This window comes from Primulina tabacum, chromosome 1, assembly GCF_025594145.1.
Source record: "Primulina tabacum isolate GXHZ01 chromosome 1, ASM2559414v2, whole genome shotgun sequence".
NCBI classification, from domain to species: Eukaryota; Viridiplantae; Streptophyta; class Magnoliopsida; order Lamiales; family Gesneriaceae; genus Primulina; species Primulina tabacum.
Genome location: NC_134550.1, coordinates 40877454 through 40949542, shown reverse-complemented (window position 1 = coordinate 40949542; position 72089 = coordinate 40877454). Strand labels below are relative to the sequence as shown.

General features: G+C 37.9%; 1 protein-coding gene, 1 long non-coding RNA gene and 1 other non-coding gene across 3 annotated transcripts; 1 reads left to right on the top strand and 2 right to left on the bottom strand.

The window, feature by feature from the left end:
• Window positions 1-46528: 46528 nt before the first annotated feature.
• On the bottom strand, window positions 46529-51810 carry LOC142509402 (uncharacterized). The gene is made up of 9 exons (XM_075619566.1): window positions 51625-51810; window positions 51197-51477; window positions 50385-51040; window positions 49779-49850; window positions 49248-49331; window positions 48191-48639; window positions 47828-48010; window positions 46999-47527; window positions 46529-46887 (listed from the first exon to the last, which is right to left on the bottom strand). Exons 1-9 carry the CDS (start codon window positions 51808-51810, stop codon window positions 46529-46531), a joined length of 2799 nt encoding a protein of 932 aa, XP_075475681.1.
• On the top strand, window positions 51206-51312 carry LOC142521440 (small nucleolar RNA R71). Its single transcript, XR_012814192.1, has one exon. It is a non-coding gene; the product is annotated as a small nucleolar RNA R71 (small nucleolar RNA).
• Window positions 51811-70750: 18940 nt separating the features above from the next.
• LOC142518874 (uncharacterized) lies at window positions 70751-71315 on the bottom strand. Its single transcript, XR_012813667.1, has 3 exons — window positions 71071-71315; window positions 70940-70956; window positions 70751-70844 (listed from the first exon to the last, which is right to left on the bottom strand). It is a non-coding gene; the product is annotated as an uncharacterized LOC142518874 (long non-coding RNA).
• Window positions 71316-72089: the final 774 nt, after the last annotated feature.

The window sequence follows — 72089 nt, the reverse complement described above, 5'->3', positions numbered from 1 at the left end:
CTTAACTTTGGAGTTCTTATGTGATGAGCTACCGAAAAGAAGATGCACCTTCGTGATATGAGTAGTACAAATCAAATCTTTTAAGCCATCTTCAACTGTGCAGTCCATTACATTGAACAGTCTCGGAATCCCTCTCATTCCCATGTGGGTCGGTTCATTCATGTTCCCTCCACCTAGAAGCCTGCCAGGAGCCGCTCATTGTCCGTGCAACTGATGGCACCGGCGATCACCCCCCGCCCTCTTCGGCCCCGGGCCTCACATGCCCACCAGCTTCCGTTTGGTTCGTTCCCGAACCACACCGTACTAAGAGAGGTCGGCTCTGATACCAACTGTGATGCCCCGGATTCGACGACTGTCCTCACTGTATCAAGACGAGTCTTTCCAGCGTGCTCATGTCCTCACTCACACGCACCCTGGGAAACTTCTCAGGAGGTCACCCATCCCAAAATTGCCCCAAGTCAAGCATGCTTAACTTTGGATTTCTTATGTGATGAGCTACCGAAAAGAAGATGCACCTTCGTGATATGAGTAGTACAAATCAAATCTTTTAAGCCATCTTCATATGTGCAGTCCATTACATTGAACAGTCTCGGAATCCCTCTCATTCCCATGTGGGTCGGTTCATTCATGTTCCCTCCACCTAGAAGCCTGCCAAGAGCCGCTAATTGTCCGTGCAACTGATGGCACCGGCGATCACCCCCCGCCCTCTTCGGCCCCGGGCCTCACAATTCTTTTCCCAAGTAAATGATTTCGATGATAATACTGCTGAACTATTCGTCAAATTCTGCAAGAGTTTCTCCTGGCTTCATCTTCGCATTATCAAACTTTAGGATAGCAACAGTCAACTTATTTTCTTTACTCTGATTGTTGCCCTCACACAGTTGTGATTTTTTCCCAGATTTCCTTTGCTGTAGTTCAAGTCTTGATTTTGGAAAACATGTTTTTGTCCAAGGTCTTATAAAGAATATCTTTTGCTACGTTACTTGTCCTCAGCTCTCCATTCAGAACGGTGCTTTTCCACCATTTGGGGAGCACCTTCAGTGGTTAACTTCAACTATATTTACTTTTAAGATCTTCATTGGCACTTCATTGATGACGTACCACATATCGTCATCCTTGGCTGCTAGATGAGTCTGCATACAGATTTTCCAATCGTTATAATCTTCCTTTGAAAACATTGGGATTTTGTTGAAAGATGCCATTAGTATATTTTGGGTATCGATGTTTGAGAAGATTCTGCTATGATACCACTTGTTAGGATCAGGAAAGAGTTTAGAGGGGGAGTGAATGAACACTTTCAAATTTTGCTTTCTAAAGCTGGTTTTCAACCGTTTTGAAGCGGTTGAAAATTCTTCTGAAACTTGTTAGAAATATGAACCACTGTAAAGTGCGGAAAAATGGTTCAAGATTTCTAATGATATATTAAAACTTGTTTGCAAGCTTATCAACAAATATTGTGAAAAGTAAGTGCTTGCGGGAAGTAAAGACACAAGGTTTTTATGGATGTTCGGAGATGAAAACTCCTACATCGCCCCTTCTTTCTCTTTAGGAAGGATTCCACTAAAAGACTTTGTCTTTACAAAAACTCTTTGCAACAGCCCATTCCAATCAGGACTTATCACACTGCCTGTTTTGGAACTCTTAGTGATCACTTAACAATTCTGGATCTTAAGAACACTCGGTTCACCAGAGACCACAACTTAAACAAATAACCGAAAGGATACTGATATAAGTATACAAATTGAATTTGGCAGCACGAAGATGATCTTTAAATGATCAGATATCTTTCTGTTCAGTGCGTGCTTATGAGCGATAGAGTGTGTAGACTTTTAAGTATGCTATGAATCTTTGAAGTATGCAAGCTTGTGATGATTTAACTGTTGTGAATTTGATAATATCTGGCGTGTATTCTTGCACACTTCTTTCTTTGTTAATATTGGCGATTATTCCAAAGGTCGAAAGGATTTGAGTAACGTTAACTTTTAACAGAGAGAAGTTGTGTCACCATCAGCTGCAACTGCATTTATTGTTTTTCAGATATGCATTAAATGTTCTCTTTGCTGATATTGCCTTGAGTCCCGTTCTCTGAAGAGTTGCTGCAGAGTTTCCATTTATGGAAACTTCTTTTATACTCAGACCTTTGTAAGATAAATGATCTTTCGTTTCTGGGATAGTGATATAAATGCAGATCATTCTCGGGACTGATGTAGGGACAAGTTAACTTTGAAGCGGTGAAAACTATTGAATGACTTGAACTGGTCAGAGAATGTGTTTCATTAAGTAGGTAATAAATAACCTTCTTTAATGATGTCTTTGAATCAGCCGGTTGATAAGTTCATCTTCTTTTATTCTAAGCGGTTGAATTATCAGTGGTCTAAAATTCAAGCGGTCAAACCCTGTTACACATAAGATATGCAGCTGTTTCCTGAAATAGTGAAGTGCTACCTTGATTTTGTCGATCACCAAAACTTTTGGGTAATAATAATTGAAAGAGGATTGATTAAGGTGCCTGAAAGCGCAACGGAAGTTTCAAAATTTTTTTTTCAACAAAAAAACCGAGCACCCTAATTCTATTGTGTGTAGCAAATACCAAAAACACGAAATGTCATACATATGGTGTTTTTAAGAAAATATACCTATCAATCTTAAAAGATTGATGTTGGCTCCAACTTAGTTGATATACAACTAAGCTCTTGATGGCGAGACAATATTCAAGCTCTCCTTGCTCCAAAATTAGGCCCACCACCAACTAGCTAGAACCCCTCTTATTTTGCACTAGAACAATAAGAGGATTTTTCAAAGAGAAGTGTATTGTTTCCTCAACAATTGAAGAAAGAAAAATGAGGAGAATGTTGCCCCAAAATTTCGGCCAACTCTAATTGAGAGGAGAGAGGAGTTCCTTTCTTTTTTGGTGTGTGAAAAAGAAAAAGTAGTATTTGCATGCCATGTAATTTTTTAATGAAAAGTATTCACCAACTCTTCACATCCCAAGCATGCTTTTGAATTGGGCTTGTAACAATCACAAGGCCCATGGACTTTTATTTAAATGCCTCAAACACATTTGAGTCCATTTAAACTTTACTTGATATTACTCAAGTCCACTAGTTTAACAATTATTTCTAATTGGGCTCTACTAAGCCCAATGTTATTTAATTAATCCAACACTTGAATTAATTTAATTATTTGAACTCTACTAGGCCCACTAGTGTTTAATTAATTCAACACTTGAATTAATTTTATTTAGTCCATAATAATGTTTATGAAAATCACAATTTTCAAATACATTATTTGTTTGGCCAACTTTTAATTTAGGAACACTTCCTCAAATAAAAGTTACATTCTATGGGAACAATCACCTCAGGTAGATCCACGAGATTCCACACTTGGTTCGAGTGTATGGAATTCATCTCAGATTCCATTGCTTCAAGCCACTTGGATGAATCGGCATCAGATAACGCTTCCTTGAAGGTCCTTGGATCACATCCATGGTTAGGCTCATCATGGCCCTTTTCAAAAAGCAGACCATACCTCATAGGTTGTCTCGAGACTCTCTCGGATCTTCTAGGAGCTTGTATCTCCTCTCTTGGCTCTTCGGGTGTGTGATAGGATCGATTAACGTACCAAGAGTGTTTAAAAGGAGGGTTGAATAAACACTCACAACTAAAACTGATCTTTTCGAATTTTGAGTTCAGTTTGGTGACAAACTGATTCTCGGAATCTTGCTGGTCAATGACAATCAGTTAAACTAAAGTAGTTGCGGAAAGTAACTGACTGAAAGATAGAATACAAAACTGAAATAAAATACACAAGGATTGTTTCTGGATGTTCGGAGATTTCAATTACTCCTACGTCACCCCTTCTATCTCAAGGATAGGATTTCCACTAAAAGACTTTGATCGAATACAAGATTTGTACTGACCCACTTCAGTTTGGACTTATCACTGCCAAAAGCTGAAACTCTTAGTATTACAAAATGTTCTCAGTGCGTAACTGATCTTAGCACTATCGAATTTAACGATTATTACAAAGTGCTAGTGAGCTCAGATTGTAGCCTTGACTGCTACGAATAAACCAAGTAAGAGTGAGCTAAGATTTTGGCAGAGTAACAACAAGCTTTGAGTAGAGTGATCTTCTTATTTATTCAGCTGTTCTTCGGTCATATTTATAAGCTTCCCTTCCAACGGTAACTTGAGATATATTTGAATCTTTGTATCCGTTGATTGCCACTTCATTGTTTCTTGGGCATTGTTTGCTTCATTTATTGTAATGCGGCGTCTTAACTGCTTTAGCCGAAATGCGTTGTTCTTTGCTGTATTGATTGAAGTGCGGCGTTTCATATTCAGTTGCAGTCTTATATGTCTTTTTGTCGGTTGAATGTTCTTTCCCGAGACATGTTCAGTTGAAGGATTCTTAGCTTAAAAGCATACGGCTGAATGTATCAACTGATCGGTTTCCAACTGATCAGTTTTCTTTATTAGATCACCTGATTTCAGTTGTTAAGTCCAGTTGCTGAATTGCCCGTATCAGTTGGTTCATATTTTGTCAAACGCCGGAATTTAGTTTCCAACAATTTCCCCCTTTATGGTGTTTGACAAAACTAAGTAAATAATAACTGAACGTCTGAACTCATTGTATATAAAATAAGAGATTGATCAACTGAATAATGGACTACACGAATCTGTAGAGATTTTTCTTCAACGAGATAAAATAAGAGATTGATCAACTGAATAATGGACTACACGAATCTTAAGAGATTTTTCTTCAACGAGAAGATTTCTTTTGTTGTTCTAGAATCTCTTTGATCTCTTCCCCCTTTTTGTCAAACAACTCCATCTTCAATGAGAATTTCCGAACATCTGTTCATAAAACATTGACAGTAGTGGATATGCTAGAGACAACAGAGAGCATTGTGTTTTGCAACGAGTCTATTTTTCTTGTTACAAGCGTCTCTAGATGTTCAACTCGTTTACTGATAATGTCTTGAGTGATAGAGAGACTCTCAGCCAAATCTTTGTTCTTCTTAATTGCTTCCATTGATTGAAACAGAGAGTTTAAGGCTTCTTGAATTGCTTTCAGTTTTTCTGAGTTGAATGCCTCAGAATGTTCTAGCTTCAGAGAATGTTCTAATTGAGTATGCTGAATCTTGTACAGATCATTAATCACTCTATGTATATCATGCTGAATTTCCTGAATTTCTGCAAGAACAAAATCAAGATCTTTGGCGGAGTTAAGATTTGGCTGATCCGACGCTCCAGCTTCCTGTGAGACTTGATCAAAAACCACCATGGTTCTTTCAGATATCATTGTTTAAGCAATATTCGGTTCTTGAACATCTGTTTCAGTTACTGCCACATGGACCAGATGAGGTGAAGACTGATGTTGTTCAGCATTTGAGCTTTCCTGCTGAATGTGAGAGTTTGCAGGATCTTCAGCTAGTGAGTCATGAACTGATGCTTCTGCTTGATACTCATCTGAGATTCGAGCTGACTCTTTAGTTGAAGGATTGTCAGAAGTAGGCAACAGAGCCTCCAGATTCTCAGCAATTTGGTGATCTTGTGATTGAGCAGACATCATTCTTGGATCATTTGGTTCAGAAATGGCGGCCTTAACTGGCTCTTCAGTTAAGATGGTATTCTCTTCAGCTGCTTGATTAGCGGAGTGATCAACTGATAAAGGTTCATTAATAACAGATTCTGTCACCACTGCTTGAATAATTTCATCAATGTTGGCAAAATTCAACTCGGCTTCAGAGTACAGCTGATGTTCCACATCAGATGATTGTGGCCCATCCTGAACTGTTTCTTCAGTTGTAACAATAGTTTGTTCTGAGGGTGGCTCTTTCTGCTGAGAGGAGGGTTCTTCTTCTTCTTCTTCAGAGGCTTCCTCAGGAAGAACTAACTCCTGATCCATTTCCCACACTTTTATCTGAGCTTGCAAGCTAGTAAGATCTGTATCTAGCTGAGTGATCACAGCTCGATCATTATAAGCAGTTGGATTGGTGGGAATGTAGTTTGCCTTCAATTTCTCAAGCAGTTGAGATAGCTTCTTAGCTCGAATTTGGTCAAAAAAATAGGTTTTCCTCTCCAAAGCTTGAACAATTGTGGCAGCTTTGACCATCTTGAGGACAATTGCTTCCAGTTTGATAAACTTGTTCAGCTGGGATTTCTTTTTCAGCTGCTTAGCAAAAATTTGAGTTCTGTAAGCGGCCCAGGCATCATAGGATTGAAGTTTTGATGCTGAAAAATTATTAACCTGTTTCCAAACAAGGTCAATATGAGTTTGAATGGGATTGGATGGCCTGGGCTCTTCAATCAATTTGCCCTTGCCTTTTTCAGTACTGAGGATGTGTGGAATTTCTAATCCAGTACGAGTAGTATCCACCAGTTCTATAATCTTTATACCTTTGGGTCTGGCAGGTGCTAGAACAGCAGGACGATTGATATGGATTAGAGGAGCTTTGATCCTAACTGTTTCTTTTGTTGCACCAGCTGAGAATTTCTGGTGGGATGATCTTCAGAGGAACTACTTTGATATGTTGTTGGGCATCCGAAGATTTCAGCCTTTCAGTAGGAATAGATTCTACTGTGGTTGGTAATTTTGTCCTTTGTGTTCTTAGTTTCTTGGCAACTTTTGGAGATGGCGTCTTCTAGGAATCGGATTCACTGATAATCAGTTTTCTTTTAACTGTCTTCAGTTGAGCCAATGTCTTGGTCTGTTTAACTGATTTTGGAGCAGCCTGTTGCGTTCCAATCCCCTTTTTGATCTTCACGAACTGATCAGGAGAGATATCTAATTTAGTCTTGGGTGGCAGAACATTCTTCCCATTGAAAATTTTGAATTTAGATAATCGCTCCGAATCATCAGCCACCAACCCTTTGACTTTCATCAAATAGCTCAGCGGCACTGCAAATCCTTTGGATTGCTTGGTGGAGGAAAACATATTCTTCAAGATACTGAAAATTAGTTGCTTCCAGTTGAATTTTCTTCCAGCCATAATAATCGTAATAGCTTGAAACTTTTCCAAAGTCATGGCGGCATACGATCCTGCCTTAGCCAATAGCCCTTTGGCTACGATATCAGCCAACAACTGAACCTCATGCTTCAGTTTCTTCTTAGGATCGGAAACTTTGATTTTCCATCCATCAGCAGAGAGTACAGTTTGCTTTTCTTCAATATCTGATGCTTTAACATCAGCAAGGTGTACCAGTCCATCAGAAGGTAATGAAAAGATTTCTCCAAAAGAATCTTCAGAAATGGTCACCAACTGACCATTAATAGTGGAAATGATGCTTCCATCAGAGTTGATATATCTATTTGAGTAGAGGTCCTGGAGTTCTTTTGGGTAAATCTCCTGCGAGTATTGCCCCAAGAATATCCTTAGCCCAGTTGATTCAAGCTTCAGAAATACATTTTTCATATTGACTTCTTCGACTGATAAAGCTGATTCAAAGTTGATAGCCATAGCATTCAATATATGAGCAGGGATCTGATTTGCCATCGCTGAGAGTAAGGAAACCTATGATTTTGCGAAATTCAAGCTCTGAGTGTGTGAGTTTGCTCTGTGAGATGATGTACGCGTAAGAAAGAAACTGAATTGAAGCGGGGAATTATTTATATGTATGTGACTGTTTAAATTCTGGACACGTGTCAGTCCATCAAAATTTTGAATAAAAACATGTGTTGTAAGCGTGTGTACAATTTAAACGGTTCAAATGCTTCCACGTTTTTTTTTAAAAATAAGATTCATCATTAAATAGCAGACAGTCACGTCACTTGATTTGGAATATAATATGATTAATTAGTTAACTTATGTGAGAAGATTAGTGAAATACCCAACTGAACGATCAGTTGTAAGACCGTGTCCTTTCAGTTGAGAGTTTACTGACATTTGTCTTTTCAGTTAACCTCTTAAAAACTGAAATTCCCCCTTAATCGGTGCATAGAATAATTAAAGTGACTATATAAAATAAATTTAAAGGTTAGAAAGATTATCGTTTGCTGAAACGTTGACGGCCCTTCAGCTTCCATGATTTTTGGCTATAAATAGAAGTAACACGGTTAGATTCAGTCATATTGGTTAAAATATTCAAGACAAAAAGAATGGCAGATACGAGTAGCTCGAGTGATTCGCCTTTGCTCTGGAGACCAGGAAGGCTGTTATAGAAGATGAAGTCTTCTATAAGAGTCTTCACTACTGGGAAAAGTTATAGAAGCTTGAGTTCCTGTATAATACTGGAGAGGGTACCACTCCCGAACTAGTGGCAGAGTTGAAAAGAGTGCGGGAGCACTTGAACATAGCTGTGTGGGTGGACATCTTTAAGGATGGTCATATCTATCAGCTAATGCTTCGAAAGGAACTGAAAATCCTTAAGCGCATAGCTGTTTCTCAGAGCTTTGTCAAGACATCTACCGCTGTAAAGCTCGAGATTATTAGTCTTCATTAATGTGATATTCGTAGATATGAGTATGCATGACGTAAGGCGTGAGATTTATTAATCATCACTGACGCGATATTCGAAGATATGAGAATGCATGACATGTCAGGAGAAGTGCTAAGTGAGATGGGAGTAGGAAAGACATGGAAAAGATGAGAAAATATTCAAAATAGGACAGAATAGTTGGCGCACATGCGCGAAGATATGCGTGCCTATGCGCGAGAACTACAGTAGCATTGGCGCATATGCGCGACCAGACCGGCGCATATGCGTGACACGTCCAGAAACATTGGCGCACATGCGCGAGATAAGACGCGCATATGCGACACCTCTAGAGACTTTGGCGCACATGCGCGAGAAGAAGCGCGCATATGCGCGGGGTGTTGTGAATTACACTAGATTATGTGTTCTTGTGAAGTTAGTGACTATATATATATATTCGTAAACGGATCAATTATCGGATGTCATATGCAATTGTTACAATTTTTCAGCATATTTAGAGTTAAATATGCAGATTTTGAGTACTATCATGTGCTTATAATGATGATTATGAGTTTAGACTTACGAATTGGTGATATATGTTGAGAGTTGGATTGACCGGTATCGAGAAATTACGTCGTTATGCCGTCAAATTGTACCGAGATCAAGTATTGAATTGGATATGTGTTGATTGAGATTAGAGATTGATAGAATATGTATCAACATTTCCATTTCAGATTTGATATTGACAGATTCGTCTTCGAGACTTCGACCACGACAGAGATTGTGCGACGAAAGGTATAATTCATGTTTTGTTTGGGGAAGACACAACTCAAATGAGATCTAATTTGAGTTTCCCAACAAAATCACATACTAGAATTGTTGTTTATCTTTTGATATGAATTTGAATTGTTTATAGAATTATATTCAATTCTCTTGATATGATGATGCTTTGCTTATAGATCTATATTCAAGCATTTGAGATAGGAGAGTCCTTGGCAGACCAGCCAAACTAGATGTTCGGTGGTATCGACGCTTCGGATCAGATTCAATTCTATTGTAGACATTCGATATAGATATGACCGAAGTCTAGGAATAAGACGTACAGTTACCCCGATTGGGAGGGTAGGTGACAGACAGTGACGTCTTATTCACACCGGGATCCCTAGAGTTAGAGTTGAGTCGAGTCAAGACATGATTTGATTTGAATTGTATGCTTATATAGATTGGTTTCATAGACTATGGAGCCATTGTTATTGCTTTCATTCATGATTTATGATTATGTATCAGCATGCATACATGTTTTATACTGGGATTTGTTCTCACCGGAGTTTTCGGCTGTTGTTATGTCTGTCCACTTGTTGTGGGGACCCGGGCTCTAACTCAATTCTTTTCGGGATTAATCGGATCTTTGTTCAAAATTACGGGTCAAAATTTCGCTTTTAACATTAAATCAAATGTTTACAACTCAAGCACAATATAATTCTATATTCATTTCATTACAAACATAATATACATGCCTCGTTTTATTCATATTCTACAAACTAGTATTTAAGTACAGTACATGTCAAAAGTACAACTACTAGTTCCTCTGCTACGCCCGTGATCACCACGCTATGTCCATTTCTCATCTCTGTCGCGACCCTGATCCTGTCCCACCTGTTGTTATGTCTGTATGTGTGCATAACAACAGGTGGGACAGGATCTGGGTCACGTAAGAGATGAGATCAAGATAGCGTGGTTACTACGGGCGCAGAAGATCACTAGTGATGTTGTACTAGATTTGTACTACTTGTAGTTTATGGTTTGTATTAAACACTAGTGATGTGTTTGTAGTAGAACATAACATGTATATTATATGTGTTGTAATTAAATAAAGAAAGATATTATGCTTAGTATTTACATTTGAATTAATGTTAAAAAGCGAAAATTTGACCCACATTTTGAATAAAGATCCAATTAATCCCGAAAAGAATGGAGTTAGAGCCCGGGTCCCCACAACAGGTGGTATCAGAGCAGTAGGTTTTGTAGACTGAGATAGAATAGAATGAGCGGGGTAGATCAAGTCTTCTTCCTTGCTTTTGATGTGCTAGCATGATTTATTGCTTTCCTTATTACATGTTTTATTGTTATCTGAATTGATTTACAGCATGTACTTGTAAAGACTGAATCAGAACCGATTCTAGATCAGAGGTATATGATCAGAGGAGGACTGAGACAGATTGTATAGACTGTGTACTAATCTGTTTGATAATCAGATTATGCCGCCTAGAAGGATACCACAACCAGCTGCAGGGCAAGTGCCAGAACAGGGTAGTACGTCAGGTGCTCAGATGGATGTTACAGCTACACCTATGGAAACCTTATTGAAGAGATTTCAATCATTCCATCCTCCGACCTTGAAGGGCACGGAAAATGCAGTGGATTGTGAGAGCTGGCTAGAAGATATAGAGATGTTGTTTGAATCTCTTGCCTATACAGACGAACGGAGAGTGAAGTTGATTGGGCATCAATTACAAGAAGTGGCAAAAAGTTGGTGGCTTACAACGAAACAAGCCCTGGAGCATAGAGGTATCGATATTACTTGAAAAGTATTTAAAGATGAGTTTTATCAACGGTTCTTTCCAGTGTCGTATCGAAAAGACAAAGGGGCCGAATTCGCCAACTTGAGACAGGGCCAGTGAAACATAGAAGAGTATGTTGCAAAGTTTTCTTCTTTGCTCCGATTTGCGCCACACGTGGCAGGAAATGACGAAGCGGTCGCGGACCAGTTCATCAATGGTTTAAACCCTGATATTTTTACTTTGGTGTACACGGGACGACCCAATACCTTTTCTGATGCACTGAACCGAGCCAAGGGAGCAGAGGCTGGCTTGATCCGGCAGCGAGGAGCTTCTTATAGTGCTCAGAGCCAGAGACCGCCACAGCCTGCCGCCCAATTTCCACCACCTCCTCCTCGATTTGATAGTGGAAGCAGTAGTAGTGGCAAGAAGGATTTTTTGAAAGCTAAGGGTAAGCAGTTCAAGAGAGCAGGGAGCAGTTCGTCGAGCTCCAGCGGGCCACGACAGAGAGGTCCTGGCGTGTATTGCACTACTTGTTGAGGCCGACATGCCACAGAGCAGTGTCAGGGAGTGATGGGCAGATGTAACATATGTAAGCAACAGGGACATTTCGCCAGAGTCTGTCCCTAGAGAGGTGCACAGAGATTTCAGAGTGCAGGGTCATCAGCATCAGTGACTCAGCCCGAGAGACAAGTTTCGTCTGTCCATTCCTTCCAGCCCACGCCTACACAGTCCCAACCTAGAGCCAGGGATGGCCAGACAGTGAGTCAACCTCCCAGACAACAGGCTCAGGTGTTTGCATTGACGGAGGAGCAAGCCCAAGATGCACCAGACGATGTGATTGCAGGTAACTGTTTTCTTTGCGGGTATCCTGCATATGTATTGATAGATACAGGTGCATCACATACATTCATATCAGAACGTTTTGCATTGACACATGCATTGCCTATTGAGTCATTGTCTACTGTAGTGTCTATTTCTTCTCCGTTGGGGAGTGGTTTGATATCTGTGACTTCAGTTAGACATTGTATACTACAGTTTGAAGGGCATGAGATCGATTTAGAATGTGTTGTACTTGGTTTATCTGATTTTGATTGTATTGTCTGGATTGACATGTTGACTAAGTACACAGCCACCGTAGACTGTTTTCACAAGATTGTCAGATTCAGACCTGAAAGGACAGAGGAGTGGAAATTCTACGGTAAGGGTTCCTGATCTCGGATTCCCTTAGTATCTGCTCTGACTATGAGTAGATTGTTGCAACAAGGAGCAGAAGGGTTCCGTATTTATTCAGTAGATTCACTGAAATCGAGCCCGGCATTGGCAGATTTGCCAATAGTACGGGAGTTTGCAGATGTATTTCATGACAAGATTCCAGGGTTACCTCCAGCTCGAGAGGTAGATTTTAGTATTGATCTTATTCCAGGTACCGTTCCTATTTCGAGAGCTCCGTATAGGATGGCGCCTATAGAGTTGAAAGAATTGAAAGCACAATTAGAAGATCTTCTGACCAAGAGATACATTAGACCGAGTGTGTCTCCTTGGGGCGCACCAGTGCTATTTGTGCGAAAGAAAGACGGTTCTATGAGATTGTGTATAGATTACCGGCAATTGAATAATGCAACGGTAAAGAATAAATATCCATTGCCACGTATCGACGATTTATTTGATCAGTTACAGGGATCATCTTCTATTCCAAGATTGATTTGCGATCGGGATATCATCAACTCAGAGTTCGAGATGTTGATATACCGAAGACAGCATTCCGAACCAGGTATGGACACTACGAATTTATTGTCATGCCTTTTGGTTTAACCAATGCTCCAGCGGTGTTTATGGGACTAATGAACCGTGTCTTTCAGAGGTATTTAGATGAATTTGTGATTGTTTTTATTGATGATATTTTGGTGTACTCTAAGAATCTGAATGAGCATGCCAACCATTTGAGAATTGTGTTGCAAACACTAAGAAATGAAAGATTATATGCGAAACTGTCAAAGTGTGAGTTTTGGCTGCGACAGGTTGTCTTCTTGGGTCATATCATATCTGGAGATGGTATTTCTGTGGATCCGAGTAAAGTGGAAGCTGTGATCAGTTGGCCGAGACCGACTTCGGTGCCTGAGATACGCAGTTTCATGGGTCTAGCAGGGTACTATAGACGATTCATCAAAGATTTCTCCAGTATTGCGAAGCCGATTACCCAGCTGACACAGAAGAATGCACCATTTGTGTGGTCTGAGGATTGCGAGTCTAGCTTCTTAGAGTTGAAGAAGAGGCTGATCAGTGCACCTATTTTGATGATTCCTTCAGGTACTGGCGATTTCGTTGCATATTGTAATGCATCCCACAGAGGGCTAGGATGTGTTCTTATGCAGCGGGGTCATGTAATCGCATATGCCTCTAGACAGGTGAAGCCCCATGAGACCCGATACCCAATTCATGATCTTGAATTGGCGGCTATCGTATTTGCATTGAAGATCTGGCGTCATTATCTCTATGGCGAGAAGTTTGAAATTGACTCTGACCATAAAAGCCTGAAGTATCTGTTTTCTCAGTCAGAGTTGAACATGAGGCAGCGTAGATGGCTTGATCTACTGAAAGATTTTGACTGCGAGATCAAGTACTATCCTGGAAAGTCAAATGCAGCAGCGGACGCCTTGAGTCGAAAGGTATGTTCCTTATCATTATCGACGATAGGTGTTTCAAATATAATTGAAGATTGTTGCTTGTCGGGTTTAACATTTGATACAACTAGTAGACCTCTACGACTTGCTTCGATTCAAGTTGAACCAGATTTGATTATGCGAATCAAAGAAGCGCAGAGACCTGATCAGAATATTCAGAAGTCGATTCAAATGATCAGATCAGGACATCAGTCAGAATATCAGGTACATGATTATGTTCTGTACGTGAATGACCGTCTTGTAGTGCCAGATGTATCAGAATTGAAACAACAGATTATGTCAGAAGCGCACTGTAGTCGGTTTAGTATTCATCCTGGGGGCAGGAAGATGTACAACGATCTAAAGACACAGTTCTGGTGGAAACAGATGAAGTCAGACATTGCTGAATTTGTGTCTAAGTGTTTAAATTGCCAACAGGTGAAGGCTGAGAGAAAAAAGCCCGGAGGTTTACTTCAGAGTTTGTCTATTCCAGAATGGAAATGGGATCACATTTCCATGGATTTCGTGACGAAGTTACCTCGATCATCCCGAGGCTGTGACGTGATTTGGGTCATTATTGATAGATTAACCAAATCAGCGTGTCTTATTCCATACAGAATGACATACCGACACGATCAGATGGCTGAGATATATGTCAGATAGGTAGTCAGATTGCATGGTGTGCCGAAGTCTATCGTATCAGACCGTGATCCACGATTCACTTCTCACTTTTGGCACAGCCTGCAGCAGGCTTTAGGTACGACATTGCACCTGAGCACTGCTTATCATCCCCAGACAGACGGACAGTCAGAGCGGACTATCCAGACTTTAGAGGATATGTTGAGAGATGTAGTGCTAGACTTTGGCACTAGTTGGCAAGATTCACTACCATTGTGTGAATTCTTGTACAACAACAACTACCAAACGAGTATAGAGATGGCACCGTTTGAAGCATTATATGGTAAGAAGTGCAGATCTCCTCTATACTGGGATGATATATCTGAGGTACCAGAACTTGGACCTGATATGATCCGTGGAATGACTGAGAAAGTGAAGATCATTCAGAAAAGAATGAAGACAGCACAGGATAAGCAAGCCAAGTATGCCAATATCAGACGTAGACCATTAGTATTTGAACAAGGAGACAGAGTGTTTTTGAAGATTTCTCCTTTCCGAGGCATTGTCAGATTTGGCAAACGCGGGAAGTTGTCTCCTAGATACATCGGTCCATACGAGATTCTTGAGAAGATTGGCGATCGGGCATATCGACTTGCTCTTCCTCCTTCTTTATCTGGGATACATGACGTTTTTCATGTCTCGATGTTGCATAGATATATGCCAGATATTTCTCATGTCATTCAGCCTGACGAAGCTGAGCTTGATCAGACTTTGAGTTAGGTTGAGCAACCGATACAGATTCTGGATCGGAAAGAGAAGCAGCTCAGAACAAAGACTATTCCGCTAGTGAAAGTCCAGTGGAGTCGTCATGGCATCGAAGAAGCGACTTGGGAAACAGAAGCAGATATGAGACAGAAATATCCCGAGTTATTTACATGATGTAAGTAATTCTTCACTATTGATTATATTACTTTTCATGTATGATTTGATAGATTGCCTACGATTTCGAGGACGAAATAATTTCTTAGAGGGGGAGAAATGTAAGGCTCGAGATTATTAGTCTTCATTAATGTGTTATTCGTAGATATGAGTATGCATGACGTAAGGCGTGAGATTTATTAGTCTTCACTGACGCGATATTCAAAGATATGAGAATGCATGACATGTCAAGAGAAGTGCTAAGTGAGATGGGAGTAGGAAAGACATGGAAAAGATGATAAAATATTCAAAATAGGACAGAACAGTTGGCGCACATGCGCGAAGATATGCGTGCCTATGCGCGAGAACTACAGTAGCATTGGCGCATATGCGCGACCAGACTGGCGCATATGCGTGACACGTCCAGAAACATTGGCGCACATGCGCGAGATAAGATGCGCATATGCGCGACACCTCCAGAGACTTTGGCGCACATGCGCGGGGTATTGTGATTGACATTGCCGAGACCAGTAGGTCTCGCGCATATGCGCGGGTGATGTCGCGCATATGCGCGAGACGTGTAATCCAAAGAATGAGACATGTGTTTGTTTCATGCAAGATATATATATTGTGTATCTTCATTTCTCTCCTAGCACAGCTGAGACCACCGAGAGAAAGAGAAAAGTTCAAGGAAAGGGAAAGTTCTCTTCTTTTAAAGCTAGTTTGTACAAGATTTTCACATCCAAACGTTAATTCGATTTCGGTTTTGAGCTCCTCTCATCAAAGACTTTAAGGGGATGTAAGTTTCATTCATTTCCTGCATGATTTGAGATATTTATGTTGGGGAAATTGTGAATTACACTAGATTATGTGTTCTTGTGAAGTTAGTGACTATATATATTCGTAAACGGATCGATTATCGGATGTCATATGCAATTGTTACGAATTTCCAGCATATTTAGAGTTAAATATGCAGATTTTGAGTACTATCATGTGCTTATAATGATGATTATGAGTTGAGAGTTATGAATTGGTGATATATGTTGAGAGTTGGATTGACCGGTATCGAGAAATTACGTCGTTATGCCGTCAAATTGCACCGAGATCAAGTATTGAATTTGATATGTGTTGATTGAGATTACAGATTGATAGAATATGTATCAACATTTTCATTTCAGATTTGATATTGACAGATTCGTCTTCGAGACTTCGACTACGACATAGATTGTGCGACGAAAGGTATAATTCATGTTTTGTTTGGGGAAGACACAACTCAAATGAGATCTAATTTGAGTTTCCCAACAAAATCACATACTAGAATTGTTGTTTATCTTTTGAAATGAATTTGAATTGTTTATAGAATAATATTCAATTCTCTTGATATGATGATGCTTTTCTTATAGATCTATATTCAAGCATTTGAGATAGGAGAGTCCTTGGCAGACCAGCCAAACTAGATGTTTGGTGGTATCGACGCTTCGGACCAGATTCAATCCGATTGTAGACATTCGATACAGATATGACCGAAGTCTTGGAATAAGACGTACAGTCACCCCGATTGGGAGGGTAGGTGACAGCCATTGACGTCTTATTCACACCGGGATCCCTAGAGTAGAGTCGATTCGAGTCAAGACATGATTTGATTTGAATTGCATGTTTAGATAGATCGGTTTCATAGAATATGGAGCCATTGTTATTGCTTTCATGCATGATTTATGATTTCGTATCAGCATGTATACATGTTTTATACTGGGATTTGTTCTCACCGGAGTTTCCGGCTGTTGTTATGTCTGTATGTGTGCATAATAACAGGTGGGACATGATCTGGGTCACGTCAGAGATGAGATAAAGATAGCGTGGTGACTACGGGCGCAGAAGATCACTAGTGATGTTGTACTAGATTTGTACTACTTGTAGTTTATGGTTTGTATTAAACACTAGTGATGTGTTTGTAGTAGAACATAACATGTATATTATATGTGTTGTAATTAAATAAAGAAAGATATTATGCTTAGTATTTACATTTGAATTAATGTTAAAAAGCGAAAATTTGACCCACATTTTGAATAAAGGTCCAATTAATCCCGGAAAGAATGGAGTTAGAGCTCGGGTCCCCACAACCGCACCTTTATCCAATTGGTTTAAAATGTGGCTAATTGTTGTAGAGGAAAAATATGATGATGTAATCCGTGCGAACGTTTATGGTTGAATGAATTATTTATATGAGCTTAATTTTGTTTTTCTCTTTCCTGCAAATGATAAATTTCATCAGTTGTTATATATGAATTGCGAACTTAAACAGATGAACTGATGAAAGACTAACTTATATAAGTTGACTATGAACTTAAATCAGTTAAGCATTAAGTAATAAATGACAAACTGATATCAGTTGATAATGAACAACTGATAAATAAGAAGCCTGGGTAAATGAGTAAAACGCTTCGGTTGACTTGAGACTCTTTGGTTTCTTCAACATTTAATGTCATATGTCTATAAATAAGACGATAAAGATAAAATGTGAGACAATAACAGTTCAATATGTCGGATTCAAGTAATTCTGATGCATGCAGCAGTACGCATATTCAAGTTACTGAACAATTAAGTCCTTATTTAGAAGAGTTGAAGAAAACGATGGAGGAATATGTCTTGACGAAAGTGATGTCAACATGGTTCAAAATTCATGATTTGCAGATGATAAGTAGTAGTGGTGCTGCTCTTTCTCGTGCTCAAGCAGCAACAGCAAGAAAATACATTGATCATTTTGAAGTCAGGCATGTTACAGACCTGGTTGATGACAATGTTCTGTTACAAGCAATGCTATGGAAAGAATGACATGTGATTGAGAAGATTTCTACAACTGAATCATTTTCTAGAATCTGAATTTATGAGTTGAATAATTGGATTACAGAATGGCAAGATTCAGTTGGTCCTAAGTTATCTTCTGTAAGATGGAATCGATTTTATTCTTAATAAAGTATCATTTTCAATTTGTTGTTGTGTTCTTATTTTCTGCAAAGAATATTATTAGTAAAACAGCATCAATAAAATTTTTAGGACAAGTCAATTAAACCAAGAATATTGCGAAAGTAAGAAAACTTAGTCTCGGGTAATGGTTTGGTGAAGATGTCAGCTGCTTGTTGCTCAGTTGAAATATACTCCAGTCTAATGTTCTTCTTCAAAGCATGATCTCTAATGAGTGGTGCCTGACATCTATATGCTTGGTCCTTGAGTGAAGAACTGGATTATAGGTGATGGCAATTGTGCTCGTATTGTCACAAAATATGGGCGATTCATTTGTTATTACTCCATAATCTTTCAGTTGTTGCTGGATCAAGATCAGTTGTGCACAACAACTACCAGCAGCAAGGTATTTTGCTTCAGTTGTTGAGGTAGCTATGGATGTCTGCTTTTTGCTGAACCAAGAGATCAGTCTGTCTCCTAGAAACTGACAAGATCCACTTGTACTTTTACGATCAAGCTTACATCCTGCATAATCTGCATCTGAATATCCAACTAAATTGAAAGTAGAGTCTTTAGAATACCATAACCCAACATTTTGTGTACCCTTAAGATATTTCAAAATTCTTTTAGCAGCTGAGAAATGTGATTGCTTAGGATTTGCTTGAAATCTAGCACACATACAGACAACAAATACAATATCAGGACGACTGGCAGTTAAGTACAACAATGAACCTATTAAACCTTGATATAATGTCGCCTCAAGTGATATTCCCCCTTGATCAGTGTCCAATTTTACTGATGAGCTCATGGGAGTATTTGCAGCTGAACATGATTCCATGCCAAATTTCTTCAGCAGCTCCTTTGTATATTTAGTTTGACAGATGAATATACCAGTCTCCAGTTGCTTCACTTGCATTCCTAGAAAGAATGTTAGTTCACCCATCATGCTCATTTCAAACTTATCCTGCATTAGCTTAGCAAACTTTTCGCATAATTTGGGATTAGTTGACCCAAATATGATATCATCAACATAAATTTGAACTAATAAAATGTGATCATTCTTAGCAAATTTGAACAAGGTTGATGCGAACACGGAAGGTCAAGTCCCAAAGAAAGCGTGGGATCCTTTAGAGTTGCCAGATGGACCAGTCACGAGAGGACGACTAAAGAAGTTCAAGGAGGCACTACAAGGAGTCATGAGCAAGCATGAAGGGGTCGTGATGCATGAGAGTACGTCGGGAGGCCAAAGGAATATCATTCAAGCATTGTTGGAGACGGCCGAGACTACACGGACCTGCACACGGGGTCCGTGTCCTTTACAGCCGAGGATGAAGAATTCCAGAGTCTACACGGACCCGAGCACGGACCATCACACGGGGTCCGTGTCCTATGACATTTGCGAAGACCGAGTGTACACGGACCCTTACACGGAGGTGGACACAGGGTCCGTGCCCCTTGTTTCCAGCTGAAGGTGATTTCCCGAGAGTACACGGACCCGTACACGGATGTCTACACGAGGTCCGTGTCTGAGACGACTGCGCGAGAATATTTTCCTTTCTAGAGTTTTAATTATTTTGGAGACTAGATTTTTGATATCTTTTTGACATATAAATATGTTTTGGACGAAATTTTACACACAATTCAGATTATCATTGATATTTTTATCAAAGTTTAGAGTTTTTCTCTCAAGCTTTTTCAAAGCCTTTGCTTTGAGTTCATTCAAAAATCAAACTTATCAAGATTCGTTTTAGTGGCGTTTGTCGATTGATATCATACGGATTGTCAGGGACAAGTTCCTTGAAGGTTCGTCTGTTTCTCAATTGTTTAAATCGTGAATATTTATTTCTAAGTTTTTATAATTTAGAGGTGAATATCACACATTCAAACTTGATTCAAAAGATCGGGAGAACGAACGATTCTTTGTTCGTTATTGAATTGAGGGCGCGATTCGATTTTAATCGTGTTTGCTATTCGTTCGTAAAAAGATTCACATCATTTGGTATCAGAGCATAGGTTCATTGAATTCAAGTAAGTTTATCTTGTTCTTAAATCTTCAGATCTGTGTTATTTCTTCGTCTTTTTTCGGATCTGTTTTTGTTCTACCATTCTTCATCAGTTTCTGAAATTTTACTGATATTTTTGTTGGGATTTTCGAGTTTTTACTCAGCCTTAGAGTAAAAAAAAAAAAAAATATCCAAAAATTCACCATTATTTCTTTTTGATATTTTGTTCTATTCCTTCTTGTGAGTCATATACAAGTGTCTCACACAGTCAAAAAAAAAATATTTATCTTCAAATTGATTGTCTACACAGTCCAAGTGAGTCGATCACGTTTGTTCACAAGTTGAACTTGATTGTTTGATATATGAATACAAAGCTTGAACACACTTTCGAGAGAAACATCAAATTCGAGTGGAAACATTTGAGTGTGAGTGTTATTTTTTTTGGAGTGACTAGTGAGTATTTGTTGTGAGCAAACAAAATAAGAGGGAAAAGACGAGTGAATTTCTTTGGAGTGACCGTGAGCTTTTGGGTGAGGAATATATCTTGTTTTCTACTAACGTTTTCTTGCAGGTACTAAACTGAAATTTAAATGGAGAGGGAGGTAGGAGATAGTTCAAACCCGGGGTTGTCCAAGGTCCAAATGGATGCGTTGTTTGGGCATTTTAGTAGGATGATGACGATCCAAATGGAGTCGTTACATGAAAGGTTGGATAAGCTTGAGGTTGGTGTTAGTGGGAGTAAATCTAAACCTAAGGATTTGGGTAGAGATGATGAGGAATGTGATTTGGGGGGAGACGAGGAGAGTCAAAATGAGAATTGGGGTAGGATTGGAAGAGGTAGAGGATTTGGTAGAGGAAGAAGAGAAGCCTTATAGGGGTAGATATGATGGGAATAGGGAGGATGGTAATATGGGTAGTATTAAGATGAAAATTCCTTCGTTCCATGGGAAATCTGATCCGGAGGCATATTTAGAGTGGGAAAAGAGGGTAGAGTTTGTGTTCGAATGTCACCACTACTCCGAACAAAAGAAGGTTAGGTTGGCGGTGGTTGAATTTCTAGACTACGCTCTCATTTGGTGGGATCAATTAGTGACCACTAGAAGGAGGTATAATGAGGGACCTATTGAGTCTTGGGATGAGATGAAGAGAGTGATGAGAAAAAGGTTTGTGCCCAATCACTTTTATAGGGAGATGTTCAAGAGGTTACAAACTTTGAGGCAAGGGTTGAAGAGTGTTGAGGACTACTATAAGGAGATGGAAGTAGTCATGATTAGGGCCAATGTTGAGGAAGATAGTGAGGCGACCATGGCTCGTTTTCTTTGTGGTTTGAACTGGGAAATTCACGATCAAGTGGAGCTTCGGCACTACTTGGATCTAGACGAAATGGTGCAAATGGCCATAAAAGTGGAGCAACAACTCAAAAGGCGTGGAGTTGGCCGCACCAATCAAACTGGAGGCTCATCATCTTCTTGGCGTTCAAATGTGGTGAAACGTGAGGAGAATAAGTTGGTGACCAAGCCCAAGATTGAGACCAAACAAGAGGCGCCTAAACAAGGAGTGCAAGGTAAATCTGAAACTCCTTCTAATCGATCTAGGGATGTTAGATGTTTTAGGTGCCAAGGGTTAGGTCATATTTCTAGTGAATGTCCTAACAAAAGAGTGATGATCTTGAATGACTATGGTGAATATGAGTCGCATAGTGATGGTTGAGGATGATATGCCTGCATTAGAGGATCCTGACGAGGGTTTTGAGTCGGTTGTAGGAGAAGCATTAGTGACTAGGCGTATCATGAGTGCCCAAGTCAAGGAGGAGGAGATTAACCAAAGAGAGAACTTGTTCCATACTAGGTGCTTTGTGAATCAAAGGGTTTGCAATTTAATCATAGATGGGGGGAGTTGTACTAATGTGGCTAGTAGTGAGATGGTCGAGAAATTAAGTCTACCTACATTGAAGCATCCTCAACCATATAGGCTTCAATGGTTGAATGATTGTGCGGAGGTGAAGGTGAACAAACAAGTGTTGGTGACTTTTTCTATTGGGAAGTATGTGGATGATGTAAGGCCCGAGAATCAGAAACTTTGAGTTTTCTATAGTCAACATACGATCAAATTCGTTCCAGTCGAGCTCAAATTAAAATGGGTCAGCCCGCACGGTCCCTGTGAGCAGCGGATTGTTATCCTATTAATTTGAAATGATTTAGGAATAATTGATATGATTATAGACGGAAAGGATCGGACCGGGAAAGACGAGATAATGCATGAAAATGTGCGAGGAACAGTAGCCCTCGCGCATATACGCGGCACAGATGCGCGCATATGCGCGACATGGGCAAAGGACCTCGCGCATATGCGCGAGACTGTACAAGAGAAGTCCAGAGGACCACGCGCATATGCGTGGAGATGAGTCGCGCATATGCGCGAGCTGCCGAGAAGCCGAGCACCGAGACCAGTAGGTCTCGCGCATATGCGCCGATGATGTCGCGCATATGCGCGAGACGTGTAATAGGCGGAATGAGCCACTCGTCCTCTTGCATGTACGAGTATGTATATATATATATATACATGATTCCTTCAGTAAAAAAACAAGAAAACGAAGGAAAGAATCGTGAAGAAAGATTCAGAGGAAGAAAGAAATCCTTACGCCTTTTGGGAGAAATCCGTCTATCTGATTTTGAATCCGACTTCAGTAATGGGTTCCTATCGACGTAGGCTACAACTGGACGTAAGTTTTATTACGTTTTGATATGATTTGAAATTATGGTATTGTCAGAATCTGATACGATTCTTATATGATGTTCTGGTCATGTTAGACATCGTATAATCGAAACCGGACTGAAGAATAAATATCATATGGAATTGTTATGATTTCGGAGTTGTTTTAGAATCGATTTGATATCAAAATTGAATTGTTATCAAATATGAGATGTTAGAATTGATATCTGACTGATATGATAGTGCTGGATATATTGAAATTATGACATCATATTGTGGAAACAGAATTTGATTGAATTCTGATTATATCCAGTGTTGTTTGAGTGGTGTATTGATACCGTACCCTCGATATTGTTATTGTCAGACTGAGTATTGACAGGCTTGGGAGTTCGAGACTTCGACAGAGTCAGAGTATCAGAAAGAAAGGTATAAATTAATGTTGAGTTGGGATTGCACAACTCGAGTGAGGTTTGACTCGAGTCTCCCTAAATCACATACTTAGTTTATTACATTGATATTTGTAATTGATGAGATTGATGTTTATAGTCTATTGATTTATAGCCACTGCATGTATTGACTACTGATTCGTTTAGTCATTGGCTGATTCGCCTAGTCACCAGCTGATTCGTCTGGTTATTGGCTGATTCGTCTAGTTATCGACTGATTCGTCTAAACTTTGGCTGATTCGCTTAATTACTGACTGATTCGTCTAATTATTGGCTGATTCGCTTAATTCTTGACTGATTCGTCAATTCTGTGGCTGTTTCGCCCAGACACTGGATATATGAATTATATCGATGCCGTTTAGGGTTGATTCATTCCTATCGACTGAGATTCGATATAATTATCAACATCCATACATTGGGATCCCTAGGTTAGAGTTGAGTCGAGTCTGAGACGACGCGTTGTTTGAGTCGAGTCTGTGATGACTAGTTGATTTACAGTTTTATATCAATCATGTTTGTTGATTGGCTGCATGTGAATGATATTTGTTATATGCTTTTTTATATGTTTTTATATGATTGCATGTTTACATTGTTTATACTGGGATTTATTCTCACCGGAGTTATCCGGCTGTTGTCTTGTTTTGTATGTGTGCATGACAACAGGTGGGACAGGTTCAGGGTTGAGAAGATGAAGAGAGAGCGTGATTAGAGTGGAGGCTCCGGACTTGGATTAGAGATAAGGTTGGACACTTGATATTAGCTGTTAAACCTTAGTTGAATAAATGTATGTAGTACAGGACTTGTACTTTTATACTGAGCTGTATATATGTTTTATTTCACTACGTTCCGCATTTTAAAAAAAAATTTAGACCCTGTTTTATAATTGATTAATTAGTCCCAATTATGATTAAGAACATGATTAGCGTCCGGGTCCCCACAACAGGTGGTATCAGAGCGATAGATCCTTTAGACTGTGATAGAAGCTAGTGAGCGGTGTAGATTGAGTTTTTCTTCCTTGCTTGTGATTGCTAGCATGATTTACTGCTTTATATAATACATGTTACTTGACTTATCTGAGTTGATTGTGTAATATGTATTATTGGGAACGAATTCGAACCGATTCTCGATCAGCAGTAAGATGATCGGAGGAGGGAACTGAAGTGAAACAGGTTTATTGGATCATGTTACTAATCCATTTGATTATCAGATATGCCTCCTCGAAGAATACCAGAACAGGGTAGTACTTCGAATCCTCCCATGGATGTTACAGCCACTCCTATGGAAAAATTATTGAAAAGATTCCAGTCATTCAAACCGCCAACCCTGAAAGGAACAGAGACTTCGGTTGACTGTGAAAGTTGGTTGAATGACATAGAAATGTTGTTTGATTCGTTGGAGTATACAGATGAACGACGAGTTCGGCTGATAGGACACCAGTTGCAGGACATTGCAAAGAACTGGTGGGTTACGATGAAGAGGGCCTTGGAACAGCGAGGTACGACTATTACATGGGATGTATTTAAAACCGAGTTTTATCAAAGATTTTTCCCAGTGTCGTACAGGAAAGACAAGGGGGCGGAGTTTGCCAATTTGAGACAGGGTCGGCTGAACATTGAAGAATATGTGACCAAGTTCTCTACCTTGTTGAAGTTTGCTCCACATGTGGCTGGAAATGACGAAGCCGTTGCTGATCAGTTCATCAATGGTTTGAACCCCGATATATTTACATTGGTGAACACAGGGCGACCGAATAACTTTGCTGATGCCATGAATAGAGCAAAAGGCGCTGAAGCGGGCCTGATAAGGCAGAGAGGAGCTGCAGATATTAATCCCGCACCGAGACCACATCAACCATCTCCCCGATTTGGGAGTGATAGTAGCAGTGGTGGAAAGAAAGATTTTCTGAAGGCTAGAGGAAAGCAGTTTAAGAAGTCTGGCGGCAGTTCTTCTAGCTCCAGTGGTTCCAAACAGAGTTATACCGGAACTTACTGCGGAAATTGTGGAGGGAGACATTCCACTGAGCAATGCCAAGGAGTACTTGGTAGTTGCCACTTCTCATATGTTTATTTTTGAACGATTTGCATTGAGTCATGCATTACCTGTTGAGTTTGTATCTACTGTAATATATCTCTTTACCGGTTAGGGAGAGTTTTTATATCAGTGAATTCTGTAAAATATCGTATACTACAGTAGGATGAGAATGAGATTGAGTTAGATCGTGTGGTAGCTTGTCTTGTACTAGTGTTGTCTGGTTTTGTGACTTCATTACTGATATTGATATGCTGACCAAGTACAGAGCTACCCGAGATTAGTTCCAGAAGATGGTGAGAATCGGACCTGAGATGTCCAAGGGATGAATAATGTACGATAAGGATTCTAGATTGAGAGTTCCTTTGATAATCCGTACTATCTATAACTCGATTAATACAGAAAGGAGCAGAGAGACTCCTTATGTATTCAGTTGATTTACTGAAGTTGAGTCTATCATTGGCTGATTTACCAGTGATAAGAAAGTTAATAATATTTTCCCCGATAAGACTTCTGATTCGATTCCAATCAGAGAGATTGATTTTAGCCTTGATTTGATATCAGAAACAGATTGCATCCTGATTGAGACAGATTGCATTCAGGGTGTGTTATATCTGAAGATGATGTATCTGTTGAATTTAGAAGAATTAAACCGGAATTATTTGGCCGAGGTGGATATCAGTGTCAAACATTTGCGATTTATGAGTTTAGCAGATCAGTACCGATGAGTGATGTTTTGAATCTGATTGAAGCTTGCTGTTGTTTTGAATCTGTGTTTGAATCAGGTAAGTAATACTGTATTGTATATGAATAACCAATCTGTTGTTCCAGATGTTCCGAATTTAAAATGATAAATATTGCCAGACAGTGTGCAAAAATCTATGCGGTATGCATTTTGATAGCTGAAAAGGTGTTGATAGAATGCTTGAATCTGCATATATTAGGTGTACAGAATGAGGTATAGATAAGATCAGACGATCAAGAGTTATGTCAGAAGAGTGATTAGACTGCATTGAATGCCAAAATTGACTATATCATACCATGATTTTCGGTTGATTTTGTATTTTTGGCAGAATATATTATAAACTCCTTCACCTACTGTCTATAGATTGACGGATAGTCGGAGCAAACTGTCCGGATACTGGAGAATATCCAAGAACTGTAGTACTGGATTTTAGCACTAGTTGACATGATTTATTGTCATTTATGAATTATCGTACAACCACAGCTATCAGACGAGTATTGAAATGACTTCTTTCGAAGCGTTGTACGGAATGAAATGTTGATCCCCTCTTTATTGGGATGATATCTCTGAGGTTCCTGAGATCGGACCTGGCATGATCAGAGATATGACTGAAAAAGTGAAGCTGATTCAGAAAAGAATGAAGGCAGCCCAAGACAGACAAGACAATTATGCCAATGTCTGACGACGACCATTGGTATTTGAGGCTAGTGACCGAGTATTTTTGAAAATTTCACCTTTCAGAGAAATTGTCCGATTTGGCAAGAAAGGGAAACTATCTGTATGATATATTGGGCCGTACGAGATTTTGAGAAGATAGGAGATCGTGCCTATCGACTAGTTTTAATCGCCTTCATTATATGGGATACAGGACGTTTTCATGTTGTTCTTGCGAAAATACCTGTCTGATGCTTCACATGCCATCCAACCAAATGAGACCGAGTTGGATAAGACCTTGAGTTATTTCGAAAAGCCGATTTCGATTCTTGATCGGAAAGAAAAGTAGCTCAGAACGATGATTATTCCACTTGTGAAAGTTCGGTGGAGTTAACATGGTATTTAAAAAGCTACTTGGGAGACTGAGTCTGATATGAGACAGAGGTTCCCAGTTTTATGAGACAGAGGTTCCCAGTTTTAACAGAGGACCACGCGCATATGCGCGGAGATGAGTCGCGCATATGCGCGAGCTGCCGAGAAGCCGAGCACCGAGACCAGTAGGTCTCGCGCATATGCGCCGATGATGTCGCGCATATGCGCGAGACGTGTAATAGGCGGAATGAGCCACTCGTCCTCTTGCATGTACGAGTATGTATATATATATATATACATGATTCCTTCAGTAAAAAAACAAGAAAACGAAGGAAAGAATCGTGAAGAAAGATTCAGAGGAAGAAAGAAATCCTTACGCCTTTTGGGAGAAATCCGTCTATCTGATTTTGAATCCGACTTCAGTATTGGGTTCCTATCGACGTAGGCTACAACTGGACGTAAGTTTTACTACGTTTTGATATGATTTGAAATTATGATATTGTCAGAATCTGATACGATTCTTATATGATGTTCTGGTCATGTTAGACATCGTATAATCGAAACCGGACTGAAGAATAAATACCATATGGAATTGTTATGATTTTTGGAGTTGTTTTAGAATCGATTTGATATCAGAATTGAATTGTTATCAAATATGAGATGTTAGAATTGATATCTGACTGATATGATAGTGCTGGATATATTGAAATTATGACATCATATTGTGGAAACAGAATTTGATTGAATTCTGATTATATCCAGTGTTGTTTGAGTGGTGTATTGATACCGTACCCTCGATATTGTTATTTTCAGACTGAGTATTGACAGGCTTGGGAGTTCGAGACTTCGACAGAGTCAGAGTATCAGAAAGAAAGGTATAAATTAATGTTGAGTTGGGATTGCACAACTCGAGTGAGGTTTGACTCGAATCTCCCTAAATCACATACTTAGTTTATTACATTGATATTTGTAATTGATGATATTGATGTTTATAGTCTATTGATTTATAGCCACTGCATGTATTGACTACTGATTCGTTTAGTCATTGGCTGATTCGCCTTGTCACGGGCTGATTCGTCTGGTTATTGGCTGATTCGTCTAGTTATCGACTGATTCGTCTAAACTTTGGTTGATTCGCTTAATTACTGACTGATTCGTCTAATTATGGGCTGATTCGCTTAATTCTTGACTGATTCGTCAATTCTGTGGCTGTTTCGCCTAGACACTGGATATATGAATTATATCGATGCCGTTTAGGGTTGATTCATTCCTATCGACTGAGATTCGATATAATTATCAACATCCATACATTGGAATCCCTAGGTTAGAGTTGAGTCGAGTCTGAGACGACGCGTTGTTTGAGTCGAGTCTGTGATGACTAGTTGATTTACAGTTTTATATCAATCATGTTTGTTGATTGGCTGCATGTGAATGATATTTGTTATATGCTTTTGTATATGTTTTTATATGATTGCATGTTTACATTTTTTATACTGGATTTATTCTCATCGGAGTTATCCGGCTGTTGTCTTGTTTTGTATGTGTGCATGACTACAGGTGGGACAGGTTCAGGGTTGAGAAGATGAAGAGAGAGCGTGATTAGAATGGAGGCTCCGGACTTGGATTAGAGATAGGGTTGGACACTTGATATTAGCTGTTAAACCTTAGTTGAATAAATGTATGTAGTACAGGACTTGTACTTTTATACTGAGCTGTATATATGTTTTATTTCACTACGTTCCGCATTTTAAAAAAAAATTTAGACCCTGTTTTATAATTGATTAATTAGTCCCAATTATGATTAAGAACATGATTAGCGTCCGGGTCCCCACAGATGAGGTCTTGTGTGATGTGGTGCCCATGCATGCTTGTCATTTCTTGTTGGGTAGGCCGTGGCAATATGATAGACGGGTGACACATGATGGGTACAAGAATAGGTATTCATTTATGTTGAAGAAGGATTCCATTGTTTTACTTCCTTTGTCCCCAAAGCAAGTGTTGGAGGACCAATTGAAAAAAAAGAAGAGATATGAGGTCAAAAAAAAGAGTGAATTAAAAAGTGAGATGGCCTTTGAAAATAAAAATGAAATGGCTGAAAAAAAGAGTGACAAAAAAGGTGAGATAGCCATACAAAAGAAAAAAGAGAGGAAAGAAAATGAGGGAAAAGAAAATGAGAGGAAAGAGGCCAAAAAGAAATCATATATGGCCCAAAAAGCTGAGTTGAAACAATGTTTGCACACTCATGAACCATTTGCGTTAATTGTTTATAAGGAGATCCTCCTCAACACAAGTGATATAGCCGGATCCCTTCCGAGCATTGATGTTTTCCTTTTGCAGGAATTTGAAGACGTGTTTCCGGAGGAGTTACCTCAAGGCTTACCACCATTGAGGGGAATCGAGCACCAAATCGATTTAGTGCCGGGGAGTGCATTGCCAAATCGTCCAGCCTATAGGAGCAATCCGGAGGAGACTAAGGAGCTTCAACGGCAGGTAAGTGAGTTGTTAGATAGAGAGTTTGTGCGTGAGTCCATGTCACCTTGTGATGTACCTGTTCTATTAGTTCCTAAGAAAGATGGCTCATGGCGTATGTGTGTAGATTGTAGGGCAATCAATAACATAACCATTAAGTATAGGCATCCCATACCTAGACTAGATGATATGTTAGATGAATTGCATGGTGCATGTGTCTTTAGTAAAATTGACTTGAAAAGTGGATATCACCAAATTAGGATGAGGGAAGGTGATGAGTGGAAAACTGCTTTTAAAACCAAGTATGGGTTATATGAGTGGATGGTCATGCCTTTTGGCTTAACTAACGCTCCTAGCACCTTTATGAGGTTAATGAATCATGTCTTGCGTGCACACATAGGAAAATTTGTTGTGGTTTACTTTGATGACATCTTGTGTATAGTAAGAATCTAGAAGAGCATGTTAAACACTTGAGACTTGTGCTAATCACACTAAGGGCTGAAAATTTATATGCTAACTTAAAGAAATGTGATTTTTGTACAAGAAAACTTGTCTTCCTTGATTTTGTGGTAAGTTCACAGGGTATAGAAGTGGATGAAGACAAGGTAAGTACTATTCAGCTGTTGGCCAACGCCTACTACTGTTGGTCAAGTCCGAAGCTTTCATGGACTTGCAAGCTTCTATAGGAGGTTTGTAAAGGATTTTAGCACATTGGCAGCACCGATGACGGCGGTAATCAAGAAGAACGTTCCATTCCATTGGGGCGAGGAGCAAGAGGAATCTTTTAATCTTATTAAGCAAATATTAATTAATGCTCCTTTACTTGTTTTACCTGATTTTGCTAATACTTTTGAAATTGAATGTGATGCATCAGGTGTAGGTATTGGTTGAGTGTTGATGGAAGGAGGGCAGCCGGTGGCATACTTTAGTGAGAATCTCAATGGAGCACGCTTAACTATCCCACGTATGATAAGGAGTTCTACGCACTTGTGAGGACCCTAGGAACGTGGCAGCACTACTTGAGGCCTAAGGAGTTTGTGATTCATATGGATCACGAGTCTCTAAAGCACCTTAAGGGGCAACAGAAGTTGAACAAGCGGCATGCCAAGTGGGTGGCATTCATTGAAACATTCCCCTACATCATCAAATACAAACAAGGTAAGGAAAATGTCGTAGCCGACGCACTATCATGGAGGTACGTACTAATCTCTACCTTGGAATCTAAAATTTTGGGGTCTGAGCATGTGAAAGAATTGTATGTGCTAGATGAGGACTTTAAGAGTTTGTTTGAAACTTGTATTCATGGTCCACATGATAAATTTTATTTGCATCATGGTTTCTTGTTTAGAGAGGATATGTTGTGCATCCCTAAATCATCAATTCATGAGTTACTTGTTAGGGAGGCACATGGGGGTGGTTTGATGGGACACTTTGGTGTGGCGAAGACTTTGAATGCTTTGCATGAACATTTTTATTGGCCACATATGAAGCGTGATGTTGAACGTGTTTGTGATAAGTGCATAACTTAAAAGCAAGCTAAATCTAGAACACAACCACATGGTTTGTATACACCACTTCCTGTCCCTAGTGAACCTTGGATTGACATATCTATGGACTTTGTTTTGGGGTTGCCTAGGACTACGAAGGGGAGGGATTCAATATTTGTTGTTGTTGATAGATTTTCAAAGATGGCGCATTTTATTGCTTGTCACAAGACTGATGATGCATCTCACATTGCGGATTTGTTCTTTAGAGAGGTCGTTAGGTTGCATGGCACGCCTAGGACTATTGTTTCTGATCGCGATGTTAAATTCTTAAGTTACTTTTGGAAGACGTTATGGGCTAATTGGCACAAAATTGTTGTTTTCTACTACTTGTCATCCTCAAACGGATGGACAAACTGAAGTCATTAATAGAACTTTAGGAACACTGTTGCGTGCCATTCTTAAAAAGAACTTAAAGAATTGGGAGAACTGTTTGCCATTTGTTGAATTTGCTTATAATCGTTGCGTGCATCGTACTACAAATTATTCGCCGTTTGAAATTGTTTATGGTTTTAATCCTTTGACTCCGTCGGATTTGATGTCTTTACATGTGAGTGAAAGGTTGAACATGGACGGCAAAAAGAAGGCTGAATTTGTTAGGGCGTTGCATGAAAAGGTCAGGGCCAACATTGAGAAGAAAAATGAGCAATATGCCAAGCAAGCCAACAAAGGGAAGAAGAAGGTGATATTTGAGAAGGGAGATTGGGTGTGGCTACACTTGAGGAAGGAAAGGTTCCTGGAGAAGCGACGTTCAAAGCTACTACCAAGGGGCGATGGACCGTTTCAAGTCCTTGAAAGGATCAATGACAATGCCTAAAAACTCGACCTACCAGGTGAGTATAACGTGAGTTCTACTTTTAATGTTAGTGACTTGTCGTTGTTTGATGTAGGTGATGAACTAGATTTGAGGACAAATCCTTTTCAAGAAGGGGAGGATGATGCGAACACGGAAGGTCAAGTCCCAAGGAAAGCGTGGGATCCTTTAGAGTTGCCGGATGGACCAGTCACGAGGGGATGACTAAAGAAGTTCAAGGAGGCACTACAAGGAGTCATGAGCAAGCATGAAGGGGTCGTGATGCATGGGAGTACGTCGGGAGGCCAAAGGAATATCATTCAAGCATTGTTGGAGACGGCCGAGACTACACGGACGTGTACACGGACCTGCACACGGGGTCCGTGTCCTTGACCGCCGAGGATGAAGAATTCCAGAGTCTACACGGACCCGAGCACGGACCAGCACACGGGGTCCGTGTCTTATGGCATTTGCGAAGACCGAGTGTACACGGACCCTTAAACGGAGGTGGACACGGGGTCCGTGCCCCTTGTTTCCAGCTGAAGGTGATTTCTCGAGAGTACACGGACCCGTACACGGATGTCTACACGGGGTCCGTGTCTGAGACGGCTGCGCGAGAATATTTTCCTTTCTAGAGTTTTAATTATTTTGGAGACTAGATTTTTGATATCTTTTTGACATATAAATATGTTTTGGATGAAATTTTACACACAATTCAGATTATCATTGATATTTTTATCAAAGTTTAGAGTTTTTCTCTCAAGCTTTTTCAAAGCCTTTGCTTTGAGTTCATTCAAAAATCAAACTTATCAAGATTCGTTTTAGTGGCGTTTGTCGATTGATATCATACGGATTGTCAGGGACAAGTTCCTTGAAGGTTCGTCTGTTTCTCAATTGTTTAAATCGTGAATATTTATTTCTAAGTTTTTATAATTTAGAGGTGAATATCACACATTCAAACTTGATTCAAAAGATCGGGAGAACAACGATTCTTTGTTCGTTATTGAATTGAGGGCGCGATTCGATTTTAATCGTGTTTGCTATTCGTTCGTACAAAGATTCACATCAAAGGTCTTATCAACTGATCCAACAGAAAAATGATGATCAGTTAGAAATTTTGAAAGAGTTTCGTACCAAGCTCTGGGAGCTTGTTTAAGACCATATAAGGCTTTGTTCAAATGATATACATGATCAGGAAAATTGTGATTTACAAAACCTGGGGGTTGTTTAACATATACTTCATCTTGTAGTTGACCGTTCAGGAATGCACTCTTTACATCCATCTGATAGACCTTGAAGTTCTTGTGTGATGCATAAGCGAGAAAAATTCTGATTGCTTCCAGTCTTGCAACTCGAGCATACGTCTCATCATAGTCAACTCCTTCTTCTTGCCTATATCTTTGTGCCACTAATCTTGCTTTGTTGCATCCAACTGAACCATCCCTGTTCAGTTTATTTCTGAATACCCATTTTGTACCTATAATAGTTTTTGAAATTGGTCTTGGAACTAAGTTCCAGACATTGTTATAAGTGAACTGATTTAGCTCTTCTTGCATTGCATTTACCCAGTTAGGATCAGCAAGAGCTTCATCAGTTTTCTTCGGTTCTAGTTGTGAAACAAAAGCTGAATAGATAAATAAATTTAGCATTTGATTGCGAGTTCTTACTGGATCAGATGGATTTCCTATTACCAATTCAGGTGGATGTGATTTTCTCCATCTGTACTCAGTATTTGTTGTATCAGCAATTTCTTCAATTGGTAACTGAACACAGTTTTCAGTCTCAGTTGGTGCTTCGTCAACTGGTATTTGAATGTTATCATTATGCTCTATCAACTGATCATCAACAACGATTTCCTGCACATCTGATTGGTCCAGTACTTCTGGTTCAGGTGTTTGAAGTATGTTTTGATTGCCATGACTTTCATTTTTGTCATCATCTTCCAAACTGATATCTGTAAATCGATCAACTAGCTCAACTTGATCAGTTGGGTTATCAATTAGTTCAGTTTCATCGAAATCAACATGAGCACAACATTGAGGGTTTTCTTGTTGAAGACTCTATAAGCTATACTAACTGATGAGTATCCAAGAAATATTCCTTCTGCAGATTTAGCTTCAAACGCTTTTAAATAATTTTTACCATTATCAAGAATAAAACATCTGCAGCCGAATATTTTGAAATAAGTAATTATACTTTTTCTTCCATCCCAGATCTCATATGGTGTTTTCATATGATTTTTATTAATCATTGATCTGTTCTGAGTGTAACACGCAGTGTTTACTGCGGGTACCCAAAATCTTTGAGAAATACCGGAATCAGCAAGCATCATTCTAGGAGCTTCTTTAAGAGTCCGATTTCTTCTCTCAGCTACACCATTTTGCTGAGGAGTTCTGGCTGCTGAGAGCTCATGCTTAATTCCAGCATTCTCTAGAAAATTTGAAAGAGTTTGATTGATAAATTCAGTTCCTTGATCAGATCTGATTCGATCAATTCCAACTGATTTTTCATTTAAAAGTCTTTTGAAGAGCTTTATTAGTTGCGAAGCAGTATGGTCTTTAGATTTGAGAAAAATAACCCAAGTAAATCTTGAAAAATCATATACGACTACCAAGGTGTATTTCATTCCTCCTAAGCTCATGACTGGTATAGGAACAAAGAGATCCATGTGCAACAGTTCTAAGCATCGGGATGAAGATTTACAGCCCTTGTTTTTAAAAGAGGCTCGTACTTGTTTACCATACTGACATGCTGAACAAAGTTTTTCTTTTGAAAAGTCTATTTTGGGCAAACCAGTTACAAGTTCATGTTTACTCAGATAGGCAATGGTTTTAAAGTTTAAATGATTTAGTCTCTTATGCCACAACCAGTTTTTAGACGATTTGGAAGAAATAAAACAAACTGGTGCATAAGTTTGATCATTCCAATTGACTTTATATGTGTTTCCACAACGTTTGCCAGTTAGTATGATTTCATTAATTGAAGTTTTGACTGAACATGAGTTTTTATCAAATTGTACTGAGAATCCACTGTCGCATAACTGACTGATGCTAATCAAGTTATACTTCAGGTTTTCTACTAATAGAACATCTTTAAAAGTAAAGTTACCATGGATAAGCTTACTCTTACTCACAGTTCTACCTTTGGAATTGTCCTCGAAACTGATGTTTGGACCACTGTATTTGATCAGTTGAGATAACGCACTTGCATCTCCTGTCATATGTCGCGAACATCCACTGTCCAAATACCATATTGAGTTCTTGTTTGTACCTGTAACCTGCAATCACACACATAATATAACTTGGTACCCATGTCTATTTGGGTCCTGAACTGATTAGTCCCTTAGGAACCCACACTTGAATTAGTCTAACAGACTTTCAAGTAGCTGTATTCCAAATGGTTTTTCTTGGCTTTTGTGTGCTTGATGTGTAGTGTACAAATGATACAATATGTGTTTTAGCTTTATTCAACTGATTGTTCAGTCTATATCTCTTCTGAACTGGCTTGCAGTTATAGTAATTGAAATAGCTATTCGAATAGTTCTTGTGAAACCTCTTTGATGACTGACTTTGTGAATCAGTTGAGAATTTTTGATTATAATCAATCCCATATCTTCTAGCCTTGTTCATATTCTCAGTAGGTTGCTCAATCAGTTTACTGGGCTCAATTTGTTCTTGTACCACTGTTGTTTTGACAAAGTGAATGTATTTCCCTTTGTCTGTTTTTAGCTTTGGTTGAGTATCATTTGGATACATTTCTTCTTGAGTGTTGAACCCTAAACCAGTTTTATCAGAAACTGATTTTTGTGAATTCTGCATCTCATTCAGTGCAATAGATGACTTGTTCCAAGACTGAATGAGCTCAGTTTGTTTTGAGTTTTCAAGAATCAACTTCTGGATTAATGACTGATTTTTGTTTCTCTCTGCTTTTAACTCAGCAATTTTCCTTTTTAGACTCAACCCATCAATTGATTCATCAGTTTTGGTTTTATTGTCTGTGGGATCAGTTTGCTTTGATTTTTTCAAATGATGATGCAAGCTTTTGATACTCATTTACCATGTCATGTAGTGTTAGAATGAGTTCTTCTCGTGTGAAATCAGTTGAGTTGAAATCAAATACCTGTTGGCTAGATGATTCTTTTTCTGCATCATTAGCCATCAAGCACTTGACTTCCTCATTATCTCTAGAGCTGCATGAGCTTTCTGGTTCTGACTCCTCACTGTCAGTTTCTGCCCATTTAAATTTGTTTTCTTCAGCTAAGAGTACCTCATGTTTCTTTCTGAAGGACTTCTTATCTTCCTTGGGTATTCTTTTGTGTTCATATGATTTCTTTCTTCTATCAGTTGAGCCTTGACTGTCTTTCTTGGGTTTAGGACAATCAGCAATAAAGTGACCTGATTTGCCACAATTGTAGCAGGCATTTGATTCATCTTTGGAGTTGTTCCTTTGGTATGACTTCTGGAAGTTTCCTTGATTCTTTCTCATGAACCTTCCAAATTTTTTTATGAACAATGACATAGCATCACTGCTCAACTGATCAACAGATTTTTCGACGGAACTGATTGGTTCTGTTCTGACAGCAGCTAGAGCAGTTGTGGCTGCAGGGATAGATGGTTCTCCTTCTCTGGTCTGCAGCTCAAATTCATAAGCCTTTAAATCAGCAAACAGATCATGAAGTTCAATCTGGTTCAGATCTTTGGACTCCCTCATTGCCATGGTCTTGACATCCCATTCCTTGGGAAGACCTCTCATTACCTTCAGTGCAATCTCTTTGTTGGTATACACTTTTCCAAGTGCATTTAACTCATTGATGATACTGCTTACTCTTTCATCATACTCGTGCATTGATTTTCCTGCTTTCATTTTGATGTTATCAAACTTTTGAACAGCAACAGAAAGTTTATTTTCTTTGGTTTGATCATTTCCTTCACACAGCAGGATCAACTTTTCCCAAATTTCTTTAGCTGTCTTACACATCTTTATTTTGGTGAAGGTTACTTTGTCCAGCGTTTTGTACAGAATGTCTTTAGCCACATTATCAAGATTTGCTTTTCTTTTATCTTCAGTTGTCCATTCATCTCTGGGCTTTTCTATTCTTTGTGGTGCCCCTTCTGTTATGGCAACTGTTGTATTTGTTTTTAGAATCTTCATGGGTCCATCAGTTATGACATACCACATGTCATCATCTTGTGCAGCTAAATGAGCCTGCATTCTGATTTTCCAATCATCAAATTCTTCTCTGGAGAAAATAGGAATTTTGTTGAATGAAGTCATGCTAGCAAGTTTATAGATCAAAAGTATTCAAGAACAAGATTCAACCGCTCTGATACCACTTGATAGGATCGATTAACGTATCAAGAGTGTTTAGAAGGGGGGTTGAATAAACACTCACAATTAAAACTGATCGTTTCGAATTTTGAGTTCAGTTTGTTGATAAACTGATCCTCGGAATCTTGCTGGTCAATGACAATCAGTTAAACTAAAGTAGTTGGGGAAAGTAACTGACTGAAAGATAGAATACAAAACTGAAATAAAATACACAAGGATTGTTTCTGGATGTTCGGAGATTTCAATTACTCCTACGTCACCCCTTCTATCTCAAGGATAGGATTTCCACTAAAAGACTTTGATCGAATACAAGATTTGTACTGACCCACTTTAGTTTGGACTTATCACTGCCAAAAGCTGAAACTCTTAGTATTACAAAATGTTCTCAGTGCGTAACTGATCTTAGCACTATCGAATTTAACGATTATTACAAAGTGCTAGTGAGCTCAGATTGTAGCCTTGACTGCTACGAATAAACCAAGTAAGAGTGAGCTAAGATTTTGGCAGAGTAACAACAAGCTTTGAGTAGAGTGATCTTCTTATTTATTCAGCTGTTCTTCGGTCATATTTATAAGCTTCCCTTCCAACGGTAAGTTGAGATATATTTGAATCTTTGTATCCGTTGATTGCCACTTCATTATTTCTTGGGCATTGTTTGCTTCATTTATTGTAATGTGGCGTCTTAACTGCTTTAGCCGAAATGTGTTGTTCTAAGCTGTATTGATTGAAGTGCGGCGTTTCATATTCAGTTGCAGTCTTCTATATCTCTTTTTCGGTTGAATGTTCTTTCCCGAGACATGTTCAGTTGAAGGATGCTTAGCTTAAAAGCATACGGCTGAATGTATCAACTGATCGGTTTCCAACTGATCAGTTTTCTTTATTAGATCACCTGATTTCAGTTGTTAAGTCCAGTTGCTGAATTGCCCGTATCAGTTGGTTCATATTTTGTCAAACGCCGGAATTTAGTTTCCAATAGTGTGGGTTCTATAATTGTGGGTGTCTCTCGAACCTCTTCGAGTTCTATCATCTCCCCTTTTCTATCCAATAGAAATTCCTTTTCCAAAAAGGTTGCATTCCTAGAAACAAACACCTTTGTTTCTTGGGGATGATAGAAATAGTATCCAACAGAATTCTTTGGATATCCCACAAAGTAACATAAAATGGATCGACTATCCAATTTATCTCCCACTACCTGCTTCACATAAGCAGGGCACCCCCATATTCTAAGATAAAAATACTTGGGAGGCTTACCCATCCATATCTCATATGGTGTCTTATCAACTGCCTTTGAATTGACATTGTTCAACAACAGTGCCGCTGTCTCAAGCGCATATCCCCAAAAGGATGGCGGCAACTCCGTGAACCCCATCATAGACCAAACCATGTCCATCAAAGTCCGATTACGACGCTCTGAAACACCATTCAACTGCGGTGTAGCAGGCGGAGTCCACTGCGAGAGAATCCCATTCTCCCTAAGATACTCTTGGAACTCAGCACTCAAGTACTCACCACCTCGATCCGATCGAAGTGTCTTGATGCTTCGTCCCAACTACTTCACTTCTGAATTCTTTGAACCTCTCAAAGGCTTCAGACTTGTATTTCATCAAATACACATACCCATACCTCGAAAAGTCATCGCCCATACCTCGAAAAGTCATCGGTAAAGGTGATGAAGTAGGCATGTGCATGCTTAGTGGGGATGCTAAGCGGACCGCACACATCGGTATGGATCAAATCCAATAACCCTTTGGCTCGCTCCACATGGCCCTTAAAGGGAATTTCGGTCATCTTTCCTTTTAGACAGGATTCACAAGTCGTGAGAGCATTAATATCAGACATATCAAACATGCCCACTCCCACTAACTTGTTCATCATTCTTAGGGAAATATGTCCTAATCGAGCATGCCACAATTGGGCCGAATTTAGAGTATCTTGTTTTCGCTGGTTTGTTTTTGTTATTGCTCGGACATTATTTAGTAAGATATCTTTCAATTTTAAGGTGTAGAGATCGTTTTCAAGTTCTCCAGTACCAACTAAACATTCATTCATGTAAATTTTGCAAACACCTTTGCTAAACAAACAAGAAAATCCATCTTTATCAAGCATAGAAATGGAAATAATGTTTTTCACCAAATCAGGTACAAACAAAACATCTCAAAATCAACTTAAAGTCATTGTTCAAAATTAAGTAAACATCTCCTACGGCCTTGGCAGCAACTCTTGCTCCATTGCTCATCCTCAAGAAGGTCTCACCTTCCCTAAGCCTTCTACTTCTTCCCATCACCTGCAAATCATTACAGAGATGTGAGCCACAGCCGGTATCCAATATTCAAGAAGTAGAGTTAATTGAAATGTTTACTTCAATATAGAACATACCGTTTCCAGAACTCTTCTGGGCAAGATATTCCCTGCAGTTACGCCTCCAATGTCCAGGCTTCTTGCAGTGATGACAAATATCAGCAGTCTTGTCAGCCTTCACTGGTATGGCTGCCACAGCGGGACTCGGAGTCTGCCTCTTCAAGGGCACGTTCTTCTTGGGGCGTTGGAAAGAACGCTTCTTTCCCTTCCCACGTGGATCGATCTGCGTACCAGATGAAGAACCCACATAAAGAACCAGCTTCTATTTCTTGATCGTGGATTCAAAGGTCACAAGCATATTCACCAACTCCTCAAGGGTCGGCTCCATCTTGTTCATATTGAAATTCACCACAAAAAGATCAAATGAGCTAGGCAGTGACAAAAGCAACACGTCGGTGGTCAACTCCGAAGGCAACACCAGATCCATGCCAACGAGCTTGTCCACGAGCCCAATCATCTTCAGGCCATGCTCATGGACCGAGGCCCCATCTCGCATGCGCAAAGTGATTAGCTCCTTGATGGTAGCATGCCTAAGAGGCCGGGTCTGCTCACCAAAGAGCTCCTTGAGATGCAAATGAATGTCAGCAGCATTCTTTGCATCCTCAAAACACCTCTGGAGCTCATCGTTCATAAAAGCCTGCATATAACACCTAGCTTTCAAGTCATGGTCACACCATTCCTTTTAAGTCTGCAATTCCTCAGGAGTGCAGTCAGTCGGAGCCTCAACAGGGGGCGACTCAGTCAGTGTATATGCTATCATTTCCAAATTCAAGACAATTTTTAAGTTTCTTAGCCAGTTGAGGTAGTTAGGTCCGGTTAATACGTGTTTGTCGAGTATTGCAGATAACGGATTGCGAATCGAAGACATTGTCAAAAATAGTACTGAAAAGTAAAACAGATAAATGTTAATGACTATTTTAAAATATTTAGTAAGATATAAAGTATGGACTTTTACTTTATAAATGTTTACTCCCACTGTTTTGACATATTTCACTACCCTCTAGTGAAAACGGGAAACTCCTTTCCTCAGTTGGTACGCAAGGTCCAATTAGCGAATTATGATCCCGAATAATATCAACCAATCAAAATTCCTAAAAGGTGCATCATTATGCAACCCTCTACGTAAATTTTTGTCTCACATTTGATTAGTACCCAATAATATGACGTCGTTCATCTTTACGTGTCAAGCCTTACCCATCAATGTTGAACCTTAATGGACGGTCGCCATGAGTTCTCCCAATAATATGAGCCGAAATCATGGGAGTTCCACGTAGTTCACATCTCCATGTCAATGGATGTCACAGATTTCCGACACCCAGGGGCCCCCCCAATAATATGAGCCGAGCCCCGAGTACGGGTAGCGTTCATCATGCACCCATTGTCGATGGAAGACAAGGAAATTATAAACAAATTTATAATTCCCCTTTTCGGGCTTGATATTAATTTTGAATCTTATTCAAAATGAGGGTTTTTTAATTTTGAAAGGTCTCATCATTAATTTTATTTAAAAGCTCGCCATGTTTGATCGTATGTTTGTCGGATTCATGCAACTGTGTTATTATCATAATAATAACGCACACACTTATTATTTATAACATATCATGCATATATTATAAACAGTAAACAAACAAGGATGATCAATCGCCCCAATACTAATGGCCCGTGTGAGCTAAGCACGGGCTTAGGTCCAATCCTAGGGAAATGCATGGGATGCAAATGCAACTATTACATAAGCTTCCAATATTTACATGTCTTCGATCTTCATAATCATCAAGGCCACCATCTTCCAATCTTGATCATCCACTATACTAATATTTACAAATAAATATCCACGGCAAATAGGGATACATCTCATGGGGTGGGAACGGGCCATAAACAAAGCCCACTTTATAAATTGATAATTATTACAATCATTCAACACAAAATATCCTAGCATACACCTAGCAAATTGGGCTTGGGCTTTTGATCATCCTTCATGCATAATATCACATATCATACATCATCAATTAATTATCACAATAATTAATTGATCCAATATTATATATCTTGATCCAATCACTAACCGCAACGATTGTAAAATAAATTAACAAAGTATACAAACTCCTTTGTCTACTTACTAATTAATTTATTTATAACCGAATGTCATGTAAATCACAATTTACTATAAATAATTAAAGTCCAACTTCGATTATTTATTTCATGAGATAATATGTACAACTTTTGTGGATTTAAACTTAAGGGCCCAAAAAATCATTTTTCACCAAAAAACATTTTGGCCCATTTAAATTCACAAATTGTATTAGCCATCTAATAACCCAACAACTTCAAGGCCCATGACACTTTGATATTCCAAAAAACTTTTGGAAACCCTAGTCGTCATTGCTGTCGCCGGATTCCGGCTGATCGAGCAAAACTTGCACAGTGAATAATCCCAAAATTTATTTTATAAATGAAACCTTGATTTAAATATCGCAAGTGCACGATAGTCAAGTTATAATAAACGTAAGTGAATACGAGTATCGTTCCACAAGGACTGCGTTACACTATTTTTTATTTTCAAGTAAAATTTCTTTAACAACGATAAATTGAGTTGATGATTAAACTAATGTAAAGTAAACAATTAAAATAATTAAATTGCAAAGAAAACGTGTTCAAGAACGCAATGATTAATTTGGATTAAATCAAATGAGAAATGAATTTGTTGGGAATTATCAGTTCACCTACCACTCGTGTTTAAATAATTACACTCGACTTATACTCGTGCGTTCGACGGAATTCCCTAGACTAATTAATATACTCTGTCGAGCTATATTAATACTAATCAAAAACATGCAGTACTCAAGTGTCCTCAAATATTTAACAGTTCAAGATTGCATTACATTCTATGGAATCCACTAGCTTTCATTCGGGTGAACTATCACTATCGACACGTACCCAATTCCGTATATCTACTAAAATTGTAAATCCGTGGTTTATACTATTTGATCCTATTGTTAACTATTCTATCGAACTCATCAACAACATGAAATAATCAAAGGAAGTTAGCTAGGCTTCGATTGAAACACGAAAGAACAATAGCATAAATAATTCACTAATGAAAACGTCGAGAAATAATGTTACACACCGAGTACGGGGTAGGATCCCCTCAAATCCCAACAAATCTAGAGTTTAGCTACTGAAATTCATGATAAAAACCAACAATCAATGTAAGAAATAAAATACTGAATAATGAAAATACTAAAGATGACGATGGATGACGGCCACGACGCGTGAAAATCTCGAGGTCTTCGAAATCTCCTTTGCTCCTAGCCTCCTCTCCAAGAAAAATGATGAAAAGTCTGATAAAAGATGAAAAACGGCTGCTGTTCTCGTGTGTTAGGTTATGGTGTAGGATAGAGTCCCTAGAAATTTGGAAACAAATCTTTCTCAATCTCGCTTCTCGCTAGGGCCGTATATTTTGACCGCCCTAGCGAGAGGTCCTCGAATAAGCTTCCTCGAGCATGTCCCTGGTTTCGCTGGGGCGGTCACTTTTGACCGCCCTAGCGAGACACTTGCGCAAAATAATTCTCGGCCAGACCACAATGCTCGCTGGGGCGATCACTTTTGACCGCCCTAGCGAATTCTCTTCGACATTATGCCAAAGTTTCTCCCACTCTTTGGTTCAATTGCTACAAAATCACCACAAAATGCACGAGGTCAGTCAAATGCTAAATAATGCTAAAAAGATGCAAAATTAAACTAAACAAACTAATATGATGCATGAATGCGACTCAAAACCAACACTAAAAACACGTAAAAACGAGTCCTATCAACCCCCTCATACTAACCTTTTGCTCGCCCTCGAGCAAAATAGGTTAAAGCACGAGATTCTAAACAAACACAACAAACACAAAATACTCAAACAAGAAATAACCAACACAAGTAAATGTCAATGGTGAGTTAACACTTTTATGCTCATGCCTCAGTGAACTTTCCCACATACAAATCATAATCGAGTCAAATCACAAACGAATACTCATTCTCATCTACACATAAATCTCGACACTAATTTGAACGTGTGTGTGTGTCATGATGGGTCTAGTCATTCGTACTTCAAATAGATCAATCATCCGATCATGCGAGTCACTCAATTAGCACTTCAATACAAGTCTCACTAGCATGCACCCCCGTGTCCATTTATCACTAACCATAATTTGAACTTTATTCGATTTTTAAGTGCAGAGAAGGGTGTCGAAAAGAAGGAAAATAAGCTCAAGTGGCTAACAGTCGGGAGTACACCGATCATTTTCATTGTGCAATCGTCAAGACTTTTCGTCTGACTTTCCTCATCTCCTTACATCTCCAACTTTTAGCCCAGGAATAGAATTTCATTCCTTTTATTTCGGCTCCCCCTCACCTTACATCTCCACCAATTTTTTCTTTTTCGATATATTTTTTTTTTTGATGCACAATTTTCACACGTGTACTCCCTAGGCTAAGAATATATACTTTGGATTACAGCTGGTTAGGAGTATGATATTTTAATTCAGTGCATTGAAAAAGGGGGTATATGTGAAGTTCAAGGCAAATCACATGTTCTCATTCAAGATCCCAATTAGTGACTTATTTTCACGGGTTTACATGCTAAATCAACTCATAAATGATGCCTTTCAAGTTAACCACACAAAACCTTCAAATTTCACCATTATTCCTACAAAATTCTAGTCCCCACACATATGTGCTCAAAAAGTTCAACTTTGTGCCAAAATTCATGCTTTAACAATCAAGAGTACCATTCATGAGGTGACCCAATCAATAATTTTGTATACTATCAATTCAACATCATCATTGGCTCATACACTATGTCTTCTCACCATAAACGACACCAAATAAAAGAAATGCAACAATTTAAAACCAATTAACTAAGCAAACATAACAATCTACCCCCCTCATACTAGAGTTGTGCAATGCCCTCAGTGCACAAAACGAAACAAACACTAAAAACATAAAAAAAAACTCATGAATTTAAATGCAAAGATAGAATATGAAAAATAAAAAGAAAGGGGAAACAGTAAACTCCCCTGATCAAAAATCATCCTCCTCCTCATTCTCCGACAGTGGAACTCCCTCTTCAGCTGCTGGGGGCATATGATAATTGTACTGAAATTGGAAGGGTGGCGGGTATGCGGGTGTAGGTGGCCGTCCGGAAGTGTCGATGCCCAAATGAGTTGAGATCCCCTGCACCAGGTGTTCGATGTTCTGAATATGTGCCTGATTAACGGCCTGGTACTGCGTCTGATAATGGGCCCAAGCGCCCAATTCGGCGACGCGATCTCGCATGGCATGGCGGCGTGGCTGCGGGGGTGGTGGTGCATGTCCTAAGGTCGGAGGTGGTTGAGCTGCTATCCCATAATCGAAAAATACCTCCTCGGGCAGCTCAGCCTGTCTCTTCTCCCTCTTGGATTTATAGAGAGCCTCATCAATGGCTCTCATCGGCGGTAACCACTCATCATCATCTTCGAATATCACCCCCGCTCGGGCACACAGCTCAGTCACTATCGTTGGGAAGTAAAAAGCCAAATTGCTGCAATTATAGCACATGTTAAGCTGTCCGAAAATGAGCCTGCCCACATCAATCACCATATCAGTACAGATGGCATAGAGAACAACCGCCCGCTCACGCTGCACATCACTCGTATGACCAACCGGCATCAATCTCTTAGACAAGAATGCATACCACAATGCCCCCTCCACTTTCAAAAACTTTTCAAGAAAGACCATGTAAGTCCCCGGTTGTTTCCACGTGGTGCCCGGATAACAGAGTGTGCGAATGATCAAATCATAATCCGGGTTAAGCACCCACGCCTGAAACACCGAATCGTCCACCGACGATAAACCCAACATATCATTGATCGTCTTGGGATCATACGGGACTAGATGTCCTCTCACAAATGCCTTCGACTCATTTCCCTCCGGAGCATTGGCATAAAATTCATGCACAACCGGAACCACTGCTGCATTCGGTTGTGCTACAAAGGTATTCCACCCTCTTCTTTCTATTTGGGACTCCGAAAATTGACCGATAAGAAACGAGCTAAATCCACGCTCAGGGATTGGTTTCCTATGTAGTCTAGCATGCTCAAATCTCTCCCTAGCTTTTTCATTCACAAACATAGATGGAGTGGAACGAGAACTAGAAGCACCGTGAGTTACCTTAGATCTTTTGGGTGCCATGTAGAGATTGGAGTGCACAAAGTATCCAACCGCCGGAAAATTGTTGAGGGTCGCCGGAGAAGCTCAGCGGAATATGTGGAAGATGACCGGAGTTGCTTGAAAGACCGCCGGAGAAGAAAATCTTGTAGCCTAAATGCTTCCTCGTGGAGTGTATGGACCAAGATTGAGTCTTTGCCCTGAAAAATCACCAAATAATAAGGATTGAGCACAAAATATGGAGGGGGGGTGCCGAAAATCGGAGGGGAGTAGTAGGGTTCGAAGTGGGGAGGAAAAGAGAAGAGGAAAGTATTTATAATCTGCGCGACTCGCTAGGGCAGTCAAAACTGACCGCCCGAGCGAGAAGTTTTCGGAAAAAAATTTTTTTGTTAATCTGTGCGACTCGCTAGGGCGGTCAAAATTGACCGCCCGAGCGAGAAGTTTTCGGGGAGAAAAATTTTTAATCTGCGCGACTCGCTAGGGCGGTATATTTTTCCCGCCCTGGCGAGACGTTTTCGCAAAAGACTTCTCCTTTTTTTTTAAAAAAAAAAAAAACGAGTACCCGCTGGTGCGGTCAAAACTTACCGCCCGAGCGAGAAGTGTTCGGGAAAAAAATTTGAATGCAATGCCATGCAACTACCTAAATGCAAATGATGCGATTAATAACTAAAAAAAAATATAATCAAAATCAAAATAAGGAGTAGAAGTAGTTCTCAATTTATAGTCTAGAGCTCGACTCTTCACCCATGTCCTCAATGACTGTCATGGAGCCGAGTGACTCCAATTTGTGGCTCAATTGTGCCACCGATATAGTGCTTCAATCTTTGAGCGTTCACAGTAAATGTCCCGTACTTGCCATCATGCAACACCACTGCACCCGATGGGAACACCTTGGCTGTAGTGAATGGTCCTGACCACCTTGACTTTAGCTTGCCCGGAAAGAGTCGTAAGCGAGAATTGTATACCAACACCGCTTCACCCACTTTGAATTCCCTTCTTATAATGTGTTTGTCATGGGCTCGTTTGGTGCGTTCCTTGTAAGATAGTGCAAGATCATAAGCTCTTCCCCGAAACTCATCTAACTGATTCAACTGCAGCAATCGTTTTTCACCTGCAAGAGCAAAATCAAAGTTTAGTGCTTTGGTCGCCCAATATGCTCTATGCTCTAATTCGACTGGTAGATGACATGCTTTACCAAAAAGCAACCTATATGGTGTAGTGCCTATAGGTGTTTTAAAAGCAGTACGATACGCCCACAAAGCATCATCTAACCGAATGGACCAGTCCTTCCTATTCACATTAACCGTCTTCTCTAAAATCCTCTTAATTTCTCGATTGGATACTTCAACTTGTCCACTAGTTTGGGGATGGTATGAAGTGGAAACCTTGTGGGTGACACCATATTTGCCCAACAGTTTATCAAAAATTTTGTTGCAAAAATGGGTGCCACCATCACTTATGATTGCACGTGGTGCACCAAATCGATTAAAAATATGTTTCTTCAAAAATTTTAACACCACTTGTGCATCATTAGTGGCACAAGCCTCTGCCTCCACCCATTTAGATACATACTCCACTGCCACCAGAATAAATTTCTTTGCAGAAGATGCAGGAAAAGGACCCATAAAATCAATCCCCCACACATCAAATATTTCACACTCTATAATGTTATTTAAAGGCATCTCATGACGGTTGGAAATATTACATGTGCGTTGGCATCTATCACAATTGAGAACATACAAACGAGCATCCTTAAAAAGAGTTGGCCAATAGAAGCCACATTCAAGTACCTTAGATGCCGTCCGTATGGGTCCAAAGTGACCACCTACCTCACGGTCATGACAATGGTTCAGAATTTGATTGGTTTCCTCCTCCGCCACACATCTTCTTATCATGGAGTCTGCACAAATCTTAAACAAGAACGGTTCCTCCCAAAAATAATATTTCACGTCTGAAAAGAATTTCTTTCTTTGGTGAAACAATAAATTAGGTGGAGGTGTGCCAGTGACAAGAAAATTTGCAAAATCGGCATACCAAGGGTACGCATTTACCTCAAGAAATTGTTCATCAGGAAACCAGTCATCAATATCATCGTCACTGCCCTTAATTCTAACATGCTCAAGCCTAGACAGGTGGTCAGCAACTACATTTTCCACACCTTTTTTATCTCGAATTTCGAGATCAAATTCTTGCAATAATAAAATCCACCAAATTAACCTAGGTTTCGCATCTTTCTTAGCAAGCAAGTATTTTAGGGCAAAATGATCTGTATACACAGTTGCTTTAGACAGAACAAGGTATGAATGAAATTTATCGAAAGCAAATACTATAGCAAGCAATTCCTTTTCAGTAGTAGCGTAATTCAATTGAGCATCATTTAAAGTCTTACTTGCATAGTAGATGGTATGAAATACCTTGTTCTTCCTTTGACCCAGCACCGCACCAACAGCTGTATCACTAGCATCGCACATCACCTCAAACGGTAGCTCCCAATCAGGGACAGTCAGAACAGGTGCTGTCACCAAGCTTTCCTTGAGTATCTCGAATGCATGCAGACAAGTAGAATCAAAATTAAATTCAGCATCTTTCATCAACAAAGAGGATAAAGGTTTAGCAATTTTGGAAAAATCTTTAATGAAACGCCTATAAAAACCAGCATGCCCTAGGAAACTTCTAACTCCTTTTATTGATGAAGGTGGGGGTAAGTTTTTGATTACTTCCACCTTGGCTTTGTCAACCTCAATTCCATTCTCCGATACCTTGTGTCCTAACACAATCCCCTCTTGAACCATAAAATGACACTTCTCCCAATTCAACACCAAATTGCTCTCCTCACATCTAACTAACACCAAGTTCAAATTCTCTAAACATTCATTAAATGAGGAGCCAAAAATAGAGAAGTCATCCATAAAGATTTCAAGGAAATTTTCAGTCATGTCATGAAAGATAGCGGTCATGCATCTTTGAAATGTTGCAGGTGCATTGCATAAACCAAAGGTCATACGCCTAAACGCAAAAGTACCATAAGGGCAAGTGAAAGTAGTTTTCTCTTGATTCTCAGGTGCAATTGTGATTTGATTGTATCCCGAATATCCATCTAAAAAGCAATAAAATTCATGACCTGCTAATCGTTCAATCATTTGATCGATAAATGGCAAGGGAAAGTGATCTTTACGGGTTGCATCATTCAATTTCCTATAATCTATGCATACACGCCAACCCGTAATAGTTCTAGTGGGAATCAACTCATTTTTTTCATTAGCAATAACAGTAATCCCACCTTTTTAGGCACACATTGTACATGACTTACCCACGCACTATCAGAGATAGGATAGATAATACCTGCATCCAGAAGTTTAATTGTTTCAGCTTTTACTACCTCTTGCATCTTTGGATTGAGTCTCCTTTGTGGTTGTGCTAGAGGTGAGTATTTATCTTCCATCAGAATTTTGTGCATGCAGATCGAAGGACTTATCCCTTTTATGTCCGAAACCTTCCAAGCGAACGCTCCTTTATGCTCCTTGAGGACTCCCAAGAGCTTACTCTCCATATCATCTGTCAAAGAAGAGGAAATAATAACAGGCAATTTATTATTTTATCCTAGATATACGTACATGAGATGTGGAGGTAATGGTTTGAGCTCCAAAGTAGGTGGCTCCTCTAGGCTTGACTTTTGAGGCATTAAATCTTTTCTGTCTCCCAATTCCTCTAGTCTAAGCCTCACTTGCTTTCTCCAAGGTGGAATGGCATTCAAATGAGCTACCATCTCCATCTTTTCCTCGTCTAGCTCGTCCTCCTGCTTTTCAGTAGTGAGAGTGGCCTCCAATGGTTCTTTCAATCCATCCTGCACAAAATCACAAACAAGCGAATCCAAGACATCAATACGAAAGCAACTATCATTGTGCATTGTGTGCTTGAGAGTATTGAAAACATCAAAAATAATTTCTTCTTCTCCAACTCTCAGTCTCAATTTCCCCTCCTCAACATCAATCAGTGCTTTACCTGTAGCCAGAAACGGTCTCCCTAGGATGGAAGGCATCTCTAAATCTTTCTCCATGTCAAGTACCACAAAGTCTGCAGGAAAAATAAACTTATCCACTTTCACCAGAACATCTTCGATAATCCCACGTGGATACCTGACAGATCTGTCAGCCAGCTGCAACGACATCCTAGTTGGCTTGGGTTCACCTAATCCCAGTCTCCTAAACACAGAAAAAGGCATCAGATTAATGCTCGCACCAAGATCACATAGAGCTTTATGAAAATTAATGTCACCAATAATGCAAGGTATGGAGAAACTCCCTGGATCTTTTTGCTTCGGAGGCATCTTGTTTTGAACTAAAGCGGAGCAATTTTCGGTCAAATTCACTGTCATATGATCTTCTAGCTTCCGCTTATTTGCTAAGATATCTTTCAAGAATTTTGCATAACTTGGCATATTCAATAAAGCATCAGCAAAAGGAATGTTAATATGCAATTTTTTAAATATCTCAAGAAATTTACCAAATTGTGCATCTAATTTAGCTTTCTTCATTGCTGCAGGAAAAGCTGGAGGGATAACAATTTTATTCTGTGCAATAGGTGTAGATGTAGAGTTAGAAGACTTACCTCCTCGATTTTTCACCTCATCCTCACCGTGCTTGGTCTTTTCCTCATTAGACCCGAGTGTTTTTCCACTACGCAATTCCACCGCCTTCACATGTTCTCTTGGGTTAGTTTCCGTGTTGCTTGGTAAAGTTCCTTGCTCCCTATTAGCAATCAGCTTAGCCAATTGTCCAATTTGATTCTCTAACCCCTTTATGGATGCATCTTGGTTCTGAAATCTCGTCTCTGTTGCAGAAATAAATTTAGTCATCATTTGCTCTAAATTGGACTTCTCCTCCCGAGACGGTTCTGGCTTGAATCCTTGGTGCATCACATATGGTGGACCTCTTTGTTGGCGATGTTGGTTGTTTTGACCTCCCCATGAAAAGTTTGGGTGATTCCTCCATCCCGGATTATATGTGTTCGAGTAAGGGTCATTTCTAGGACGGTTCTGGAATCCCACTTGTTTTACCGGTGCTCCCTCAGGCACATAGAATGGATTGCCATCTTGGCAATCCTGCATATCATGCTCACCCCCACACTTATCACAGAAAATTTCTTGCAGACACATAGCCGACCCATTCATGCTCATCCCATCAATCTTTCTATTCAAAGCCTCTAACTGTGCTGAAACCGCCGACAAATCATTAACTTGATTAACTCCAGTACCTCGTCTCTGCCTATCAGACTGAGGATGATAGCTACTAGCAGCCATCTCCTCCAATAACTCATATCCTTCCTCCGCCGTCTTTCTCAGTAAGTTACCACAGGCAGCAGCATCTATCATAGTACGGTTAGGAGTAAGCAGACCGTAGTAGAAAGTTTGAACAACTAACCCAAGAGGCAGCTCATGGTGTGTACATCTCCTCAAAAAGTCCTTGTAGCGCTCCCATGCCTCGTAAAGTGACTCTTGCTCATATTGAGCAAAAGTAGTAATGTCGGCTCTGAGCTTCATAGTCTTCGACGGAGGAAAGTACTTGATCAGGAACGCCTTTGCCATATCTTCCCATGTAGTAATAGACCCTACAGGCAAACAGTTTAACCATGACTTAGCTTTATCTCTCAGTGAAAATGGAAATAAACGCAAACGAACAGCGTCATCAGACACGCCATTAAACTTAAAAGTATCACAAATTTCAAGAAAGTCAGCTATATGAGAATTAGGGTCGTCAAGTGCACTTCCCCCAAATTGGACAGTGTTCTGAATCATCTGAATGATAGCTGTCTTGATCTCAAACTGATTAGCTCGGATGACTGGTCTTACGATGCTTGGACGTGCTCCATCAAGAGACGGCTGTGCATAATCCAACATCGGTATACGCCTTGGCTCCTCTCTTTGTTGATCGCCTTCCATTCTTTCCTTCGCTCTTTGCTGCTGTAGTCGACGTCTAGCTGTGCGTTCGATCTCGGGGTCAAAAGGCTCAAGCTTAAACTCGAGTGATCTTCGCATGCACCACTAAGAAAAATTTGCAACACAATGAGAGTATCAAATAACAATAATATAAATAATACTAAAGAATTTAAATGAAAAATAAAAAATTGTGAATCAATAGTCCCCAGCAACGGCGCCAAAAACTTGATCGAGCAAAACTTGCACAGTGAATAATCCCAAAATTTATTTTATAAATGAAAGCTCGATTTAAATATCGCAAGTGCACGGTAGTCAAGTTATAATAAACGTAAGTGAATACGAGTATCGTTCCACAAGGACTGCGTTACACTATTTTTTATTTTCAAGTAAAATTTCTTTAGCATCGATAAATTGAGTTGATGATTAAACTAATGTAAAGTAAACAATTAAAATAATTAAATTGCAAAGAAAACGTGTTCAAGAACGCAATGATTAATTTGGATTAAATCAAATGAGAAATGAATTTGTTGGGAATTATCAGTTCACCTACCACTCGTGTTTAAATAATTACACTCGACTTTTACTCGTGCGTTCGACGGAATTCCCTAGACTAATTAATATACTCTATCGAGCTATATTAATACTAATCAAAAACATGCAGTACTCAAGTGTCCTCAAATATTTAACAGTTCAAGATTGCATTACATTCTATGGAATCCACTAGCTTTCATTCGGGTGAACTATCACTATCGACACGTACCCAATTCCGTATATCTACTAAAATTGTAAATCCGTGGTTTATACTATTTGATCCTATTGTTAACTATTCTATCGAACTCATCAACAACATGAAATAATCAAAGGAAGTTAGCTAGGCTTCGATTGAAACACGAAAGAACAATAGCATAAACAATTCACTAATGAAAACGTCGAGAAATAATGTTAAACACCGAGTACGGGGTAGGATCCCCTCAAATCCCAACAAATCTAGAGTTTAGCTACTGAAATTCATGATAAAAACCAACAATTAATGTAAGAAATAAAATACTGAATAATGAAAATACTAAAGATGACGATGGATGACGGCCACGACGCGTGGAAATCTCGAGGTCTTCGAAATCTCCTTTGCTCCTAGCCTCCTCTCCAAGAAAAATGATGAAAAGTCTGATAAAAGATGAAAAACGACTGTTGTTCTCGTGTGTTAGGTTATGGTGTAGGATAGAGTCCCTAGAAATTTGGAAACAAATCTTTCTCAATCTCGCTTCTCGCTAGGGCGGTATATTTTGACCGCCCTAGCGAGAGGTCCTCGAATAAGCTTCCTCGAACATGTCCCTGGTTTCGCTGGGGCGGTCACTTTTGACCGCCCTAGCGAGACACTTGCGCAAAATAATCCTCGGCCAGACCACAATGCTCGCTGGGGCGGTCAAAAGATCGTCCTAGCGAATCCTCTTCGACATTATGCCAAAGTTTCTCCCACTCTTTGGTTCAATTCCTACAAAATCACCACAAAATACACGAGGTCAGTCAAATGCTAAATAATGCTAAAAAGATGCAAAATTAAACTAAACAAACTAATATGATGCATGAATGCGACTCAAAACCAACACTAAAAACACGTAAAAACGAGTCCTATCACCGGCCAACTTAAAATTTTTTTTTATTATTATTAAAACTTAAGGGGCTGTTCGGGCAGCCCCTCGGGCTGCCCTTGCTGCCCCAAAATCCCCCAAAAAACGGCCTTGATTTTGTTGCAAAAATTCATCTCATGCGGTTAAAAATCGATCTCAATATAATATTATGTAAATGCTACACAAAATAGTATCCTTAGCTCATGATACCACTTGAAAGAGGATCGATTAAGGTACCCGAAAGCGCAACGGAAGTTTCAAAATTTGTTTTTCAACAAGAAAACCGAGCACCCTAATTCTATAGTGTGTAGCAAATATCAAAAACACGAAATGTCATACAGAGGGTGTTTTTAACAAAATATACCTATCAATCTTAAAAGATTGATGTTGGCTCCAACTTAGTTGATATACAACTAAGCTCTTGATGGCAAGACAATCTTCAAGCTCTCTTTGCTCCAAAATTAGGCCCACCACCAACTAGCTAAAACCCCTCTTATTTTACACTAGAAAAATAAGAGGATTTTTCAATGAGATGTGTATTGTTTCCTCAACAATTGAAGAAAGAAAAATGAGGAGAATGTTGCCCCAAAATTTCGGCCAACTCTAGTTGAGAGGAGAGAAGAGTTCCTTTTTTTTTGGTGTGTGAAAAAGAAAAAGTAGTATTTGCATGCCATGCAATTTTTTAATGAAAAGTATTCCCCAACTTTTAACCTCCTAAGCATGCTTTTGACTTGGGCTTGTAACAATCACAAGGCCCATGGACTTTTATTTAAATGTCTCAAACACATTTGAGTCCATTTAAACTTTACTTGATATTACTCAAGTCCACTAGTTTAATAATTATTTCTAATTGAGCTCTACTAGGCCCAATGTTATTTAATTAATCCAACACTTGAATTAATTTAATTATTTGAACTCTAATAGGCCCACTAGTGTTTAATTAATTCAACACTTGAATTAATTTAATTTAGTCCATAATAATGTTCATGAAAATCAAAATTTTCAAATACATTATTTGTTTGGCCAAATTTTAATTTAGGAACACTTCCTCAAATAAAAGTTACTGAAACGCCCCGAAAATTTAAAGGTCCACACAAACCACATGCATGCAATTATTAAATTCTCTTGTATTTTAATTAAATGATTTAATTGCATTAATTAATTATGTGGTGCATTTTTACATGTTTAAAATATATTTTTCTACATGGTTGCATTAAAATTTATTTTTAAAAGGTTATTCGAGTTGCGATCGAGGAACGAAGACCGATGGCTAAAAAATGGAAAATGATTTTATTAAATAAATGTTTTTAATTATTTAAAATATGGGTGATGCTTTTTTATTAATTTTGAAAATATGGGGTTTTGAGGTGATTTTATACGCCGGGACGTAATTTTTATTGGTGTTGGATTTTTAACAAAAATGCGAGTGTTTTGGCAACCCGGCTAATAAATTCACAAACTTAGTTAAATTAAATTATTTTTAATATTTTAATTAAGTACTAATGGGCCTAATTAACCTCTTAGTGGGCCAATGCTTGATTAGTGTTTAATTAAACTATATATTATACAATTAAACCCCATAACCCACCCCCTAATCCCTAAAGCACACGTCCCACTTCCCCCAACAAATCAAACTCTCCCTTGCAAAGTTTTACACGACACACACCAGATTTTTGGAAGAGAAAGTTTTCGAAAAGCTTGAAGAGAAATCAAGTGTAGGCCCTCGTCGTCGTCGTTCTTCGTCGTCAACGGTTTTTCGTGCGTTTAAAACGCAAAGGCACGCCTATTCTTTCTTTCAAACATCATCACACCATATTATGATTTATTGCATGTTTTGAATGAAAAATCAAGGGCCATGATAATTATTTTCGAAATTTCATGCACATGAGTTCTAAACTTGAGTTTTTGTTTACCAAAATCATGTATTTGTATTGTCTAAGGGACTGCCATGATTAGGGTATGGATTAAGGGTTGTTTTATACAATTTTAAGGGCCTAGAAACATGCACAATAAGCTGCACAAAAATTAACAGAAGCTGGAAACCCATTTACGAATATGTGAATCTTGAGGGCTCGATTGATGGGTGCTTGTCGCTTGGCTTGGCTGGGGCTGGACCAAGCTAGGCTAGGGTCATGTGTGAGTCAGGGGAAGAGTCCTAGCCATGCTAGGACTCGAGACAAGTGGGCTGGGAGGAGTCCTATCCAAGAAGGACTCCTACCCGAGAGCTTGAAGGAAACAGCGCAGGCTGTTGCTGCTGTGCAAGAAGAAAGAGGCTCGGCCATGGGCTTTGGGCTGGGCTAGGTTAGGTCCTTAGGGTCCTAAGAAGGGGCACAAGGGGCTGGTTCAAGGTCTGGTATGGTTTGGTTCAGGAGGGCCGAGGAAAAACATGAAACCAAGGAGAGTAGCCATGCGCACAGGCTGTAGGGCAGAATTCAGAAGCTTCGCTGCTTGTGTTCAAGGGCTTGGGTTGGTCTGGGCTTGGTCTGGGCGTGGTCCAGGGAAGGTTAGGATCATGGGTGGTCGGTGGTTAAGGGTTGGTAGAGTCCTAGGCGGCTAGGAGTCCCAATGCAACAAGGACACTACAAACACACACACAAGCAGATTTTGGGGTCAAGTTTCAGAAGTGTTTTGGGCGGGTCAAGTCGTGTTTTTCGGGCTGGGCTTGCACAGTAGGGTCCCTTGATGGGTTGGCTAGGTTTTGGTTCAAGGTGGCTCGGGCATGGCTCGGGTAAATTAGGAGATAGCTCGGTGCGTTCGATAAGGTGTCAAAACGAAAATAATAAAGCTAAATTTAAATCCAAGGGTCCACGGGGATGGCTCATGACTTGTAAGGGTAGAATAAATCATAAAAATGCTATGTTAAAAATTTGGGATCAAAATATTGAGTTTTGGATTTATTCGGGATTTAATCGCCGCACGAAACGCTAATTAACGAGTTAATTGAAACGCATAGTTTTAAGCTTTATAAAATTATGAAAAATTAGGATTAAGCTTAAATAATTATTAGAAGTCTAAGTTTTCAATTTGGGAATTTTATATTAAGGTTTGGTTTAATTCGGGATTAAAACGCATTAATACGTTATATTTAAAGATTAATTTAAAATTCGTCGAATTAAGCTAAATAAAAATATGAAAAAATTCATGTAAGTTTAAATAATTATTTAGGACATGTTAGAGTCAATGAAATTAAAGAAAATTTCAAAAACGGGAAATTTTATGTCCAAGGGTGAAACGGTCATTTTACACCTAGAAATTAGTAAACGTCATGGCAGTGCCCTATTTGCTGTTGAATATGCTAATATGATTATTTCAAATGTTTATGAATTTTTATACGTTGATATATGATTTTTAAAATGTTCATGGATGTTTATGATTTTTAATATGTTAAGTTATGATTTTTAAATGTCTATGATTTTTTTTTATGATTTAAATTGGACATTTAAAAGATATGTTGCATGCTTGGTTTCAAAATAAAAATGATATTATATGCATATTTTTATAAGTGATGGAAATACGACATGTTGAAGGATGTGAAGGGATTGTGACTACTGAATATGTTGGAAATATCGTGAGGGTTATGGTCCCAGTGGGAGCCCGACGATTGTGGTTCCTTGGATAGGGATACGAATACGAATACGAATATGATGAATATGATTGGAGATGTCGTGAGGGGAGAAGGCCCCAGAGGGAGCCCATTTATGGGAAAAGGTCCCAGAGGGAGCCCCGATGATCGTATTTCCAATGCCATGATATGTTAATACGTAGGCCAGGGCCCAGTTGACCGGTGAGAGTGTTGCTGGTGTCCCCCGCCGCCCAGTACTGTGGTTTCTTTAGATGGATCCATCGCCCAATACGATCAAGAATACGAGTCACAATCACGATCTGAATTCAACAAACACGAACATGAACATGAATACGAACATGAATATGAATACGAATATGGACATGAATATGAATATGTTTAAGTGATATGTTTATGTCTTTTGAAAATATTTTTATGCATCATGAAAATGTTTACGAAAATGTTTAGGTTTATGCATCTTCATGTAAATGATATTTTAAGTACAAGTATTTTTCACTGTTATATGTTAACTGTATTACGTATTACTTGTTATCAAGGATATGACTTGTTGAGTCTTTAGACTCACTAGGTGTGATTGATGCAGGTGATTATGATAATATGATAATGGAGGTCTTGATGGTTGACTTTGCTGGACTGAAGGTGCACATAACCCGAGGACCGACGCTAGTTTTCCGCACTAGTTTATGATTTATGATTTTAAGTTATATTAAAGATATTTTTATGACTTTTATTTATGTTATGAGAGATTTTTGAGAGATTATAGTATGGGCTATACTTTTCAAATAATGTTTTTAGGTTGGTAAATTGTTTGACGATTTTATGCTTTAAATATTTTTCTTTGGATTTTTAAATGTTAGATGGTTGATTTATTTTTAAAATGATGTCAAAAATATTTTATGGTTCGGCCGATGCTAAGAGAAGTTTAAAAAAAAAAAAGATATTTCTGGTACTTTTTAAGAAAACGAATAAGCAGACGTTTCAGTTACATTCTCCTTATAGAAGTCATACTTCTATTTTTCCTTACGCTTATAAACTCCTTTATAAGCCGTTCAACACATTGAACTATTTTACTTCTCAACGGGATCTAGAAAGCTAGCACTTGTGTGGCCCTCAATGGTTCATTGATACAACTAGCCGTTAGTTCACATCTCCATGTGATTCGGACTAAACATGTCCTTATACGAGCATACCCCAATTGCTCCATTCTAAATTATCAACTCCTTGATAACAAGAACGTCAGAACTCAAGTCTGATAATACCCAACCAATCATGTTAAACGCCTAGCAGCATCGCTTACTTGATTCCCTAGGTATCAAATGATAGTGCCTGCAAGAACCATTCAATTATGGTTAGCATATAGTACGGTCCCTTCAACTCATATATCCCGATCGATTCGACAACCATTGGTATATCGAGAGTTGTCAATGAATCGATACTATGTGTCATGTCGTAGATGCATCGATGGTGTAATCTATGAAACCCCTTTCATAATTACCACCATACTCTGATCAGAGATTTCATACTACATACACATGATTTCACATAGGATATCCATACCCGAAGGTAAGCGGTGAATCCCCGACTACAATGCATCGACTCCTATATGTTTCGACAAAAAACCCAACCTTGCCACCTGATGACCCAATGAGAGTCGGTAAACAAGTCAAAGTGTAATGCTAGCACATAGAGTCTCAATGTTGTCCCGGGTCATAAGGACTAATGGTGTACAACCATAAACTAGGACGTTTCTACTCGATAAGTGAGAACCACTTGGAAAGTTCTTTATGGAGGGTTGTTCAGTGAACTCTACAAGGAGCACCTATCTGCATGTTCGGACATCACAATGTCCCCTACCAATGAAACATGGTACTCACATCGCAGATACTAGTCTCGAACTCGAGCGGCCTATATCCTTCTTAGCGGCGGCTGTATCGACTAGGAACTGTTTAGAATATACAGTATTCCAAATATGAGTTTCATGATACTCATTGTATGAGCATCTCATATTCTTTCTACTATTTGTATATTCAAGGACTTTATCTATGCAACTAGCATGTGTATACAGATAAATAAGTGCCAAAACAATAATTTAAAATATTATTAAAATAAAAATTGTTTATACATAGAGTTTAAACATGAACACTCGGCCAACACTTGGCTCAACGGGCACCTACCCTAACAATAATTTCTTAACAATATGTGTATATATAACATGTATTATCAAAAGTTGATAATACATAGTATTTTCAAGAGTGGAAAATGCCATATTAAAGTTTTTAAATAATGAAAATACATATTCCTAATTCAAGGAGAATATTTGTGGAATCAAAATATTGTGTTTATCAAATACAATTGACATAACAAAAATAACAAACAAGTTTCTTTCATAAAATTTGTCCATCAAAATTTGATAACACAATAAGATCATCTCTCACCCATACATTAAATTTTTGGCCATCACCCTTGGAGGAAGCACACGGACGAGCCACCACAACACCGTCACGAAGCTGTCTCCCCGTGGGAATTCTGGAATTTTGGGAGATTGATCATCTCGACGCAAATTTACTGTGAATCTCTATAGAGATCTACACGAGCAACAAAGTCTCTAATTGTGGACATGATTAGAAGGTTGATGAAAGTTTGTAGAGATTTACAAGAACGACCAATTATGCTAATGTCGGACTAGTGTGGTGTCTAGTGTTCTTAAAAACAAAGGTAAATCAAATCTAAATACCATATAAATGGTTTAAAATCATTCAACGTCCAAGAATGGATTGGACGTCAAAACAAAATTTTTAAAATTTTCGTAGCCTCGAGTGCAAGAAAATTGTACTCCAACAGTGGTAATAGAGCATAGGTTTCTCAATCGTATGATTTGTTTTATTTATCATTTAAATCATGTTTAGTTTTATTTATAATCTCTTAAGAATATACTTAAAAAAATTACAGTGCATAAAATATTTGATGTACAAAAAAAAAATATTTTATGCGCTGTCTTGAACAGTTCCAAGTAACTGGTAGGGAGCAGCGCTGCCGACTGCAGGAACTACGTTTCCTGAAGAGTTTTTTTAAAAAAAAAAAATTTCAAGCAGGGCAGCGCACTGCCCTACGCAAATCGGCAGGGGCCCGCTGGCAACTGTCCGAGTTCATCGAGTAGGGGGCACTCGGTCAGCCATGCCCTCTCCACTGGCTATTTTTTTATTTAGAAACACGGGCCAATTTTTTAATTTTTTGTTCAAATTTTTGAGTTAAATTGATTTTTGATGAGGATGTAGTGTAATTTATCCTTGTAAAAAAATTATAGATTTTTTTTAAAATAAATAATTAATTAATCAGATTCTTAATTATTTATAATGAAAAAAATTTTACAAGAAATTTTATTATTAATAAATTAATTGGATAATTGAGTAATGTGTTTAATCAATTGATTAATTTATTTTTAGTTATGACAGTTAATGATAAATTTATAAGAAATGTCATGTGATATATATGATATTATGTTTTAATATAATATTTGATATTATATAGTAAAAAAATGATCGAGAGTCTTGAGCAAATTGCCATGTGAATAGCAAGATAGTTTACTTGTTGTATTTTTAATTATTCGATAATTATTAAAGTGAGGCTGTTTGTGGCCCGTTCCCACCCTTTATATTTGTATCTCAATAAGACATGGAAATTTATTGTAAATATTAAATTTTGTAAGAGATCAAGATTTGAAGATCGTGGACCGAGATCCTCAAGAGTTTTGAAGATCGAAGATATGTAAAATATTATAAACTTTTGTAATATTACATTTTCATCAATGCATTTATCTAGGTATTGGACTTGGATTCGTGTATAGCACTCAAATATCAAATAACTCTCGGTTATCGACCATAATTTATTATTTATAATGCATGTGACACATTATACATAATCAATGTGCTCGTTATTATTAATATAATAGCATAAATTGCATAAATCCGGAAAACATACAAACAAACATAACACGATATTTTAAAATTATTGAAGACTAAATTTCAAAATTAAAATCTCTCATTTTGGATATGATTCAAAATTTATATCAAGCCCAAAAAAGAAAAATTAAATAGAGCTTAAATTTTCCTTGCCTTCCATCAACTGTGGTTGCATGATGAACGTCACGTGCAGTCAGTTTCTGGTTCATATTATTGGAGATTCCTAAGTGCCAAAAAACTGTAACTTCCAATTACATACTTTATGTGAACTACGTGGAACTCCAATGAATTCATTTCATATTATTGGAAAATCATGACAACCGTCTACTAAGGTTCAACATTGATGGGTCGGGTTCGACACTGTGAACAGAAATGACATCATGTTATTGGGCTCTCATGAAATGTGAGAGAAATTTCATGAGGATTGCAAGATGTTGCAATTGGGCTCTAACTTTTGGACATTGTGATTGGTTGATATTATTCGGAATCATAATTTAGCAATAGGGCTTTGAGTACATACCAAGAAAATTGGATTTCTCGTTTTCATCAGAATGTGGTGAAAATTTCAAAATATTATGAAGTAATTCATTAAAAAAAATACCATAATTTATGTTTTATAAAATATTTTAAAATAATTAGTAGTGTTTAATCTGTTTTCATTTCAAAATAATTAAGATGTCGTCACGAAATCCTCTATCTGTTAGTCTCTATCAAAACAAGCTGACTGGACCTAATTATCAAGACTGACCGAGGAATTTAAAAATTGTCTTAAATACAGAGAAAATAACATATGTGCTCAACAAGGCTCCTCCAAAATAGATGATTGTCGATGCCCCTGCCGAGGAATTGGCTAAGCCTGAAAAATTATGGGACCATGACTTGCAAATTAAGAGCTATACGTTATCTTCAAAGTCAAACAAACTATAGAGGCGGTTTGAGAATGATGTAAATGTTGTTGACATTTATTGTTGACTGCAATTGTACGTTACACAAACATGTCCATTAATACATGCTACAGTCAAAGACCTCGCCGAGACCGATGGCATCCGGCATTGTTATATAACAATAAACCTCGTAGCAAAAAACTAGTCTTTTTCATAAATAAGTATTGTCTTTTACAATGACAATGGAATGGTAGTGTTTTAGAAGCGAAATACAAAAATTGTAATAATGATATTAAATGAATGATCTTCGGTCCTTCGATCTTGTCACCAACCCCAGAACGTTTCCTGTTCTTCATCGTTCAATTGCTCCTCATTCTTATTTGAGGAGAAATGTAAGGGGGTGGGTGTTTTTGGAAACACTCAGTATGCGGGGGCCGATAGATTACCATAAATACATGTAGAGATAATTTAAAATACATATTCTAACAGATTTTCAAAACTTAGTTTATTGACTTATCATTTCAGGATATTATCAGAATTAAAGTTGAAATGTAGAATAGGGAATATCAGAACAATCAGAACAAATCAAATCAGGGCAAAAGAAACACTGTTATTCATCCCGTTATCCATGGTCAAATTGTCCCCCATATGTAAGTTCTCTAAGGGATGAGGTCAGAACACAGTTTTATACCCACTGATGGGGGCCGTATAGAATTTACAATCTTCGTTCCATATCCAACTCGAATCGTAACAATGTATTATAGAATCAGATTTATCAAATAAAACTTATCAAAATTGTGAATGGACTTAGCAGAATCAAAGAATATCGAGAATAGAATGATCATACAGTACATCTCGATATTTTAAAAGATATTACGATGTTTCTTTTTCTTTTCAAAATAATTAGACACACTTACAAGCATGTCATAAAAATTCATATGCAAAAGTTCACATACAAAGAAATATATAACAAAACCCACTTACTGAAATTCGAAGTTGTGGTTCGAAGCTTGCCTAATCTGGGACGAGTCGTGATCACTTTGGACAGCAACGTAGCGATAGGAACTCACAACACAAAATAACCAGAACAACTTCTTCTTTTTCTTCCTTTCTTGTGTCGGCCGAGGCTTATTTTTGTAGGGCTTGTGCTCGATTTTTGGAGGCTTTTTGGGAGAGATTTTTGTAATACTTTCTTTGGCAGATGATGTATTATTTATAGGTGCAAAAATGCATTTTCCTCTCCCATTTGGCCGACCCATTGTAGCCCAAGGAATGCCATCAATGTGGTCAAAGTTTATCCATACATCATGGGTCATTTTAGTTAACTAAAGGGACATTTCTTGCATCATAATTATGTCCAACTCTTAGCTATTCCCTTAGCTGAATTTTTGGCTCATTTTAGGACATGAAGGAATGAGCTTCCTTGAGCTAAAATCTTGGATTCATGAGCTACGGATTTACTCCTTTGGTGATAACGCTTCGATTATTATGGTCTCGCATAGCATAAATTCTTTTTGAGCTAATCCCTCGAGCTTCTTGAGCTGAAAGTTTAACTTTATATTTGAGTTTTATAGTTAAGTTTCATCAATTATAAAATTTGAGTTTAATATCGAGTTTTATTGTTTACATGATTTGCTTCGAAAATCCAGATCCTCACACATCACGCCTACGAAAAAGGGCCTATGTCTTAAGCATGGTGTGAGGATGATTAAGATCATCGAAAATATGGTGGGCGTCTGGACCTTTTCATCCCAAACTAATTGTCCACGGACATTCTACTGCCCATGATGCCATACTCATTTGATGGGTTTGTGGTAAAATTTAACATGAACAATCTGGAGGCTAGACTTGAAGAACTAGTCAATATGCTTACTACATACGTGGGATGAATAAAGGCCTACAAAGGAAGGGAAAGAAACTTTATGCTCCTTCCAATAAATTCAAACCCACAAAGAAGCAAGATCCAGACACTTCCAAAGAGCCCACAAAGCCCAATAATACAGAAGATGTTCTCTTTCACTGCAAGAAGCATGAAAATTGGAAACTCAACTGCAAAATTATTTATTATAGAAGAATTCTGTAAAGGGTATATTTTATATTGAAGTAAATATCTCGTTTAAATTAATTTCTTGGGTATTAGATACTGGATGTTGTTCTCATCTACGCAATGATTTGCATGTAATAACAATAATTAGGAGAGTAAGAGATGATGAGAACTCCAGAGGATGGACAATGGAGCAAGAGTTGCTGCGAATATCATGAGATTAATTTATTTAATATTAAATAATAATTTTAAGTTGTTTCTTAGAGATATTTTATATGTTCCTGACTTGGTTGAAAACATTATTTTCTTTTCTATGCTTGATAAAGATGGATTTTCTTGATTATTTGCAAAATATGTTTGCAATATTTACAAGAATACAAATTTAATTGGAAAAGAAGTATTAGAAAACGATCTCTACAACTCAAAAAATAAAGATATTTCAACTAAAGATATACAAGTAAAAACGATGTCAACAACAAATAAAAGAAAACAAGATGACCTAAATTAAGCACACTTATGGCCCGCTAGGCTATGACATATTTCCCAAAAAAGATGCACAAGATAATGGGAGAGGTCGTGTTTGACTTATCAGACCTAAACTTTCTTAATACATGTGAATCATGTTTGAAAAAAAAGATGACTAAATCCCATTTCCTAGGGAAAGTGGAACGTGCACATGATCTTTTAACTTTAATCCATAATGATGTGTGTGGCCTGCTAAATAGTTGTACAAGACATGTGAATTATTACTTCATTATTTTTGTTGTTGATTTCTCGAGATATAAGTATATGTATTTGATGGAATAAAAGTCTGAAGCATTTGTAAGGTTCAACGAATTCAAAGTTGAAGTAGAGAAACAATTAGGAAAGTGTATTGAAATGTTTCAATCTATTCGAGGTGGAGGATAAATTAGTACTAAATTTCAAGACAACCTTAAGGAAAATGAGATTCTCTCAGAGTGGATACCACATGCCACACACCAGTTGAATAGTATGTTAGAACATTTTAACTGGACATTGATGGACATGGTTCAATCTATGATAGGATTCACAAAATTATCGTCATTATTTTGGGGATTAGCACTTGTATTGCGGTAATGTTGTTGAACAAAATTCATACAAAGGTAGTGGATAAAAATTCATATGAGATATTAATGGAAAAACCTCCCAAATGTTTTTTCTTAAGAATATGAGAATGTCCTGCTTATGTGAAGCAGGAAATGAGAGACAAATAGGGTAGTAGAGCCAATTTGTGCTACTTTGTGGGATATCCAAAGAATTTGTTGAATATTATTTCTATTATCTCAATTAAATAAAAGTACTTTTTCCTAGGAATATCACCTTCTTGAAAGGAGTTTCTATTAGATAAAAAAGTGGGATGATAATACTTTAGTTTATACAAGAAACACCAACTCTTGAAATAGTATAACCCACACTCTAACAACGAGTTGATGTGATACAATCTGTTAGGATATCCGAAATAGTCTTAATACCACCTAAGAGGATGTGCCTGCTCTTTGAAAAAGGCCAAGATGAGCTTATTTCTAGATGTGATCCAAGAAACTTCAAGGAAGCATTATCAAATTCCGATTCATCCAAATGACTTGAATTAATGTAGTCCGAGATGAGCTCCATGTATTCGCACCAAGTATGGTCTTTAGTAGATCCATCTAAGAGAATTGTTCCCATAGGAAACAAATTGATTTAACAAAAGAAGATTGAGAAATCTTTTCTCTAGTCGCGATGCTCAAGTCCATTAGAATATTGTTAGCCATAACAACATGGTACGATTATGAAACATGACATATAATTGAAGACAACATTCCTTAGTTGTGATATTAAGGAAGAGATTTACATATTTCAACTAGAAGGATTCACATCAACAGAAAGTGAGCATAAGATATGATAACTTTAGAGATCCATTTATGGACTAAAACAGGCATCGAAGAATTGGAACCTTAGATTTGACAACACTATCAAATAGTTTGACTTTGTTAGGAATCATGAGTAACCTTGTGTATACAAGAAGGTTAGTGAGAGACATTTCTAGTACTTTATTTTGATGACACACTACTCCTTGGGAATGATGTAAGGATATTGCAATCAATTAAAGTATTGTTAGCTTGTAAATTCTCCATTAAAGATATCAGTGAAACATCCTTATTTATTAGAAATACATATCTATATGGATATATCAAAGAGAATTCTAGAGCTCACTCAATCCAATAATATCGATACCATACTTACGAGAATTTCTATGGAGGAGTCCAAGAGATGATATCTCTCAATGTGTTATAGTATGACTCTATCCAAGTCTATGTACACTAAGACAAATGAGGAGATAGAGACCATGTCTTGCATTCCATATTCATCTATCATCAGCAGTATTATACTAGCAATCGAGGCACACACGATGTGTGTGCGGTGTTGTACATGAATATTAAGTATAACATGAGTTATATAAGTATGCTAAGCAGTAGCATTGTGCAAAAATTGAAGAAGCTGATTTAAAGCAGTAAGTGTATCTTGCCTTACAATTGAAATGGCATAACTATTGATAACATTAAATCATACACAAAATTGAAATAGTTTTCATAACATGTTATCTGTCCAAACACAAAAAGCTTTAAATAGAATAAGTGCAAGAGAAAGTTATTGGAGTTATGAGTTTTTGTGTTTTTCTTATGGTTGATGATGCACACGTGTTATATGTGTAACTTAACAAATAAATAATAATTATACCTTCAAACATACCTTTCTTTTCATTTAATGTATATTTGCACATGCGTTGCATATGTAACGTAACAAATAAATAATATTTATACCTTCACACACTACTTTTCATTTCATTCTAACATAAAATTTATTTAAATTTCATATAGATTCCACAATACAATAAATACATGTAAGATAATAACCATATTCGATGATGGCGAAGTGCTAACAGCATGAACCTGAATTGCCTGTCATTGAAGAAGCTGAAAATCTCATGACTCAATCTCTCCCCTGATTTCTTGTTGCTTGAATTAGGCCAATAGTACAACCTCCTATTAAAACAATAAAGAAATGAGAGAGATTGTGAAAACTAACAAATAGAAACATATTAAGCAAACCAAAAATTGATAATTAAAACATTAAAAAAACATTTATAAACTTAAGTTTAACATACTTAAGCTAGCTCTTCATGGAATAGAAACACAATAGTTACATTTGTGGTGGCTTTGAATGGTGAAGATCGGAGAGTAGGAAAAATTTGTTGAGGGTCGTTACATCTCCAGAGATCAATCTTGTCGCATCTGCAAAATCTTAAATTTTTTCCAAATTTGCATCTTCGATGAACATAATTCAAAAATATCTTTGGATTATTTGAAAGAGATGAAGACTGGAGTGACAATTTATTCAATTTATTAATCGAGTTACAATTCTATTAATTGGAAGGAACCCCATTAATTTCATATGAAATATTAGAATATAACAGATTTTTTACGAAGAAAAACGTGATATTGTAAAAAAAATTTAAACAAATCGAGAGGATGAAAATAATCAATAAAATAACTAATTATAAAAACAAACAATAACTGACTGATTATGAAACAAATGCAAATGCATTAATTAAATTTAATTTGTCATGATACATATTGCTAGAAAAAACACATATTTATGAGAATGCAATATCTTTGGTGGAAGTGTTGATATTTTAAATGATACAATACTTTATATATAATGCTCAACAATATATGAAAGATAAATTATAATTTTCATATTTAAAAAAATAATATTTTCCAGCATATTTTGAATCTTGAATAATGATGTCACCGTGAAGGCAAAGCCTCAAATCCAAACGACAATTAGACAATTAAAAAGTGATTTGGAAATGTTCTTCAGTTCTAATCTTAAGATAGTTTGCATAACATTTAAGTTTACACTTTTTGCATACATGCTTAACGTTTATCCAACCAAGATTCGATTGTTAAATAGACTCTTAAAATTAAAACTTAATTAATTAATCCTAGCCAATACTTGAAGATAAGAAGAAAAAATATGGTGAAAATGAGATATTTAACATCACGTCTACGCATTTTAAAACTCGTGATATCTGAATTATTGAATTAGATTGTGAAATATCAACATTCGAAATATTTATACAATCATATTAAAATATGCATATAAACTGATTATAATGTCTTAAAATTTTAATTTGTTATACTCATGTGGAAGAGAAGAACGTGAGTACTCGGACTACCGAAGAGGAACATGGGGGAAATGACGATAAAAAAGAGGAGCAACGTGAATGAAAGAATATAAAAGTCTGAAACATGGACCCAATTTTTTCCACCCAAAGTCTGATAACTTTTCTTGAAATTCCTACATAAACATCAACATCACGATTTATATCATCATAAATAAGATAGAAAAAGAAGTAAAGAACGCCAAATAGAATATATATAATCTTACCTATATCATAAATTTATTTAAATACAACATATTGAATCTAACAAAATGTTTGGTGTTTTGAATCACAATAAATGATTGGCGGCTCAGAGTCGTGAAGAAAACACAGTCATCGAGTTGTAGCTACTGCAACCTTCATCGTATACCATAAATAAAATTTCACATATTTGTAGAAAGTCAAAACAAATCAATAATTTCATGCTAACTTAAAACTCGATACCCAACAAATCCCTAGAAGCACTCAAACAGAAACAATTGATGACAAAACTCGAAAGTATAGGATTTTCTTCAATTTTTCAAGAAGGATCGTAGGATTAGATATCAACCAAATCAAGGCAAATAAAAAGGAAAATAAAAAGCTTTTTACGCTAATCACTAATTCCTCAATGAACCTTGACAATGAAGGCAAAATAAAATAAAAATGAAAAGCTTATCACGCAAAATCGCTAATGCATCAACGAATCTTAACAAAATCTCTGCAAATGAGATAACAGGATGAAATTGATGAGAAACAACGTCATGAAGAAATTATTTTTAAAGGATTATAGGGATTGATAGAAACCAAATCAAGGCAAATAAAAATGTTAACAAAACCCGAATAGTTTGATAAAACTATGTATGTAATGTCTGTTAACAAATTAAATAATGAACATAAAACTATTAGTTGTCGACGTGAGTTATACAACAAAATAGACATTGTAAAATAGGTGTGTACCTGCATAGGCGATAGAAATGGTCAATGCCTGACCAATAAGCATGTTCTTTCTTTGTTTTATCATGTTGGAGCCAGCTTCCATGTGCTGATATCACTCATAAACTAAGTAAATCTTGTGAAACTTTAACATTCAAAAGCCATTGTTACAATTTGTGGAAATGCTATGAAGTAACATGGGATCTGGAATAATGATGGAAGGGAGAAAAATGAAGAAATAAGATTCTGCAACTCGGCAGAAATATAATTAATTAACAATAATGATCGTATATTGTTAGGATAAATTAATGGATTTGATAGGAAACACACAATTTAGATTAATGAGAAGCGTACATCATATAGAAGCTAACACCTCCAAAATTTTGATAAAATTTTGTATGCATTGTCTCTTTTAACAGATGCAACAATGAATATAAAACTAATAGGAGCATATGTGAATTAAATAACAAAATGTTAAATAAGTGCTTACTTGTATAGAATCCCATTAATAGAACGATCCAAAAGAAAAACGGTAAAATAAGATAATGAAACTAATCAACATAATTTAATTTATGAAATCGAAAGGTTAACAAATACTAAGCATACATTGAAATAGTTGAATTGGAAATAGTAATTACAAATCAAATTGACGATTATTTAAAATCCCAAATCAGCAAAAACTAAATTAGATAATGAAATAAAAATACATTTGAAACTAAAATTGACAGTAAACAGATTAAGTTTATTGGCAGTGAAAGAAAAAGAATCTAACATGGGGTTGATTCAAATTAAATGATGGAATAATGAATTGAAACATATCAACAACTGAAGCAAACTAAATAAGAAAACGTGGTTTTGGTAAGATTTTCTCATAAGACTATCAAGTGGAATTGATTGTGACGCATCGTATCAATCGTGTTGTGTGGGTTATTTTTTATTGGCACCGAGAAAAATCCTTCAAAAATCTAGCCGAAAAATAATGCCAAAATTTTCTCAACTCGGCTTCCATTTAGAGGGAATCCTGTTAAAGTGAGCTAGGATTTCGCGGAAAGAAGAAGCATCCATAGCCGAACTTCCAGAAAGAAGAAATTTTATATCAGAAACTCAGAGAGAAAATCTTGAGTCCAATGTGTACAAGGTATTTATACTACACTAAAGAAGTAAAAACGCATTTTGTAAAACACGAGTTCCTATATTTGTTCTCACTGTCAACACTCCCCTTCAAGATTGGTGTAGGTTCAAGACACCAATCTTGGACAACAAATAAGAATGTTCCTCTCGGTTCAAACCCTTTGTAAGGATATCAGCAAGTTGCTCGGTATTCCGCTTCTGCCGACGAACGTGACACTGTGCTTTGCTTTTTAGATTTCCAGGAGATCAAAGAGTTTCCTAACTTGATGCAATAACCCGTAACTGATCGACGTGTCATCGGACACGCTGCCCAATCAGAATCACAGTAAGCATGCAACGTGAAATTATTAGTCGCTGACAACATGATGCCTAAACCTGGTGCAGATTTCAGGTAGCGAAGCACACGTAAAGCAGCATCCATATGTGATTTCTTTGGCGCATGCATGAATTGACTAAGAACTTGCACGGCATAACAAATGTCAGGTCTTGCGATAGTAAGGTAAATGAGTCTCATTTACCAACAAATTACCAAATTAAATAAATTTACGAATGCAACCTATATTTTTTCTTAAATTCGAATCAACCAAAATAATCGGTGTTCTTGTAAAAAAAAACAAAAATTTATAATTTTAGTTAGCTATTAAAAAAATATGTACAGTTTATTGAACACTTTATTTCTACAAACAAAATAAATCATCAAACAATATCATTTTAAAGGTATTATTCTCCCCACTGCCACCAGCAACTGAATGCGCTTTTACCTTCACGAATGAAAAATCGCAATTACCGAAAGAGAAGAAGCTCAAATTCACCAAAATACTCGGATTTCAAATTTAAGAAAAGATATTTTTAGTACCTTTTTATCCGGGATTTCTGGTGAAGGAACAAAAAAAAAAGAATCATTTTAAAGAAATATTGACCTCATTTCTCTTCAAGCAAAACAATGCGTACGAAAAATTAAGAAACAAAAAAGATAAAGGTTCTTACCGTCGTGTGATAGAAGTTTGGGAGAGGAGATTTAACTTCAAAGAGAATGCGTTGTGTGATAGAAGTTTGGAGAGGAGATTTAACCTAGATTTAAAAATTGAAAAAAGGGAATGGAATTTTAGTTTCTGAAGATAATCTGATTTGGTTGGAGAGTGTAAAACGTGGAGAGATGGAGCGAGGGTACTTTAGGTATTTCAAAAAACAGACCAAGACACCATGTAGTTATTCTAAGATGCTTAGCTTTAATAAATAGTAAAAGATATGGTATGATATCTAATTGACTAGATATTTCCTTTTCATTGAGTGTTGCAAACATATATCAGTTGAATCCATGCCCATTTCATTGGAAGACCATGAAGGATATTCTTAAGTACTTTAGAAGAACTAAGAATTTGTTTATGGTCTATAGGAGTGGAGAATTAAAGTTGGAAGGCTACCGTGATTCTAGTTTCCAGTCGGATGAGGATGATTCGAAATCAACCTTTGGTTTTTTTATTCAAGCTTAATGGTGATGTTATCTCTTGAAAAAGTTCCAAGCAAGACTTCAAAACGGATTCAACCACTAATGCCGAATACATAGATGCATCAGTTACGGCGAAGGATACTATTTGGATGAGAAATTTTTTTCAAGAGTTGGGCGTCATTCTTCAAGGATTTGATCCAGTCCATATATACTGTGACAACATTGGTGTTGTTGTGCAAGGGAAGTAGCTGAGGTTTCATCGGCGATCGAAACATATACTCAGTAAGTTCCATATAATTCGGGAGATCGTGGAAAGAGAAGACTTATCGGTAGAGAGAGTTGTCTTTGCAGATAACGTCGCTGATCCACTGACGAGGCCCCTGACAGGACTATTGTTTGAGAAGCATCGTGAAACAATGGGTTCGAAATCTATGTGTAGTTGGCTATAGGGCAAGTGGAAGATTGTTAGAGTTGGTGTCCAACGAGACAACTTATGACTTAGGATTTATTGACTGTTAAGTAAAAACAATATTTATTTTAATAATATTTTATGTTT

Coding starts and splice junctions, on each gene's coding strand:
- LOC142509402 (XM_075619566.1), bottom strand. CDS start 51,810: ATGCGAAGATCACTCGAGTTTAAGCTTGAGCCTTTTGACCCCGAGATC. Junction 51,041..51,196: donor CACCATGAGCTGCCTCTTGG/GTTAGTTGTTCA, acceptor TCAGTCTGATAG/GCAGAGACGAGGTACTGGAG. Junction 49,332..49,778: donor GAGACCGTTTCTGGCTACAG/GTAAAGCACTGA, acceptor CTTCTTTGACAG/ATGATATGGAGAGTAAGCTC.